Source organism: Ochlerotatus camptorhynchus, unplaced genomic scaffold, assembly GCF_037179485.1.
Source record: "Ochlerotatus camptorhynchus isolate MF236.1 unplaced genomic scaffold, CSIRO-AGI_Acam_v1.1 ptg000062l, whole genome shotgun sequence".
NCBI classification, from domain to species: domain Eukaryota; kingdom Metazoa; phylum Arthropoda; class Insecta; order Diptera; family Culicidae; genus Ochlerotatus; species Ochlerotatus camptorhynchus.
The window spans coordinates 4,987,972-5,059,580 of record NW_027040552.1 but is presented as its reverse complement, the minus strand read 5'-3'; the positions used below and the strand labels follow the sequence as shown (position 1 = coordinate 5,059,580).

At 39.1% G+C, this 71,609-nt stretch overlaps 5 protein-coding genes across 7 annotated transcripts; 3 read left to right on the top strand and 2 right to left on the bottom strand.

Annotated features, from left to right (window-relative positions):
• Positions 1 to 3,567: 3,567 nt before the first annotated feature.
• Positions 3,568 to 4,089, top strand: LOC135717576 (uncharacterized). The gene has a single exon (XM_065239712.1). It carries the CDS (start codon positions 3,577 to 3,579, stop codon positions 4,087 to 4,089), a length of 513 nt encoding a protein of 170 aa, XP_065095784.1. The 5' UTR covers positions 3,568 to 3,576.
• Positions 4,090 to 6,924: 2,835 nt separating this feature from the next.
• Positions 6,925 to 8,680, bottom strand: LOC135717547 (uncharacterized). Of its 2 annotated transcripts, XM_065239682.1 has the most exons (4): positions 8,417 to 8,680; positions 7,767 to 8,355; positions 7,302 to 7,700; positions 6,925 to 7,229 (listed from the first exon to the last, which is right to left on the bottom strand). In XM_065239682.1, exons 1-4 carry the CDS (start codon positions 8,582 to 8,584, stop codon positions 7,159 to 7,161), a joined length of 1,227 nt encoding a protein of 408 aa, XP_065095754.1. In that variant the 5' UTR covers positions 8,585 to 8,680; the 3' UTR covers positions 6,925 to 7,158. The 2 variants fall into 2 exon arrangements, with proteins under 2 accessions (XP_065095754.1, XP_065095753.1); XM_065239681.1 differs by having other exon boundaries at positions 7,302 to 8,355.
• A 5,457-nt stretch (positions 8,681 to 14,137) lies between these two features.
• Positions 14,138 to 15,666, top strand: FeCH (ferrochelatase, mitochondrial). Its single transcript, XM_065216385.1, has 3 exons — positions 14,138 to 14,354; positions 14,447 to 14,615; positions 14,674 to 15,666. The coding sequence occupies exons 1-3, from the start codon at positions 14,309 to 14,311 to the stop codon at positions 15,632 to 15,634; spliced, it is 1,176 nt and encodes a 391-aa protein (XP_065072457.1). The 5' UTR covers positions 14,138 to 14,308; the 3' UTR covers positions 15,635 to 15,666.
• A 10,846-nt stretch (positions 15,667 to 26,512) lies between these two features.
• LOC135696835 (regulator of G-protein signaling 7-like) lies at positions 26,513 to 45,522 on the top strand. Of its 2 annotated transcripts, none has more exons than XM_065216352.1 (6): positions 26,513 to 26,767; positions 26,893 to 27,893; positions 27,968 to 28,081; positions 28,148 to 28,273; positions 28,334 to 28,625; positions 31,494 to 31,571. In XM_065216352.1, exons 2-6 carry the CDS (start codon positions 26,992 to 26,994, stop codon positions 31,533 to 31,535), a joined length of 1,476 nt encoding a protein of 491 aa, XP_065072424.1. In that variant the 5' UTR covers positions 26,513 to 26,767; positions 26,893 to 26,991; the 3' UTR covers positions 31,536 to 31,571. The 2 variants fall into 2 exon arrangements, with proteins under 2 accessions (XP_065072424.1, XP_065072423.1); XM_065216351.1 differs by lacking the exon at positions 31,494 to 31,571 and adding an exon at positions 44,137 to 45,522 and having other exon boundaries at positions 26,514 to 26,767.
• A 16,617-nt stretch (positions 45,523 to 62,139) lies between these two features.
• Positions 62,140 to 63,292, bottom strand: spn-B (spindle B). The gene is made up of 3 exons (XM_065239680.1): positions 63,184 to 63,292; positions 62,777 to 63,129; positions 62,140 to 62,714 (listed from the first exon to the last, which is right to left on the bottom strand). Exons 1-3 carry the CDS (start codon positions 63,236 to 63,238, stop codon positions 62,295 to 62,297), a joined length of 828 nt encoding a protein of 275 aa, XP_065095752.1. The 5' UTR covers positions 63,239 to 63,292; the 3' UTR covers positions 62,140 to 62,294.
• Between the last annotated feature and the right edge of the window lie 8,317 nt (positions 63,293 to 71,609).

Below are 71,609 nucleotides of genomic sequence, written 5' to 3'. Positions count from 1 at the left end.
TTGGTTCTGAAAACTTCCTTCATGAGATCTGTCATCTTCTCTGGAAGTTCCTCTAACCCATAGTTGAAGAACTCATTGGGGGCTGTCCATTAACTACGTAGACGGTTTTTTAGGATTCTTGACCCCCCTCCCCATGCGTAGACAATTGTTCATACAATTTTATTAAAATTTGTATGGGCCGTGGATAATTATCAACCCCCCCCCCCCTGAACTGTTTACGTAGTTTATGAACAGCCCCTTGTATAAATTGTCTTGTCCCGGTGCACTGTTGTTTCTGGTTGCCCATATGGATGTTCTGATTTCCTCCAAAGTAGGTTCCGGACAGGCATCCCTGCAATCATCTTCTACTAGCAGCTCGATATCGTCGTCCGATCCCGAGACGGCTAATACATAGGTGCCACAGACGGAAGAAGTGTTAGTTTGTTTACTTAAATGAACCATGCCCATTTTGTTATGGCATGTTTGCTATAAGAAATGCGCCTCGTGTTTATTAGCGAATTTCACATCAAAGATTGATTAATTGAGAAGGAAATCAGTTTGGTACGGCATTTGTGACCAGCATACACCTTCCGGTAGTATGAAACAGGTCAAAAACTGTTCAAATCCGCAGATAAAATTTTTTGTTTTGAATTTCTGTATAGCAAAATAGTGAACTTTTCGTGAACATTAACGGCAAAGAACTCACCAACACTGGGAGACTGTGAGTTCCTGCCCACCTGTCATTTACCATCGTGGTCCGATCCAGTATTAGCCATCTCTTTCAGTTTTTGGTCCCACTCTTGTACACGCAGAAAAAAATATTTTAAACGTAATAATATTTGACGTAAAATCAATAAGAATTTCATTTTGTTTTGGCTGCAAAAAGAAATCATTATTGTTTCAACAATCCAGTATTTTTGTTCCTCAAAACCCATGGATTGTTAAATCAAAAAGAAAATCTTTTCGAATTTACAAGAGCTTTCATGGTTCTGACGTAAGCTGTCAAATTTGGCAGCTGGGTCAACAATAAAAATATGTTTGTTTTTAAAAGAGATTTCTTGTTGATTCAATCATATTTATTTTATGAAGTCTGACAATTCACGCAGTAGAAATAAAAATATGTTTATTGATTCAAAAATCCGGGGTGATTTGAGATTTGGGCGTAATTGCTTTTGAAAACAAACACGTCAATCACTGATTTCTCTTGAATAAAAGCTCAATCTCACAAACAACCTATACCAAATGATAGAGGAATCATTCCTCTACCGCATAGTGTTAATACTTTTCGAGATTGAGCTTTTATTCGCGAGAAATCGGTGATTGACGTATTTGTTTACAAATGCAATTACGCCCAAATCTCAAATCACTCCGGAAATAATATGGCATTTTTTTTATGTTTTGTTTTCTTTTTCACTGATCATCCTTCGGAAGGGAAGTAAAGCCGTTGGTCCCCGGTTAATTAGTTGATGGGTCGATATGTAGGGTCCAGGTGTGGGAGCTGCCTTCCTGGCGTCAGGAGCATTGGTACTCAGTACGGAAAACAAGATCGACGAAAAAAAAATCATGGAAAAAAACAGAAAATTGATTATATTTAGCAACTGCAGCTTGAACTGCAGCATACTTACTTACCTCAAGTCTCAAGATTTTCGGAAATTTTGCACTTATTTCCCGAAATTCACAAGTTTTGTTATTGTTTACACTTTTGTCCGGGTGAAAACGAGGGAATGGTTGGTAGTTATTTTTGCATTCATGGCCCGGGGAATGGACACAGCAAATAAATGCTGAATTAAAATGAACTATTATTGGATTAATAATAGAATATAGTTATTTTTACAATAGTTGCAGTTGAAAAGTGGCTTATTAAAACAAAAAGAATCCTACTTTGAATTTATATGAATAAGTATTATTGAAACAACAAAATGCAATATAATTTCAACCGGAATTGTTTGTTTAAATTCAACTAAAGTTTTGTTTGGTTCAATGCAAACAATTTTCTGTCCGTGTATGTTTATGTATTTCTTATTATTTGACTCCTTCTGTTTCTTATGCTGTTTGATGAACCGAAACGTTTTTGTCATTTTGGACAGAGTGTTCTCTTCTTCAATGTCTAGTAGAAATTTCTTGACTTGTTCTTCGAAGTGATCTTGGTATGCTTTTTGCTTTTCCTTTCTAGCTTGTTTTGCTTCCTAGTTCAAAAGACTGTTTTTCCTGTCCTCCAAACGTTTCTGTGGCGCTATAAAGTATCGCTTGGATGCTTCTACCCTGCGAGGAGGGGGGGGGGGGGGTGATCCCGTTTTATTCAGCGTCTCTTTAGCTGCTCCAATAATGGACGATTCTATTTTGTTCCAGCTGCCCTCTACAAGCTATATTGCGACTATATGATTTTTTGCGTACTCATATGGCCGTCAGAGTGGTTCATCGGTTGCGAAGTGAATTATTTCTGAAAGTGATGCGTTATATTTCTCAATGTTTTGATTTCTTCCTAACGTTACCTCAACGTTATATCACAAACAGACACAACACATTGAACATTTCTCATTGTTAATCCCGAGGGGGGCGACTCTATCTACGATGCAGGAAAAATTGTGATTTGCTGTGGTTAGCTGCCCGTACGCTGTGTAGATAGAAAGAAGATTGATGACGATACTGAAGATTTCTTGCAAAAAGATGATCCAAGTAGATGCGAGAAATGAAACAAGATTTTTCGAAGATTAATTCGCTAGTGTGAGATTTGTTGAGCATCTAGAATTGAGATTAAGATGTGTCGCCTCTCTCGGTTAACCCTACCGCCATCTGTAGTATACCTTTGTCGGTGGTATACCTAGTGATGGACAATACACTAAACAGATGGCTGTAGTGTGCAAACGTCAAACGCGAGGGAATTTATTATGTGCGCCACAAGTGGCAGTACTACAAACTAAGAAACATTTAAATTGACCGTTAAAAGCGATTTCGATGAACATTTTAAGAGTGTTATGTCTGCTTGTCTGTGAGCATACCTTCACTACCGTAACTTCGGGTAATCCGCGAAAGTACTTGTATGTTTCTCAGGCACTATTGATCTAACTGCAATCACTCTCGCATCAATGTGCCATGACCAAATTGGCACAACGACGCCCTATACGCTCTCTGACCAAAGCGCAGGGCGAGGCGCAAGGACGGTGGACTTACATTTCCTTCAAAATTGGAATAACGCATGACTTGAAAAACATGTCAATGGAAACATCGGCTTGTACAAAAGGATTGCTGTTCTAGATTTGAATTGTAATTGTAATTTATCAGCCCTCACCCTGGTGGCCACTGCCAACCCATCGTGTTAGGTGAGGACCTACCAAGCCTAAGCGTTAAAACATGCCAGACCGTATAGCATGATGCAAACGTGACTAGCCGGCGCAAAATGTCCAAACTAGTACACCGATACATTAAATAGGGATAGAAAGAGATGGAGATGAAAAAGTAAGAGATATCAATTTGCTGAAAGAAAAGAACATAAAGAACGCTATGGCTGAACAGTTGACAGCTAAGCCCCGTGCGTTAAAGAAGTGTTTCTTTTATCCGTCTCGTTATCAGGTTACAAGCTAATGAGTTTTCTATCAGATGGGTGCTAAACGTGAGAACACCTTGGTAGTAGACTTTAGTGTGCTGCCGAAGCGACCAGATGCATCTGCCGTACAGAAATTCATGTACGGTGAGTTGAAACTGGACATAGCGGACACCTTAAAAATTCAGTTTCACAATGTTAGAAACTGTGTCTACGTCGAGATGGTAGATGCAGCAACAGCCAAGCGCTACTTTGCATCACACCATCTACAACACACTATGCAGTGCGAGAAAAAAGCTTTCAAAATTCCCGTGTTCGTGGAAGACGAAGCCGTTAACGTGAGAATCCATGATCTCCCTCCGAAAACACCTAACACGGTGATTTTAGAAAGTATGCGACCATACGGTACTATTCTTTCCATCAGCAGAGAAATGTGGAAGAATTATTTTCCCGGCATCTACAATGGAGTACGTGTAGTACGGATGAAGCTCAAACAACTCATCCCTACCTATCTAACGATCGACGGTGAGACAACATTGATTACATATCGCAATCAAACAAAAGTGTAATAGCTCTACATCACGCATTACTGTAAATGACCCTACAGACGCAGAAAAGGTCACAAACGATGAAAACAGCGAACAAACATTACTCGATACCAATCAAACCCAATCTACAATAGACGAAACCAGCAAAAACACCCAGCACCAACACTCTGATGGAAACAATAGCGCACAAGAATCGACGGATAGTGAATCGGATGAATTTCTAACCGTCACCAACAAACGAAGGCTGTCAACGAAACAAAAACACAACAATGCGAAACAATATATTACGAACCAGGGTTGCCAGAATGATGAATCAGCAGGAAATGAAAATTCGATGGCAAAAAAAGAAGACGAATTGTCAGTTCTGGACTCATCAGTCAAGACGAGGAGCAAAAATAAGCAGCTAGGAAGAAAGTGAAAAAAAAATAATTAGAATCAACTGTATTTTCATATATTATTTTTCAGAGACGAACCAGCCTACGGCTGAAAGTCTCTTTTTGTAATTATAATTGTAATTGTTCAGTGCATAGGCTGTGCCTTCCGCTAAGAAGGCTTATCTAGGGACCAACCCCCTAGTATATACACCTACTGTCCTTCCCGTTGCACTCGTCAGCTCGTGCGATACTCTAGACACACATGGGTGGTCGTATCCGGGTCCTTCCCTGGGTAGGCTCGTGTCCGTCCAGGTTCTGGTACATTAACTTATATCTATGCATGGTAATTATACTTTGCAACTCACCTTTTGATTATAAATGTCGATAATGCTGAAACTATATGAATGTTAGTGATCATTATTAGGTGTGTGCTGCAATGGAGTAGTAATTGAAGGAAATGAGGTTCTCATGTGGCTTATAGGTAATTCTATAATAGGTAAATCATGCAAGCACAAACCTTTTACAATTCTTATCCTACTTACCAGTTCCGTCCAGTATAAATTGGCTGTTTCCAAATGGCCTAATCCTTTCTGACTGCTTACTCTCTTACGTTTTCTCGCTTTTTTCCTTCTTCCTATTGAAAATCTGGCCGTGTTCCCATTTGTTCTCAGGTAGGTAATATTGGAACATGAGGGGAAGAAAGAAATAGAACAAGTTAAGTGTGAGTTGTATGCGTTGGTTAGTCGTGTGGGTCATGGTGTTGTGTTCCCTATTTTATTTGCCTCTATTCAGCTCTCAGATCGCCCCCTCTCCCCAAACTATTGCGGATGAGAAAAAGAACCCATATTTGGTAACCTCTCACGAGCTGCAATACATAAGATATGAATAACAAACAAATCTAGAACGGGGCTTAAACATATAACATTTTCTAAGACTGAACATGATTAGTATAGTATGAATAATGAGAATTGTATGAAGAAAAGACGATCCAAAAAGAAAGTTCCCTAGCAATAAAACTATTACTCTGTGCTTTTTTTTTTCCTTTGGTTTGTTTTTTTTCCGTCGATCTTGTTTTCCGTGCTGAGCACCAATGCTACCGACGTGCCAGGAAGGCAGCTCCCACACCTGGACCCTACCTATCGACCCATCAACTCATGAACCGGGGACCAACGGCTTTACTTCCCATCCGAAGGAAGGCGTGATCAGAGATGTTATGCCTCAGAACATCCCGGCGGCGCCGACTGGGATTGAACCCAGGCCTGCTGGGGTGAGAGGTAATCACGCTTACCACTACACCACCGGCGCCGTTGTATTACTCTGTGCTAATATGAGTTATTTCAAAATGGGCATCCATACTCAGAAACTATACCCGACCTCAACAAACTGAACCGAAATCAGAACAGCTAAACTACTCGGTAAGATTTAGGCATTTCTATTTAATTGTATTGTATTAAGCTATCTTACAGAGACCAGATGTCCAAGTTCGGTCATAAACTAGTGTAAAGTTAAGTGGAAACGTTGCCGTCATGATTTTCTCTATACATTTATCACCTTCGACCAATTTGGCGCTAGTACCGATAAATTACCTGCTGAAAATTGCCACTTGGCGCTACCAGCACTTAGTGTCTAGTGTAAGTTTTGCAACGCCAGCGCCATCATGTTGTCAAAGAGGGTTTTTAAGCGGGGAAGTCGCCGTTAGTGGCGCTTAGGTCGAATAGGAATCTTTACACAAGTTTTTAGAGAAATTTTGGAGCCTCAACGTCTGTTTTCTGTGGCTATCTTATATCGAGCTCTTTTCAATAATTGCAACATGTGAATAATGCAGAACAAGTTTAAAATTGTTCTAGTGCCAAATTGGTTTTGAAGGAAGGTCAAACTACAAACGAACAGCTCAGCCGCTCTGAACCCTATGAAAATTATGCTTTCCCAATATGGTACATTCTCTCACTATAAACCTGTCATTTCTAGCCTATCTGAACTATTTAATAAATGGAAACCATAACATGGGTTACGCTCCTCCGCATCCTATCTCTGTCTTATCTCAAATGCCAATGGTTTGAATGTATCAATATATACATTGGAAATGACGTTCAATCAAATAAACCCATACCCCACTCACTTGGCCAGGCTTCAAAATCGTCCAGTGGGAGGTGCGCTCTACACTCCAAGTTCCCTTTCTTTCAAATTTGATATTTTACCCATTTGAGTGTTGATTAATCACAATGAAACGTTGTGACAGAGCACGGACTTGAGGTTACTAGAGTATTAAATAATCTAGGTCCTATTTAGGATTATATCTGAAAAATCCAAATCTGGCCAACGCCCACCATGTTCTAGATTTCAACCGGCACAATTCTAAGCTAACTCCTATTTCTGATCCAAGGCCCAGATGTGTCATATACGACTCAACTAGATGATTTAACAAAATGTTTATTTTTTATTTACATTTTATTTATTTTAAGGAGTTACAAACTACCTATGTACATGCATATTGTAAATTGCAACAAAGTATAAATTACAATTTACTTTTTACATCAACTTGAAAGCAAAAATCAGTCAATTACTGTTCCGTATTATAGGGGCTGTTCTTACAAAACAAAACTCAAAAAATTTCCAGTTAAAATAATTCTGATTATTCTACGTTTTCGTATTAATGTAAGAATAGCCCCTCGTAAAAATATAAATATCTTAGAATGTGTAGAACACTGGAACGAACTTAACCACCGTCGAGTCGCGGCAGACGGCCAATGGGATTTTCTAGAGCCTCCTGAGGAGTCGGATTCATAGCTAAAACGAGTAAAAAGCATAACATGCAGTTGAATCGTTACCATTACAAAATGCACGTGATATTCCTCTTACGTCTTACGTGTCCTCGCGGGCGTACTCGTCGGCGCTTGACATTGCTTGGGCCCGCTTGTTGGTCATCAGCCGCCTTCGGCGACTGTCGCCGGACAGCACGCGGTTGCTGGAAATATATGGCTGTTCCACTGTCGTCGCTGTCAGAAAAGTCGCCGATCGTAATTTCAGCTGCTACCGATTGAGCAACAGATTGAGAGCTTATGTTTACCGAGCTGTGCAGTTCGGTCAATTGCGATGGTTGAGACTGAGACGATGGCACTATGGAATGATCTCCGGCAACCTCTCCCGATGACACTTGAAACTCGCTAGCAATGGTAATATTACTTCCAGATCCACTTGAGCCATCCGTATGCCTATTCGTCCCACCTGAGACAATCGATGATCGCTCATCGTCAGAATCTGTCCGTGGAAAAGAGATGTTGTTCTCCAAATCGCGTCTCTCTTTAACCGTTGGCCCATACTTACCGCTGACAGCACGGATCTCTTTGTCCGAATCATCCAACATGTCACTTGCAAGAGAATTGCCTGTGAGATTGGCCACCATAGGTTCATTGTTGGATTTCATTGCGCGGAAAGGAACAGTCTTGCGACTGACTTGTCTCTCTCCCATCGGCGTTCGGTCGATCAGGATATCGAAGTTGTCCAGCAGCTGACTACCTCCGGCTTCCGACAAGTTCATGTAGCTGACACAAATCTCGTTGTATTTTTCGTTCATGCTTTCGTAGAGATCCCCTGTGCTAGTGTACTTCTTGTTAGGTAGCCGGTGAGCCGCCGGGAACAGATTCATCAATAGCTTCATTTTGAACGATTTGGGTACCTTTCGTCTGGCCACGGTTTTGTACGCGGCACACAGTTGCGTGTTTTCTGTAATAATGATTCTGTCCACATTCGAGTACAGCTCGTAATAAGGATTGGAATACACGTATCTATTCAGCAAATCCAGAAATTTGCGATCGTTCAAAATGCTGTCAGCTCGGAAGAGTTGTTCACCGTGGAAGTGTTTTCTGAAGTGATCAGAATCCGGCGCGCAGACAGGACAAAACAGTTGAGTACGCTGCAAAACACGTTCATATCGTTAGTGAAGGGCATGAATCATGATTCGAATAAACACTTACCCCTGCATGCGGCTGGAACATGATGGACTTCTCATTGCTTCCAAGGTAAATCATAAACGGTGAATATTCCCCGCAGGTGCAACATACAGGAAAACACTTTCCATCTGATCCCGTGTATATATAGTCCTTCGAAGCATCGATAAACGAACCAGTAACTATCGGCTCCATTTTTAAGGGAAGAAATGTACCCAACACAAATTTAGGGATATAAAGTTAAGAATAAACTGCTTTTATTACAAACTCGATTACAAACAAAAAAACTAATCACCGAAGAACCGCGGTTGGCAAAGTCGACTATAATATTAAAATTTTAATGGCTTTATGTCGACTGTTAAAGCACACTAAAAAATTGAGCAAATTTGACACACGTTCAGCCAGATCAACTTAAAATTGAGTTGAATTCTAGTCACTTTCAGTAAAAAACACATACACTGAGCGAATTTACCATGTCGTCATCGCATGATTAATCATTCAGAGTTATCCGATTTCTTTAACATCGAAAATAATATGAGATACCCGATTGACTGATAATTGACATTAAATGGGAAGATTCATCATACGTATCATAAAAGAAAATAACATCAACCACTTAATGAAGTACCGTTCAAATTTTGAAAGGTATTAACAAAAAATGAATTCAAGAACAGAAATGAAGTAAAATCATCCAAGTTAGCCCCATGACGAAAATCATACAACAACTGTCATGCGATTCATTTTCATATTGTTCCAGTTTCCCATTGCGTTTTGGCTTCGCCATTTTATATTCGCAGCTGGATGAACGCGCACTGAGCAAAGGGCTAGGCAAAGGGGCAACATTCGCAGTTTTTGGTGGCTCCCAGTGATCGAAAAATTGGTGAAAATTAGTGAAAAACTGTCGCAAAGTGGTGCAAAATTACTGCCGAAAGCCACGGGAAGCAGCTGGTGCCAAGTGTGACCGCAGAAAATGTGCGTTTCCGATCGGGGAAATATTCTTTCGGGTTGCTGCTGCCGCAGTGCTAGCATAGAGGTAACTCTAAGACCACTGGGTCCCAAAGATGCCAGATTTTTTTCTATGCAATTCCGTAGACTTGTTCAAATCTACGGATTTCTACGGATTTTTTTTTAGTCGTAGGTGATATTTTTTTTAGTTCTAAGGTGATACTTTACGTTAAATGATAAATCGATAAAAGAACCCCGCAATGGTGACGTCGTACTGCGTGATTTCATATAATAAATGTTACTTGTTAACTGCAGCAGGACTTGTCTTTTGTGTAGGAATAGGAATTTGAGCCTGATTCTCTCTGTTTATACTCTTTAGTATGACTATGATTGCCCTGAAAAGAAGCTTTTGATATGAATTTTAGTTGGGACATGTTCAGAAATTTAACTCTTTTGGAAAATCTTGGTGGCCCTCAAAAGCACCGATGGTATTTAGTACAGGCATGAATACTATGACACTGTTGCACCTTTAGTTTTGCTTCCTGAAGATCCTTGTTCAGCCATAGCAAGATGTGAGCGTGACGACTTCCACGGTGCTGAAATTCAAACGTGTCAACCAGTTTGTTGAAGTACACACAGCACGTTGCTGGATCATCATTGACCAGAATTGCTCTTTGTAGTGCAGTTAATTCCTGGATATGATCTGTTAAGTCATTGCCATTGTGTCCTTCGATCACGCAGAAAAAAGTATCATCGTAATAAAAATATTTGAGGTAAAAATAAACGTAAACTCAGTTTGTTCTGGCCACAAAAATAAAATAGGTTGATTCAAACGTACGTTATGTTTAAAGTCATGTGATATCAATGTTTAAAATAAAAATCATTATACGTTTATTTTAAAAATATTCGAGTTGAAAATAAACGTGAATATTTTTGTTTGATTTGACAGCTTTGTAAACAAAAATAAATATTTTTATTTGAAACATGATTTTAGAGTTTAACTTAAACGTATTTAATGTTCAGAAAAAATACATATTTATTTATTATTATAAATCATCAATGCGCGATAAAATAAAACGTTCGTTTCCGATCAACCTGACACACTCAAGCTGGGAAGACAGTTGTAAACCAAATGCGATTCTTCCACAATGCAGCGTTTTCGAGACATGGCATCAATGCTGGTACCCGGCGTTTGATGACTGTATAATGTCCCCACGTAGAACATCTCATCCAGGAGCCAGTCCTATCTTTCGTACAGGAATATAATTGATAGGAATTCTTCCAATCAGAGTATCACCAGTTCCATTGTCGCTTCGTCCAGCTCTTGATCTAATCCGGTCACTACCAAAAACTTCAGATCGTGCGAAATTCCTAGTGAAATAACTACCATCTTCTGCGCCTTTATTGTCTCCAACCATTTCCGCTTGGCCAGGTCCCACTGGAGAATGATTCCATTCTTATTCGTCACGTACAGAAACCGATCATTGTCAGTCAAACACAGACATGGTGACAAAAGCTGTCAAATACAATGGATTTTGATATTGTTGAAATAAACATGCCTTTGAATTTAATTCAAACATAAATATTTTCGTTTTAAACATGTTTTCAATTTACTTTGAATAATTAATATGTTTAGATTATAAACATTTATATTTTTGATATAAATGAACAAAATTCGTTTCCGTGTAGTACGAAGGCTGCCATGTTCCACGCACAGTCTGACGTTTGCTTGCGGGATATTTCATAGGAGGGAAGAGCTACAGAGTCGTCGTCAACGCCAATTCTATCAAAAAGCGGATAAGTGAGCAAGAAAACAAGTTGCAGGAGTGTATTATACTTTATGCTACTTTCCCTTCAGAATCAGATTATACTCTAGATTGTACACTGAAGAAAAAATCCGTAGAAACTATACCGAATTCCGTAGATTTTGCCTACGGATCCGTATTTCCGTAAAAATTTGTAATATCCGTAGATCTACGGAGATTTCCGTAGATCTGGCATCTCCCCGAAGAAAATCATTATTATTTTTGGCTCACTCAGTACCAGAACAACGGTCCCAAGCAGTCCCAAGCTATTTCACTCACCCCTGCATGTTCTGCATGAATCCACACACCCCTGATGTTATCTGTCAAACTTTCATAGCGAATCAAAACAAACATAGTGTAGTAATAGAATTTCAACTAGAATAGGGTACGTTAATCGTTTGCTTGGGACCAATAGGCTACTAAAGTGGTGAGCCAATTTAAAATCGTTAGTTTCGTATTGATTGTTGATATAACCGATTGCAAATATTTTAGTTTCAGGTTCGTTAATTGACTAATCGATAATTCGAATGAAAATCGGCCATCACTAGATGAATGTGAAACGTCATTTCAACTATATGGACCGTACATAAATAATGATACAATTTGAAAGGGACCGGAGCTCATCACAAATTACGTCCCCACGGTAACTGGAATAAACACGAGTGTTCACCGGTTGGTTTGACAGCTATGGGAACAAAAATAAATATTTTAATTTAAAACATGCTTCACATGTTTAAAATAAACATACTGTTGGATCGCACCATCGGTGCCGGGCTCTACCGCATTTGAATATATAAAGCGTTACCAGTAAAAGCCCCCCCGCCATGATGGTAGCGATGCGATCCACATTGTTTGTATCATAGTGTTTTGTATGCATTTGTTATTGTTTACCTTTTGTATGGTTGTTTTTAGTTGTAAATAATTATTGTGAGTGAGTTTTATTGTTCGGGAATAATATTTAAGGACTCATTTGTTGTAAATAGTTTAAGTTATTCGTTCCTCCTCCGAGCAGGCAGGATGCCTTTTGGAGGCAATAAAACAGTGAACCAAGTGGTTAATAATTGCAGTGTTTTAATTATACTCTGGAAAAGTCTTCACCTTGCCGATTTCCATCACACTGTAAAACCACAACGTAGGGCCTAGTCGTATCCTGGCCAAACACATACATATTTTCAAATAATTTTAATAGTTGAGTGCAGGGTAAAGCAAGATAAAACGCATTGCAAAGAAATGAAGAGTAAAAAAATCTTCACGCAGGGCATCTACACAGACAAACAGACATAACACTCATAAGTTGTTCATCGAACAAGCATTTAACGGTCAATTTGAAAGTATCTCAGTTGGTAGTACTGCCACCTGTGGCGCGCATAGAAAATTCCCTTGCGTTTGACGTTTACACACTACCGCCATCTGTGCAGCGTACTACCCACCACAGTGTACTCAACAGGTGGCGGTAATGTTTTAGCGACGATGTTTTACAATGAGAAATATTCAATGTGTTATGTCTGTTTGTCTGTGGCATCTACATTCCTGCTATTTCACCCTGTGATTAAGGGTGACCTGTGGGTATTGGGGTCCTGAAACGGGATGCGGGGATCCGTTGGAGTGGGTGTCCGGGGGTTCCAGTTCAGTGGAACCGGTGAAAATTTGTTATATTAGCGTCGTTTTTATTTTTTTTTGTTCTGCCACTAGTCCTCATATCGGTTTCTTTATACTTTCGGTGTCGGAGGAGGATCCGGAATGGATTCAAAATCCATTTCGAATTTTCTTTGTGTTTTCGAACGAGCTTTCGAAGTCACGTGTGGAGGAGGATGATATAGGGATCGGCATCAGAAACTAAAGTTGATACCGTGGAGTACCGCCGGTTTTGTCGAGCTGGTCTCCGGATCCATCTTTCAAGCCGTTTTTTGTTGAGTTCAGCAAAAGTGGGCAACTTTTTTCCGAATGTAACAAGAAGGAAATAAAAAGGCATGACACGCTAAAAACCGTTTACCCAAATATTATATTGCTGAAATAAACATGCTTTTGAATTTAATTCAAACATAAATATTTTAGTTTTAAACATGCTTTCAATTTACTTTGAATAATTCATATGCAGGTTCATATGTTTAGAGTATAAACATTTACATTTTTGTTTTAAATGAACAAAATTTGTATCCGTGAAGGAGTGTGAGCAAGAGAGAAACAGATTAGTGGGAAAACAAACCATCCATTCATCCCTGTGTGCTGGATAGAGAAAGACGATTAAACGTCAAAAAGGTCTATATGCAATTTACTCAAATTTGGGTTATTGGGCAGAACCCGGGAATTGAGGGAAAGTACTAAATTTTGGGTAGTTTTTCATTTCCGTGAATAAAAAACCTGCAATGAAGAGTAAAAAGGAGCCTGATGTCTTGTCTTGTCTTAGCTACCACTCATTTTCTACCTTACTCTTTCAAATGCTGAGTGCTTTCAAGTCACTCAAATTTCAATCTCACAGGCGTTCACGGCACCGTCGAGAAGTCGTCTCTTGTATCAAATATTGACAGTTTCTTATGGAATTGTTCGGTGCAGTGAAAGAGTAGAACAGAGTCTCACGCACAGTCTGATGTTTGCTTATGGATTTTACCACAGGAGTAAACAGCTACAGAGTCGCCGTCATCGCCAATTAGAAGAGAAAGTCGACAGTGAGCATGCATAAGGGCCTATACGCGATGATCGATTCTCTTCGTCGATTTTCTCTTTTGTTAATAACTCGCTAGATTTAACGTTTCTCGGTGCGTTTGCTGTTGCTTTTGATAGCCAATACAATCTGTTACTACTCTGCATTGAACAAATTCAAGAAAATTGTTTCGCTTAGCTGTAGCAATGCAAAGAGAAAAGCGATGAAGAGAATCGATCATCGCGTATAGGCCCTTATGAATGCTCACTGTCGAAGTTTCATTCCGATTCTCTGTTTTTTTTTCCTGTCACTCACAGGTTACTACAGTGTCAAATCATTGCCAGCAGTCCTCCGGTAGACTGCTTTTGTTCGTGACTCGTGATTTTTTTTGTTTTTAATTATCAAAAAAAAAAACTGCCAACTATTGCACAATACACTATTTCGCGAGTGCATTAAATTATCAGGATCAGTTGATATTACTACTGCATTTAATTTAAATCGTTCCATAATCCAACAGCAAGTCTCAAAATGTTGAAGAACATGTTTGTTTCCAAGTCTACCTCATTGGGAATAGGTGAGTATGCCGAACTTGTGAAAGTAACATAAGTGTCTGAGTTGTTAAACTGAATTCCCACTTATCTTAATAACCCGTCTTCTTGGCTGAAGGTACTTTGGCACAATTACGACACATCAGCATGCAGTCTGTCAAGTACTCCAAACCCCGTACGGCGATCATTATGCTCAATATGGGTGGACCACAGAATACCGATCAAGTGCACGATTATTTGCACCGGATCATGACCGATCGGGACATGATTCAGTTGCCGGTTCAAAGGTATAATCTCAGTTTCTTGTTTCTTGCATAGTAACTAACAGCGTTGTAAAAATTCCAGTAAACTAGGTCCTTGGATTGCAAAGCGACGTACTCCTGAAGTACAGAAAAAGTACGCCGAGATCGGTGGGGGTTCGCCGATTTTCAAATGGACTAACATTCAGGGTGAACTGCTATGCAAACAACTCGATAAGGTGTCCCCTGAAACAGCACCACACAAACACTACGTTGCATTTCGCTATGTGACTCCACTGACAGAAGATACCCTGAAGCAAGTGGAACAGGATCAACCCGAGCGAGTTGTCCTGTTCTCGCAGTATCCCCAATACAGCTGTGCCACGTCCGGTTCCAGCTTCAATGCCATTTTCTCCCACTACAAATCCAACAAGAATGGGCTAGCCAACGCCAAGTGGAGCATCATCGATCGCTGGGCAACGCATCCCTTGCTGGCCAAGACGTTTGCCGATAACATTCGGAAGGAGCTGGCAAAATTCTCTGAGGATAAGCGGAAAGATGTCATCTTGCTCTTTTCGGCACATTCTCTGCCACTGAAGGCGGTTAATCGTGGCGATGCGTACCCTTCCGAGGTTGGGGCTACCGTTCAAAACGTGATGGGAGAACTGAAATACTGCAACCCGTACTGTTTGGTATGGCAATCGAAGGTTGGTCCCCTACCCTGGTTGGAACCGTTCACCGACGATGCCATCAAGGGTTACGTCAAACAAGGTAAGAAGAATTTCATCCTCGTACCAATCGCCTTTGTCAACGAGCATATCGAAACGCTGCACGAGTTGGACATTGAATATTGCCAAGAGTTGGCTCACGAAGTAGGTGCGGAGAAGATTGGCCGTGCGGCGGCACCCAACGATCATCCGCTGTTCATCGATGCCATGACCGATGTGGTGCAGAATCACTTGAAGGATGGAAACCGTGTGAATCCGAAATTTTTGCTCCGGTGCCCGGCTTGTGTGAACGCCAAGTGTTTGTCCAGTAAGCAGTGGTTCGGCGAAATGTGCAATTAGAGAGGAAGATTGTTATCGGGCGAAATTGAAGTTAATAAAACGTACAATGGAAACGGATTTTGGATTATAGGTAAATATGCGACTTGGTTTGTCAATATCCCCTATTCGGCAAGTTGTGTGACTCTCTGGCATATGGCATATGCCATATGGCTGAAAGTATCTTTAATAAAGATAATCTAGTAAGGTAACAAAAGTCACGTCGTGGGAGGTGCCTCCATTTGATTTACACGGAGAGTCACCGCACACGACGTGACTAGTGACAGAGAGTCACACGACTCGCAGAATAAGGGGGATCATTTTTTCAGTTCGATGTCTTCGAAATAAGCCTTTAGAAAATGTACAGGTGTTTTTACTTTTTTTTGTTGTTTTTGACGTCTGTGGTTTCTATATGGGGTGAAATCTGAAATAATGGAACATGTAACAAAATTATGAAAGATTATGAACGGTAATAACTCAGCTGCCCCTGGACAAATTTCAATAATTTTATCACCAATCGATCAGAAATATTTCTACGCATTCTGATCGGATTCAGTTCCAATCACCGTGTGTGGTGGTGTCCGGTCGTTGGCAGCAGGAGCAGTGATTTCGGCACGTGGCGTTGAACATTGTTCTCCAGTACACAACGAAAGGCTGCCTGCAAGCAGCGAGCTGCAGCCCACATGAGCATCCATAGAAGGAGGAAGAAGCCGCACCGCAACCCCATATGGCAAAACGGTTTGAACGAAAACGAGGATATGGGTTTATATTTCAAGCGAAACAATCGATTAGGTCCGTAGTGACATTGACAGATTCTCTTCGTCGATTTTCTCAGCTTTATAGTGAACTCAACAGTGAGCATGCATAAGGGCGTGTTCATTTTTTTTTAATAATGCGTTTATTTTTCCAGGCTCATTTGTTGTAGCTTTGCGGAGCCGATATTAATTGTTTGGATCACAAAATTACTTAAAACTAACGTTAGTAAAGCAGGGGCCGATTACTCGCAGCTATGTCGAGATTAGGCGTAACAGATGGTAATAAATGGATAGCAGGGTAGGGCTCTCGAACTAAGCGACATTCTAATGAAAAAGACAGGCATGAGGGTTCACCGATGGGTAGCCAACAACACAAAATGACACTAACTACTAAATCCTCAGATCTATCCGTTTTAAAAACACATACATTAAATTCCAATAGTCGAGATCTTGGCTCGCCAAGACATCTCTAACGGGTATCGCGGGTTGTTTTCCTCGGGCCCTGAGGGATGCAGATATCTCGGATCTAGCAACACAATGGAGGGTGCATGACACTGGCGTGCACAGGGTGGGGCAAGGTGGGGCAATTGCCCCTCCTTTTATAAATAAGATTTTTATTTCCACACTGACAAAATTATGACATAAAATAGCTTGTTTTATTTGATAACTTGATTTGAAGGTAAAATAACTTCATTTTAAAATATAAGGGCACTGAAAACCTTTTATTGCGTCAATTGCTTTGAGATGGTGCCTGAAAATTGCACCACAAAGGTATGTCAATGAAATTTTTTAATCAAAAAATTGCACCACAGTGGTGCATACACAACATTTCTGGTGTAATTTTTTTTCTAGGTGGTGCATGGAGGGTTAAAAGAAGAGGGTAAATTCAAGATTGAAAAAATTCAATTTCGTGGTGGTAAATCGAATAAAAAGCTTTTTATTGATTATTTCTGGTGTAAAAATATCATCAAGGTGGTGCATGGAGGGACTTATCAAAATGAATAACTCTGGTGGAAAAATTGAATCAAGCTAAACATTTGGAGGTAAATATTTAACTGAAAATTTCTGGTGGAAAGTTTGCACCACTGCGGTGAATGTAGAAGCAAGGTTTATTCATTTTTCAAAATTTATGGTGGTAAATTTGCACCATTCTGGTGCATGAAGAGACAAAGCCTAAAAATTGCACCACAAAGGTGCATGGTGAAACAAACTTCACTGACAATTTTTGGTGCACCGTTCTGGTGAATGGAGGAGCATGATTTATTGAAAATTTCTGGTGCAAAATTGGCATCGCTCTGATAAATGAAATGAACAGAAGATTTCTGGTGGAAACCTTGCATTGGTATATGAAGGCACAAGCTTTTTGACGTAGGACTACGTCTTTGATTTCTATATGGGGGTACACTTTGTGAAAACCGAAAATGGAACATGTAACAAATTAAGAAAGATTTTGAACGTTAATAACTCAGCTGCCCCTGGTCCAATTTCAATAACTTTATCACCAATCGATCAGAAATATGGCTACGCATCGATAAAAATGCTTTTGAATGTTGATTTTCAACAAGAAACTATTGAAAAACTGGTAAATGTCCAGCATTGTCCAAAAGCGTCGAATTAACTAACAAATCCACCAATTACCTACATGCATATGCTGCTTCCCCAGCACAGTCGTCAGAGAGTAGTAAGTAGACGAAACAAGTCGAAGTGGCATTCGCATCCGATCCTCGGGCGCGTGCAAATAGGGAGGATGGAATTGCGTAATATTTTGCACACTCATCGCCATACTCAGAACCACACACTCCCAACGAACACGCCACTGTGTGGTGGTGTTCGGTCGTCGAAATTAGTAGCAGCAGTAGCAGTGCTTTCGGCGTGTGGCGTTGAAAATTTTTCTCCAGTAACAACGAAAGGCTGCCTGCAAGCAGCGAGCTGCAGAGCCCACATAAGCAAACATCAAAGGAGGAAGAAGCTGCACCGCTATGCTATGGATCGGAATCAGTAGCTCTTCGTGAGTCGCTGCGGGTCGGTCATCTATGCCAAGCGTGTCACCCTCGCTCCAAACGACATACAGCTCGACAGCCTCATCCGTGTTGAACACCAAGCTCAGAATTACTCAACCATCACTACAAAACGGTCCTTTTCAGGGCCACCCAAAATTTGTTAAAGAGTATTATTTGGACATTGGTCCCGCAAGCAGCTAGCTATCAAGGCTTAACCTGTCTATAGAAGGTGTAGAATTGTAGGCCTGAATATATTGGTGCAATTAGTTTTTCCTCGGCTTTCACTCCGCACGATTCGTTTCTTTCGTTTAATCAATCACCCTTGTAGTGACGTCGAAAAGATTGTTTCAATCGGCGCTTACATATGAAATTTAATGTGGATTATAGAATTTTTTGTATGTTACCAAAATTTATGAATGGTTTGCCACTAAATGTTGAGATAATTTATTGATTATTGAATTATCACACTGTATACCATGAAAAAACAGCCTGTTTGTGAGTTTTTGCCTGTTTTCAAGTAAGGAGTTATCATAAAAAAACAAATCGCCAGCTGGTATTTCCCGGCAACTTTACAAATAAATAAAATCAAACTAAATCATCATGCAGAACTAGCTAGGATTTGTTTTACTTCATATTTCACAAAATTGCTTTCGAGTGTTAAGACATCGTCTCCCGCAAAGTTTACATTTTTCCCTCTACCAACACATACATCAGGGCTAGATAAATCTCCACAGGATCTATAGAATCCACGCAATTTCAAAAAATCAAAATGCACAGCATTATGAAAAGAGGTCAGGTTTCGACCAATAGCAGATAGATTTTAATTCTAAACAAGCCAAACGATTGGGAATTTATCAACCAATCTGCTAAAATGAACACTTAGTTAATTTTCAATAGGTCACTATTACAAAATACCAAATGGCCAACTGTTGCAACGGTGATAAAAAATTATCACCGAATGTCTGAAAACAGCGCATTCCCTAACACAGACTTAAAAATCGAATTCGATGCGGTCCCACTGAACGGTGCTCATTCAATCACCGTAAGTGGTGGTGTACAGTCCACCAGCAGCAGTAGTAGCAGCAGCAGGAGTGCTTTTAATAACAACAACAACAAAGAAAGGCTGCCTGCAATCAGCGAGCTGCAGAGCTCATATGAGCAACCATAGTGAAGGAGGAAGAAGTCCCACCACTAGGCTAGGACCGGAATCAGCTCGTCGTGCTCAGTTTAGCATTACTCAACCATCACTACAAAATAATCCTTTTCAGGACCACCATAAATTTGTTAAAAGTATTATTTGGACATTTGTCAAGGTCATCCATTCCCGCAAGCAGCTAGCTATCAAGGCTCAACCTGGTCTCTAATTAAGGTGTGGAATTGTAGGCCCGAATGTATTGGTGAGATTAATCATCGTCCGACCATTTTCCAGAACACGCTGGTAGGAAGTGTTAAAAATCCAAATAGCATTTGAGAGAAGTGGAAATCATTCGCTTTGGGTGTATATTCAGTCCCCAGAAAGCCAATAAAATCAAATTTGTGAGAAAATTAGCTCTCACGAGTTCAATCTCTCGAAGTCTCCCTTTTTTACATATTCTGCACAAACGATAATTTCCGCCCCGCCCCATTCATATAATTCGGAATGAAATCCTGTGAGGGGTGAATTGAATACACTTTAATACCAAAATGCACAAAACTTAAAAATTCATAAATAACAAAAAAATCAAAATACACCTTTTAAAGTCGGGTAGATGAATCGAAAATACTCAAGTTGACAGTCCCTTGGATTCTCTTCATCAACTTTCTCTTTGAAATAAATACTATAAATATGATACGCTTACAAATCAAAAACGGAAAGAGTTAAGATAATTGATGATTGATCAATTAAAAGAACTAAATGTTCACATTTGTTCCGTCCACTAGCGGTCCTACGTCAAGCTTCCGTTCGTGCCCCTAGCCACAGACCCTTCTACTTTTTAAAACTAAGCTATATTGAAAATGTCTGGTGGAAAATCTGCACCGTTCTGGTGAACGGATGAGCAAGCTTTTCGGAAAATTTTGGGTCTTAAATTTGCATCCTTCTGCTGAATAGAGAAACGAACTTTAATAATAATTTCTGGTGTAAAATTTGCACCATTCTGATGATTGGAGGGAAGCTGCTATGCTGAACACTTACGACGAAAAATCTAAAAAATAGGGGCAAGCTTTATTTGGTGGATAACCTGCAACATTCTGATGATAGGAGAAGCAAGCTATATTGAAAATGTCTGATGGATAATGGAAAAAAGAAATCTGCACTAATCAGAAGATTGGAGAAGCAGTTTTTATTGAACATTAACGATGGAAAATTTGCATCGTTCTGATCAATTGAAATTTATTTTTGTTTGTTTTTGTTTTGTATTGAAAATTTCTGGTGTAAAATTTGCAACAATCTGCTGCATGGAGGGACAAGCTGAATTGAAAATTCTTGATGTAAACATTGCACTGTTCTGGTGCATGGAAGGGGGAAGCTTTATTGTACATTTCTGGTAGAAAAATTACAACGTTTTGGTGAATGGACGGACAACTTAAACTTGACTTCCGAGAAGAATCTCAAGGGTATTGAATTCTGAGAACAGTTCCAAAATATATCTAAGGAGAATTTAAAGAAAATTCTGCGGAAAATTTCTAGAAATTCTAAAGGAATTTCAGTTCCAAGGTGTTCTGAGAAAAAAACATGAAGAGTTCTAAATATAATTCTAGTGGACTTCTGAGAAGAATTTCGAAATAGCTCTTAAGAGAACTCTAAAAAAATCCGAGAAGAACCTCAAGGATAACCTCTGTGAATAATTTCTAGTGAATGCTGCTGATAGTTCCAAGATAATTTGAAAAGAATACAGAGAAAATTAAATTTTGAGTGAAATTCCAAAGGGATTCTGAGGAAAATTTCAAGGGAGTTCCGATAATGTTTAGCTGATTCCGCGAACAATTTCTGGATAATACTGAGGAAATTCTTCTGAAACTCTAAGGGAATTTCAGCACCAAGATGTTCTGAGTAAAAAGTCAAGAAGAGTTCTAAAAATAATTCCAGAGGACTTCTGGGAAGCATGTCAAAAGAGCTCATAGAGTTCATAAAATTTCCAAAAGAACCTCAAGGAATTCTAAGGATGGACTTTTTCGCAACTGTACAAAGTTTAAATACAGCTTTTGGATTCCCTAATTGAAAAGTGGGTATTAGTTTTCCATTGAACCTAAGTCTATTGTTGTCTTACTAAAAATTCGTCGAAGAATATTCTCTGAAAATTTCAAGTTTCTTTTCCCCGTGGTTAAAAAGTTGAAGCTGTTTATGTGCGTTGCAATAAATTCTGGTTTGTCCTTTATATCATCTTTAAAACATGTTGAATGTTCGGCATCATTTTCTGTCACCCCGACTGGCGGTACTTTGGGACAGAGTTGACATGCTCAATCCTTCTCACAAGTCGTCTTCCGTTAACAATCCTGCACCCGCTTATCAGAATAGTTTTGTGCGCTTTTGTTTCAATCGCTACATATTTTTTAAACCTTTTTAATGATCCTATTAGCCTTGGAATTTAGGTCAAAATTTGATAAAATTATAACTACAATTTTCGCTGAAAATGACCAAGTTCAAGGTACTCGCAATGGTAAAAGTAAAGTGTAACTACAACATCATATAAAGGCTTACAAAACCTTAAAATAGTCAAAAATAACCTGTAACGATGCCTTCAAAATATACAAAACTGTACTGTACAAAATTTCAGAAAGGTAACTGAATAAAAGATGATATCAGTACCTTGAAGAATATATTTTCTTTGGTTTATATTTTTAACCTGTAAAGAAAAGCATGACGCAAAACATTATGACTGTAACTTTAACTTCCAAGAAATTATAAAAAACTGAAAAACAAAAAACTATTTTCAATGTTATTCTGGATTTTCAGAGCCAATTCTACACAATCAAACATTTTGCTCTTGGTCTTTTCAGACGATTCAAGTTGTCCGATTCCTACAGGGTTCAGAAATTGGAAGAACGCGATCGGCAAGCTGGGCAAACACAATCGCAGTGATACCCATGTTGGTAGTATGGAAGAGTGGAAGAATTTCAAAACCAGGAAGGGTATCGAAGAAGAACTGGACCACTAAAAAAGAGCTATGATTTCTGCTAGAGAGGCAAAGCGGCTACAAAATCACTATATAATGGAACGTTTCATCGATATTGTGCGCATACTTTGCAGAGGTGGCCGACTACTTCGTGGACATTCGGAAGGAGCGGAAAGTGTGCCACCCAGTTGGTGGCTAATTACGATCCTGTGCTGGAAAAACACTTGTGGAAATGCCAAAAATTGCCAGTACACAAGTAACCGTATTCAAAATGACATAATTACGTCGTTGCACGATGTAATGTTTCGGAATATCGCGATTGTCATCAGGTATATTGATAATGATCGGCCGACGGAAACATTCGTGGGTGTTGAAAACAAACAGACGTGACGACCATCTTCAATACTATTGCTGAGGTCCTGACAGCGATGCAGATTTCTTGGGAGCAGGTGATGGCAGTATGTTTTGACGGTGCCAGCACTGCTGGAGTACAAGCCATGTGCAAGGACAAAAACAGCAATATACTGTTATGAGAGCTTTGAGTGTGTTGGCTTACTTCCTTTTAATTCCGTTATAATTGCTTATCTTTTGACAGATCTTCTTTCCTTTATTTAACGTTGGTCTCTATTCCGCAATCTAGTGCCAATCACCGACGGACATCGATTGCCATCCATTGACGGAAATCGAATGTGCAGGAAGGCAGCTTCCCCACCTGCGTAGGATATTGCACCCATTCAACACACATGGGCCGGGACCAACGGCTTTACTTCCCTTCCGAAGGAAGACGAGACCAGAGATTTTTATGCCTCAGAAAAATCCCACCGACCTCGGCTGGGATTGAACCCAGACCCATTGGGGTGAGAAAGCAGTCACGCTTACCACTACACCACCGGCGCCGGCTCTCTTTTGACAGATACGCGTATTTCGTCTACTAATTGCAGACTTCATCAGTGCCAAGTACTCAACTACACTGATCAAAAGCAATATACTGTTTGTTCACTGCTATGTGCACTGTTTGAACCTTGTGCTTGTCGATGTAGTGCTATCACCACCATCTGACGTGACTTCAGCAGAATCCAACCACCAAGGCAACAACATTGCAGCAAATGTATCATTTTGGTTGAAGCCTTACTAAAGGGTGATACGGTCAAAATTTGGTCAATATCAACTTGACGTATTTCTTTCAATTTTGCATTTAAAAAACCTGAACACCCCTCATTTTGAAGGTGTGTGTGTGTAGAATGTTGTTCCTATTTTTATTTTGGAATTCACTCTTGAGTTGTCAAAATGCCGTCCAAGCAAGAAGAGCAGCGTATCAAAATTTTGCTCGCGCATCGCGAAAATCCGAGCTACTCGCACGCAAAGTTGGCAAAATCGCTAAAAGTTGCCAAATCAACCGTTACAAATGTAATTAAAGTGTTTGGGGAACGTTTGTCGACAGCCAGGAAGTCTGGATCGGGGGAAATCGAAAACCGGAAGCCGCTGAGACGACAAAGAGAGTTGCCGGTAGTTTCAAGCGAAACACTAACCTCTCTCTCCGAGATGCCGCAAACAAGCTGGGTGTATCGTCTACAACCGTGCATCGAGCCAAAAAACGAGCCGGACTATCGACTTACAAGAAGGTAGTGACTCCAAATCGCGATGATAAACAAAATACGACGGCCAAAGCGCGATCCCGGAGGCTGTACACGACGATGCTGACGAAGTTTGACTGCGTGGTAATGGACGACGAAACCTACGTCAAAGCCGACTACAAGCAGCTTCCGGGACAGGAGTTTTATACGGCAAAAGGAAGGGGAAAGGTAGCAGATGTTTTCAAGCACATGAAACTGTCAAAGTTCGCAAAGAAATATCTGGTTTGGCAAGCCATCTGTACCTGTGGCTTGAAAAGCAGCATTTTCATAGCTTCCGGGACTGTCAACCAAGAAATTTACGTGAAAGAGTGTTTGAATAAACGTCTGCTGCCTTTCCTGAAGAAACACGGTTGTTCCGTACTGTTTTGGCCGGATTTGGCATCTTGCCATTACGGTAAAAAGGCCATGGAGTGGTACGCCGCCAACAACGTGCAGGTGGTTCCCAAGAACAAGAACCCTCCCAACACGCCAGAGCTCCGCCCAATTGAGAAATACTGGGCTATTGTCAAGCGGAACCTCAAGAAGACCAAAAAAACTGCTAAGGGCGAGCAGCAGTTCAAGGCAAACTGGCTTTCTGCGGCGAAGAAGGTGGACAAGGTGGCTGTACTAAATCTGATGGCAGGGGTCAAGCGTAAGGCCCGGCAATTCGGATTTGGAAAAGCGGAAGCCTAACTGAATATTTTTCCTGAATTTTATACTAATTGAACGTGAAATAAACGATTTCACCGATTTACACGCGTTTTCCCTTGACCAAATTTTGACCGTATCACCCTTTATTGCAACCATTTGACGAACCGATCATCATCGAAATCGTCGATGGGATTAAATTGACTATTTGCATTGGCAGTCTGAAAGCAGCTTGCATTGAAGAAGATGAACCATCACCGGAGCAAAAAATAAATAAAATTCGCTAAATTGAACAGTAAGGAAACAGTGGTGGGTGGACAGACAGCACCATCCACCACGAACTTTGGAGTACTCCCCATCCCCAGATTAAATGCGCCACAGAAAAAAAATTGCCCTCCTTAACAAGATTCCTGTTCACGCTAGTGTGCCCATCTCGGTAAAAAATCTAAGTGTGTAGTGCCAATCACCGAATGACGGAATCGAATGTGCAGGGAGGCAGCTTCCACACCTGCGAAGCATCCCTAATAAAAATTGTATGGTTAATTTGCTTAACGACGTGTTCTGGGTATCATCCAAACCATTTGTGGAATAGTTCAATGATTTGGGTTATCGTTCGTTTATGGTTATTTTTTATTAGGGATGTCGGTAAAATTTCTGTTTGTTCTGTTTGAGATCCAGCAAAATAAAATGCCGAGCTAGTCGGCGGTACCAATCTCGGCAAAACAAACTAAGTGTGTATGGGAAATGGCTCTAATGTTTACCATTGGATCTAAAGATTGGGCTCATCGATAAACATCTCCTGTTCATATTTTTTTTTTTCTTAAAACAATGCGTAAACTGGACAATACAAATGGATATTTTGGATTTTTAGAAATTTAGGCATGGGCCCAATATTACACGCTTAGATTTTTTCCGAGATGGGCACCACCGAGCAGCTCGGCATTTTATTTTGCTGGATCTCAGTGAAAAACTTGCCGAGATTCAGCTAACAATCGGGAATTTTGCCGAGATCTCAGCTAAAAAACATAAATTTTGCTGAATCTCAGGCAAGTTTTTCACTGAGATTCAGCAAAATAAAATGCCGAGCTGCTCGGTGGTGCCCATCTCGGCAAAAAAATTTAGGGGTGTGTAGGGACACTTAGGCTCACATTAACGACATTAACCCTATCTGTAACAATTTGTAGATTTCGGAGACAGTAGGGGGCTGGCCTGAGGTCTCCTATTCCCATAATGAGGCTGCCATATTAGATGTAGGAAATCAAAAAGAACGAAGGACCTAAAGCTGAACAACTTTATCAACAAGTTCAACAAATAGGTCTTCTTTAAGCAGGTAAACAATGATCTGTACTAAGCTCACCAAAGGCTTTTCCACTTCTCGTGAAAAGGGTTTCTATGTGAACGCAACTCACTGCACACTGCTGGCTGGTTGGTCGTCACTGATAACAGAGAGCGTGGAGCTCCATCATACTGCTAGGTGGAGAATGAAAACAGAGCGCGTTTCCCGAGACGCCCATGGGAGCAAGGAAAACCACTTTCCCCACCCCATCCCCATCGGAAAAGTCCAAACATTCTCCCAAAACCCGCCAGATAAACTGAGAGAGAGAGAGAGAAACTGCTGGGAGAGCCTTCGTAGCATAATCACAATTTCGGCAGACGGTCGGTGGACGAAAGGAGAGGCCATGCTACGGAAGGTGTGGGTGGATAGCCGCGTGAGCATACATACGGGCTGATATTATAGTAATTTAAGAGCTGCTTGCTCCCGTTTTCGTCGTCTTGACCTCTCGCTTTTTTGTCAGCAATCAACCTCCTCCCAGGGACAGACAGCAGCAGCAGCAGCATTAGTGTGTAGCAGTGACAGATGGAGAAAAATCAATTTTAGGACGGATGTAAGAGGAAAATTTTCGCGAATCGTTCTAAGATGTGAATTTTTTGGGAATTTCCAAGCTTCTGCTGCACTGGTGCTTGCCCGTCTACATTCAGGCGTTTGGTTGCCCTAGTCTGAATGATGATTACGCGAAAGAGTTTGATACGAGAAAAGTTTTAAACAGTAAGTCCTCCTGTAGATGGTGGGTGGAACGCCTGCTCTGGAGTGTTATTTAATTGCGGATGTTCCAAAATTGTGCAAAGCCTGAATTTTACCAGAATTGTTCACATTTTTTTGGTATTTTGCAGCATTCCTCTCCCCTGCAACAGTTTTATAAGAACTGCTTGGTTCGCGCAAATTTTAAGCAAAAGAAAACTAACACCCATAGTAGAAATCCTGGGAAAACGATGGTCACGAAGAAGACTTCTGACATAGAGAAAGAAAGGCTAACAAAGAAAATGTGTTCAAATAGCAGCATGAGCGGAGCGGGTTCCGGTGGTGGTACGGGCCCACTGGTCAGTTTCAGTGCTGGAACGACCCATCATACTCCGCACAGCCAAGATGCACCCAACATACTGGTATACAAGAAGATGGAAGCCATCATTGAAAAAATGCAAGCTGAAGGCTCCGGGGTGTCCGTGCGCACAGTGAAGGCCTTCATGAGTAAGGTCCCTTCGGTGTTCACCGGGGCCGATCTGATCGCGTGGATTACCCAGAATCTTACCGTCGAAGACGTGACGGAAGCTCTGCACCTGGCTCATCTACTAGCTTCACATGGTTATTTGTTTCCAATCGATGACCATCAGCTCACCGTCAAAAATGATGGAACCTTCTATCGCTTCCAAACGCCCTACTTTTGGCCATCCAATTTCTGGGAACCGGAGAACACAGACTACGCCATCTATCTCTGCAAGCGCACTATGCAAAACAAAACTAGACTGGAGTTGGCCGACTACGAGGCGGAAAACCTGGCCAAGTTGCAGAAGATGTTCTCCCGAAAGTGGGAGTTCATTTTCATGCAAGCTGAAGCCCAGAGTAAGGTGGATAAGAAACGTGATAAGCTCGAACGCAAGGTGCTAGATTCGCAGGAGCGCGCCTTTTGGGATGTACACCGTCCAATGCCCGGTTGTGTCAACACCACTGAGGTGGACATCAAGAAAGCCTACCGGCGAGGTGCCTCCAGTCTCGGTTCGGGTTCGGCTGGAACGGCAGCCAACAGCAACCCCGCGGAAACCATGGCCAAGACAATCAACCTGCTGAAGCAGAAGCTGGAGCGGCGGACCATCAAGGTTTCCAAGGCTGCGGAGTCGTAAGTACCGATGATATGACACCATTCTCTTCGCCTAAAGCAGCAATTACTGTCCAAATTCTACCTTCTTGCAGATACATCTCGTACTACGAACAGTACAGTGAGTTTGATTACTTTCTAACTGCACCAGAATATCCAAATCCGTGGCAATCGGACAGTACTGAACTTTGGGATACCGAAAAACAGGGGTAATTTGACTGGGATATTCTTTTTTCTCTAGAAAACGTACCAAAACTATCAAATTCGAATTACAGCAAAGACATTGCCATGAAACGGGTCAAACGGTGGGGATTCAGCTTACGGGAACTGCTGAACGATCCGGTTGGACGGGAGCAGTTTACGAAGTTCCTCGATAAGGAGTTTAGCGGAGAAAATCTGAAGTAAGTCCTTCAGCTGAGCCTCCACTGGATTGTAAATAAATGGACAATGTTTTTTTTCAGATTCTGGGAAGCGATCCAACAGATGAAGGCCCTGCCACAGTCCCAGATCAAGGACGCTGCCAACGCGATCTGGAACGAGTACCTGGCACCGGACGCGGCCTGTCCGGTGAATATCGACTCGAAATCGTTGGAACTGTGCCGGGAAGCCATCAAGGAGGGAACGGCCAGCCCGAGCCGTTGGTGCTTCGACGTCGCTGCCGATCATGTGTTTTATCTGATGAAGAGTGACTCCTACTCGCGCTATCTACGGTCCGACATGTACAAGGAATACCTGAATGGGTCGAAGAAAAAGGTAAAGTCCATACCGAATTTGTTTGGTGTGAAGAAGATCAACTATTAGGCAATGAAGCGTAGTTCTTTTTTCCCCGGTCGCTTATAGGTCTAGGATATTATTTTATGATTTCAACGAACCATTTGCGATTGCTTAAAGTTTACCTAGAGGACTCATAGTTAGTGATTTAGAAAGCTTATTTTTGTTGATTTCGAGAAATTAGAATTTTTTTTTTGCCTTAGTTACGCTACAAGTAGTAATTTCTTTCATATACCAACCGTAATCCGGGGGCAAATTGTTCACCGAGGTGTAATGGATCATTATGCCTTGCACTTCTAATAGTCATGTATAAGAGTTTTGGTGATAGATATCAAGAAACATCTTACTAGCATTTTATCACTGGTTTGTTTAATGAGTTTTTCAGAACAGAAAAGTATTTTTTATTGCAGAAATTTCAATTTTATTGAGCTGACGTTCAGTAGCATACAATATCAACATTCAAACAAATGATCATAAAGCTGCAACGATGATTGTCGTTAGCATGCAAGTATCATTTGTTACTAAACAAAGTGTTAATGAATCCGAATTATTTAATATGTTACGGTAAAATGAAAATTAATGGATATCTCAAGAAATCAAGGGGTTATGTTGAAATTTCCAGTGATTTTTAAAGAAATTGTCTTAATTTAAGCGGAACTGTACAATTTATGCAAACTTTTTTTTTTTTGCATTTCTGCTGAAAATACTCTTTGATCAAAGGTTTTAGCATCTGATTCGGTTTCAGGGAACTCACATTTAGTAATAACAATCATTAGAAATGCACTGGGAAGCATTTGATTAATTTAAACCCATATCGATATTTTCAAATTCGGAACTATAAAAATCTCCTTCAAATTAACAAAACATCCAATATGAAAAGCAATCTCAACGAGTCTTCATTGCTACTGATGTAAAGGAGATAGCATTATTATACCTTCTCTTCGTAAGAAAACGAGGTGCAACAGAATCATTTTAGCGTCGATTCAACTCTCAGTTTCTATTTCGCACGTTGTGAATAGTCTCGAATATCAAAGGAGCTTGTAGAATCAATATCAAGCATGATATTTTGCTCAAATTTCACGCGTGATATTGAGAGCGTTTGAGCTTGAGCTTGAGCTTGAGCTTGATTGACCACCCACGGTTGCTACTCTGTTACTGCCAGATCAGCTGTAATTACACAGAGAACCAATAGACGATGCTTGGGACTAGCAATCATCCTCAATGTGTAAAAACTGGTGATCTTAAATTAGGCAAGCGCCGGCCGCGCCCGAACACAGGTCAAGAAAGGAATGGGAAGGATTGTGTTGACATGACACTCGCTTTGATGGAAGTCGAGAACACCTCTGCACTTCCACGAGGAATCACTTGGATGTTGGATAAGAGGGTTGGGTTTGCAGCAGGGTTCGTTTTGGTAAACGATAAGCTGAATTGATGTCCTAACGATCATATAACGCGCGGTCTTCTGCTCAGTAAAAAAAAACGTTTGCCACTAGGCAGACGAGCTCCTTTTTAATCACCGAGTTGCTGTTATTACCATGTAGTCATATTAACAAATAAAACGATTGACGAATCTTGAATGTGGATGGGCCTGAGATTAGACTCATGTAAGCAAAAACGGTTGCTCTAAGGCCACCGAGCCCCTCATATCACATAATACCGTTGCTAAAATTTGTGTATCGATTCAAACCCGGAACCAACGACAACAACGAGTTTCGCAAAATACACGATACACAAGCGATTTTACCATAAATCTCTTTGATATGTAAGGACCTGGGACCGCGTTTTTCTGCTCAGTAAGCAGGTCACTGTAATCGACGATCTTTCAAATCCGAAAACTAAAAACTACGAAAAAGTACTTAGGCCTTCATTAAGTTCCACTTTCACGCGACGTTCAATGACAGGGTCCTATCCAGGATTACATCTGAAAAATCCAAATCTGGCCAACGCCCACCTAAACCTGTTCTAATCCACCTGAAATGACTAACGAATGGAAGACTTTGACTACCCAGCCATGCAATAGTCTCATTCCGTGCCTTATGGTAACTTGATGATTCTATTGCGCTCATCTTTTGGCACCACCCAGGGGAGACTTGGTCCTGTACCCAATGCTTAACTTATCTCCATTCCACTCAGCTACTCGCAATTTCTTGTGATATAGAATAGTGGGCGGAATATTATTATATGAGACAATTCAATTCAGACGTCTTTCCAAATTTGGCAGATCGACAGGTAATCGAGGAGTTACCACGATAGTTGATATTCAACAACTCGACAACGTCCCATCGTCAACGCCTGCTATGAGAATTTCCCATTGCAGACGCCAACGAAATGACGTCATCGAGCTATCGATCAACTACCCTGGTTATCGCCTGGTACCTTATAGCACGATGCTAGGAGGCGAACCGGAAGAATCGATGAGCTACCTCTCCCCCCGCGTGATATTGAGAGCGTATGAGAGCGGGAAATTATCAATATGCTAATGATTATGCCATCACTGGTTGTATTTAATTTTAAAAATGTCTTAAGAAGTGTTTGAAATTAAAAAAAAATATGCTGATTTGGGATGAAATCGATCACCCTCTCAAACAAACGATCAATGCATTTAAATTACTTTATTTACTTATTGGCACCCAGATTTAAAATTCGGCGCTTAAATGTTTTGCTTTCCTCATGGAGCTCGTCACGAATCTGTTTGCGATTTTTTTTTCTAGAAACTCTAAAAAATAGGGGTTTTCTTATGCTCTCCCTTGAAACTGTCCAAGCTGATACCTAATTTTTATAAATTATTCTGGTAGATGGTCGTCCTGAAAATACTCGACAATAGATTAATATTTTCAATCTTCTTTTCAGATTTCCTCGAGGGGATTTCCCCTGGTAGGGTTTTTGATTTAATTTCCGTCCTACTAAGCACAAGCCGTGCTTTACCTCTCTTTTTCGAACGGATTTGAATAAAAAATTGAATGTTTGTAATAAATATGACTTCTAAATTAATTTCCCTTTCCATGTGTACCGTTGGATTTAATAAAAGCTCAAAAATTATTTATATTTTGTTAAAAATCTAATACTGCTTCTTGATTCCAAATCCATCATTCGGGTTCAATTCCGGATAAATTAAGGTAGAAATAATGGATACGCTTCGAGTGCTTTTTTTATTTTCGAACAATGGGTTTAAAAAATATTCATACTTTGCGCTCTTACCGGCTTTGTGTTGTAACTTTTGAACTAAAGTATAAAACGTACTATTGATTTTTGCACTGTTAAATCTTTGATATTATTGATGTTTTCTACTCGATAGAACGGAAATAGGTTCCATTGCGTTTGTTGCGTTTGTTATAGATAGAACGGAAATAGGTTATTTCTACGAAGTAGCGTCATGCCCTATTCACTTATTATTTTCTTCATATCTATTTGATCATTCGCATCTGAAATCGTTCTACAATTCTCTTCGAATTCTTAGAAATAAATTCGCGTGAATTTTTCTTCAATAGGTATGTATTGCTGTTCTAGAGTTTTTTTTTATGGATTAATTCCAGGACAAAAAGTTCCGCCGTAGCTGTCAAATGAACAAGGCTTCAAATAATCACCAGATAATATGCTTCTATTTTTTCAATGCACACTATGTTTTTTTTTCAATATTCAGCTCATTTTCATACTGGTGGAAGAACTTTGACAGCTGCGCTAGGATTCTGAAGGCCGTGTATCCACTGATGTGGCGTAGGTGTAATATATGCTAGCATGTCAAAACATCATGCCACACGACTTCAACATGATGTTTTGACATATTTTTGATGCCAAATTACCGGCCTAAGGTAGCCGCCGGGCGCAAATTTATCTTAAGATTCGCAATACAGCTTGGATTTATTCTGGAATTCTCCTCCAATTTTCCAGAAAATTACATTGGAATTACTCCTAGCATTCTTTTATTTTCTTCGGTGAGTGAACTTGAATTCATCAATGACACTTAAAAAAAAGTTTGCCTCCTCCCTAGGGGCAAGACAGCGCCTAATCATGAGCAATTTCTTAGTTGCTTTTGATGCACCTCGAGTAACTAGCATTGCTCAGTGAGAAAGATCACTTTCATTTGCTTTCTCACTTTTCTCACCACAGCAACATATGAACAACAATCAATACGAAACTAACGATTTTAAATTGGCTCACAACTTGACAAAAAGCAATTGGTCCCAAGAAAATCACTGCTGTTATTTGCAGTGACATGTATCGGAAACTGCACACAATCTGTTTCCGTTAATTGTTCACAGAGGACACTGCAGTGCAAAACATGTCCGGTACCTCTATATATCCATTTAGATTAATATTCGAAGTCCTTCCTTTTTTACACATAATGCACACAAAATAGCTCACCCCTCACAGAATTTCTCGCCAATTTTTATTAATGGGGCGGGGCAGAAAGTATCTTTTCGGGAGAATATGTAAAAAAAGGAAGGACTTCTAATGTTAAAGTAAATGCGTATATAGAGGTACCAGACATGTTTTGTAGTGTCAGGTACTCTATTTTGTAATCTGTGAAAGGGAAATGACAAATCGAGTGTCATCAAAATACACGGCAAATTTTCTCTCTCAAATTTGAATTTGTTGGCTCTCTGGGGGCTGGTAGTAACGCAGGTAAAACTGTATGGGGAAAAATCGTTTTTTTAGTTGTAGCTTGTTTAACAATAATTTCCGGGAAAAAAAGTGAACGACAAAGTCCCTGACTAATTTCTATAGATTGTCGTTCACTTTTTTTTTGAACTGAATATGCACCGAAAGCGAATTATTCCCACTTCTCTCAATTTCTATATGGAGATTTTTATCACTTCCTACTAGCGGAACAGCGCCATCTCTGTGGAAAGTGGTCGGATGAAATGATTAATTCCAGTTGAACATTGCATTAGGTCCTAAGTAACACTGACAAGATTCTCTTCGTCGACTTTCTCGGTGAATCCACTCGGGCCAGGTATTTTCAGTACACGTATCGATAAAAGAAGTTTTTATCTAGCATCTAATACAACAAACACAACAAGAAACGATTCTTTGCTCAAGTTATTAAGGCTGTGTTCCATTTGGTGAATTTTTACTTAAATTTGACAGATGGAATATTTTCAAATAAACCTGCTATTCCAGCAGACTTATTTCTGAGAGACAAGGAATCAATTTTATAGACACTTTCTCGAAAATCGGCCGATGTACATGTGTGATCATATTCATATTCATATTCATACGAACAAAAAGCACTTCCATAACCATAACAGCAGCATTCAGCCAATCGGCACAGAGAAGCAGATGAAAATCCACGCCAATGCGCCCCTTTTCGAAGCTTTTCAAGCATCGTTCAAACCATTTTCTGAACAAAATATGGAATTAACATCGTTTCAAAAGCCGAAAAATTCTATTTTCAAAGTGTTTTTATGTTACTTCATACGCGAAGTTAGCAATTTTCAGAGTTGGTTGGAAATGCTAACATGAAGCTTTAGTGTGCTTATTTATTAGCTAGAGAATGATCTTTTAGAAGAGAGTAGGTGGATAGTTCCGTTAGAGTACGGCAGTATGAAAATTTAATAGAAGTTGAAAATGAGCGAAGGGCCATTAATGCGACAGTTTTTAAAGATAGACGCACATTTTTGCCTAACCCGTACGATGTACGTGGAGACTTGAAGTATGTAACACACCATCGACTGGAAATGCTCTCGCAACGTGGGGCTTTAGGTAGTGATGAAAACGTCGCTAGAACTATTCCACAGCCGCAGTCAGTTTATGAGCAAAAGAGGGACGCACATTTTTGTCTGTAGACTTGGTGACATACTTCAAGTCTCCGCGTATATCGTACGGGTTAGGCAAAAATGTGCGTCTATCTTAAAAAACTGTCGCATTAATTGCCCTTCGCTCATTTTCAACTTCTATTCAATTTTCATACTGCCGTACTCTAACGGAACTATCCACCTACTCTCTTCTAAAAGATCATTCTCTAGCTAATAAATTATCACACTAAAGCTTCATGTTAGCATTTCCAACCAACTCTGAATTCTATTTTGTTTACAAACAAGACTTACGTCTAATATCTTGATGGAGCTGGAATTAGGGCGTAACAGCTTTTGTAGACAATGACTTCTCTAGATAATTTCTCGAAACTCAAGACACGCCCACGCAAACCAACATATCCAACGGGAAGGGGAAGTCTTCCCCTACCCGATGGCGACGTTGATTTGAGTGAGCGAGTCTTGGCTTTCTAGAAATCATCGAGAGAAGTCATTGTTTACAAAAGCTGTTTCGCCCTAATTCCAGCTCTATCTAGATATGTGAAAGCGATAAACGGAGTAAGCTAAGGAGTAACCAGACAAAAAAAAATCGATGAACGTCGACTAAATTTTAAGGTACAGTGAGTTACTGCAAAAAGCAACTCAGAGTATAAGCTGTCTCACCCCTGACCAAATAGGGGAATTTACGTATTCTCAACAACCTAAGCAACGACCTTCTTTCTATAGCCTTTTTCTCTAAGGAACGCACACATATGCAGTATTGGTTTGTTTACAATCTTTTACTGCGAGCTGCTCTAACAATTTCAGTCGAAAGAATTGTCAAAAACTGTTTTGAAACGCTTTTACAAAGCTCCAATCTTCTCTAGTGAGAGCGAGTATTGTCGGCAACCAGTTTTTCTTCGGCAACCGTTCCATTTGAACTGCATGTAAATCTGCTGTTCTATTATCGGCAACTCGAAATCAGCTACAATTTGTAGTGCGTGTGTTTCATTTCAAGAAAACCCTGCTAGATTGCTTTTTCTCAGTGGTAAAAATATAGTCAAATTGAAGCTGAAAGCATAAAGAATCGTTTGTATGCATTCAGCGAAGTGTTTTCGTAAGAAAATCCAGTGAAAATAGTGTTTCAATTTGGGTTGCCGAAAATAGTCTGTCATGCCGAAGCCGTCATTTCCCCTACTCAAAATCCGGCAAATTATGAACTACAATAATCGTCGAAGCAATCCCGTTCCCATGGCTTGGCAAACTGCCGCTGGATGAAACTGCGAACCGAGCTCTGAATTACCACTGTGCCGTTTTTCTGACGGTGGACATCCATCCTTCCTCTTTTGGTGCTTCTGCTGTGCCTTCCGTATGATCGTGATACGGTACCGTTTCTGCGATTCACCACCGTGATTTTGCTGCGGCCGTCGACGGCAGTCTCCTTTAAAGTAGAACATCGCTACACACGTTTGTTCTTCGGTTTCTCGTTGGCTAAGTCCATAGCGGCCCAGGTGTAGAATTTGATGTTCGTCTCCATCTGCTTTATTAGCAGCGCTGTCGATATCGAGTGATTGGTAGCGATTTTATGAACTTGATCAAGTCTCATGACGATCCTGTACTTGGTCTTAACATGGCCGTGGGAATGCAAAGAGAAAGTCGACGAAGAAAATCTGTCTTCCTGACCGGTTTTCACTTCGATTTCGTCCGGTTGATCGTTGATGGGTTTGAAGTCCGGACGAGGATCGCACTCACTCACATTGGTAGCGGATACTTCAACGTCCTCCTCCTCCTCGGCTTCGGAAATGGCGGCGGTGACGCCTCTGACTGAACATTCCGCGGGTGTAATGGTTGGTAGCGTTGCCGTCGGAGCTGGAATTGGGTGCTAATCGGTTGTTGCCCCACCGGGGAGATGTTTTCTTAATCGGAAACTGTATATACACGGTTGGAATATTACTCACCACGCTATTTTTGATGTGCTATGATCGAATCTTCACGCTGTAGCTAACTTGCATGAAATTCAGGCTCTTTAGTGCTAACGAGAAAGGGATAGGGGGTGCATCGATTAGCTTGGGACCTAAGAGAGTACCAGAGCTGAGCCAAAAAGTTGAGCACGTTTCTTTGGGACCTTCTGGTCTTAGAGTTACCTCTATGGTATTATGGTATGCCCGTAGGCAACATGTTATACCGTAACAGCAGGCCCAGCACAGCAAAATAATTTATTTGAGCCCGGGACATGCTGCCTACTGTCAAACGCTGCTTTTGGTATAGGTATTGTCACTGGCCTGGTATTATCCCTATCATTGATAGGAGTGAGAGTGATATTATCAGCAGAGAACCTATGAATGATGAAGATGTTATTATCCATCTCTATCTTTTGAGAGAACGTTCGTGATATTATCATTATCAATTAAACGGCGTATATTATCTCCATCACATTTTTGGAATCCTGCCCAACTAACAATTTTCACAATGTAAACGCTTTAATCATTTCAGCCTCAAGCTGTATTCAAACGTTATACGATATGAGGAAACCTTTACTCTATCTCTATACATCAAATCTGGCGAACTTAGTCAGCTAATTATGGTTGTTGGGACGGTTGGGACAAGCTCTTATTGCATATCCATTAACGCTTCTATACAGCTGTTATCCTGCTGTTTTGTTGTGTGTCAAACTTAGAAGGCGCTTACTCAACCTTTTTCCGGTTATCCAATAATCACTTCACAGCTTTCTCTTGAAGCCGGGTTAAATACTGAACGCTTTTAATGGAGGAATTTATTGAGTTGATTTAGCTGTGAATCAAATTAATCGAAATTAGTTACAAGTCATCACCAAATCATTTACCTTGCACCGGAACCTGGAATCGAACACGAGACGACCGCATTGGCAAACCTTGACACTTCCAACTGTGCTACGCTAACACTTTGAACTGATGTAAACATATCAACATGCCCTTCTATAACAAAATCGCTGAGTAGAGGCTTTAAAATAGTTCACATGAATCACTTTTCTCGACTAGTTACTTCAGCTTTGTAAAGGAACAGAGTACTGTAAAACTGCACACGTCTAAAAATAAACCTAGTTGACTGTGAAAATGTCGAGGGGCAATTCACTGCTCTCAAGAATGAATCGAAAATACGCTTATGAAAAAAATACACAAAAATTCATCATTACTCGTCATTACTCAAAAAAATGCAAAAAAATACAAAATTCGGAAAAAAATACAAAAATATTCGACGAATAATAAAAATACACGATAATTCGTCATTTGGACGAAAAAATCGAAAATATGTACAATCAAAATGCTGAATTCGAACAAAATGCATGAATTTATTATTTTGTATTTTAATCCGAGCTCGAATCACAAAACAATGCATTAATGAGTAGAATTTCGTCCATTTTTAAGAAAAGTGCCTTAAATCATTTATTAAATAAAAAAACATTTTGAGTAGTTGTGAGCCACAAATAAGTAATTAAAATAAGTAAGTAATTAATGCTTAATGAGCGAGGTAAGGGGCTGTTCATAAACTACGTAGACAATTTAGGGGGGATGGCAATTAACCGCGGCCCATACAAATTTAAAAAAAATTGTCTGGACAATTGTCTACGCAGGGTTTTAAGGGGGGGGGGGGGGCTTCGAGGAAACCCAAAAAAAAACTGTCTAAGTAGTTAATGAGCAGTCCCTAATGAGTTAATGTGTTAAGCCTTTTTTCTTTAAAATGGGTGAAATTCTACTCATCAGTGGGTATTTTAAAGTTAGCGTGCGTTGTGCATTTGTCAAACAAAACGTCAACATTGTGAGTTTGATCCGTTTGATCCTCGGTTCGAGTGGTAAACATAAACACTGAAATGATAGAATACACTTATAACTGATTTCCAATACATTAATGCATAAAAATACACTTTTATTTTTCTAATACACAAAAAAATACATATATTCAAAAAATACAAAAAAATACATTATTACACAAAATACACGTTTATTCGATAAAAAATACTTCAATACGTTCATCAATACGTTGGCCTGAATCGAAAATACACAAGTGAATCGCCCCTCGGAAAATGTAGAAGCCATCGAATGAGTAATATATTCACTTTATTAGCTTTGTTTTGCAGTAACAAGTTGAAAGTTGATTAGCATGTTGTGACATTAGCGTTTATTAGCTGTTGTTATTCAGTGCGACTGAGAAATTGAAGAATGGTTGTGAGAAAGTTGAGTAAACGCTCTCCAAAACTATTTTTCTAGCTTCTGCTTGTAGCTGTATCTGCAGCTTTGTTTCAGCTACTATACAGCACAATGCTGCAAAAGTTGGCTTATAAAGCTGAATATGTTAGTTGGGTGTTTCATCTCTATCGTTTTATATTAAAATGGATTGTATCAGAAAAGAATCTGCCAAACTTGTTCAACAAACTATACAACACATATGGATATTTTCAGAATGGTGGTGACATCTAGAGACCGGAAAACGATGTCCGACGCCATTTTGAAATTCAATATGGCGGCTTTTGGTTATACAAAATCTAGAAAACATGGTCAAAGACCCTTCACTATGGGTATTTTTGGAAACGTGGGGACGTCTAGAGACCGAAAATCGATGCCCAACACCATTTTCAAATCCAAGATGGCGGGATGGCGGCTTTCGGTTACACAAAATCTAGAGATCATGGTCAAATACCCTTCAATATGGGTATTTTTTAATCGTGGTGACGTCTAGAGACCGAAAATCAACGTCCGACACCATTTTGAAATTCAAGATGGTGGCTTCTGGTTGTATTAAAGTCTGGGAAACATTATCAAACACTTGTAAATATGGGTATTTTTGGAATCGTGGTGACCTTAAGAGACCGTGAAACGATGTCCGACGCCATTTTGAAACCCAAGATGGCGGCTTCTGGTTATAATAAAATCTGGGAAACATTATCAAACACTTTTAAATATGGGTATTTTTGGAATCGTGGTGATGTCTAGAGATCGGAAATCGATGCCCGACGCCATTTTGAAATCCAAGATGGCGGCTTCTGGTTGTATTAAAGTCTGGAAATCATTATCAAACACTTTTAAATATGGGTATTTTTGGAATCGTGGTGACGTCTAGAGATCGGAAATCGATGCCCGACGCCATTTTGGAATCCAAGATGGTGGCTTACGGTTATACAAAATCTAAAGATTAATGTCCGGTCTCTAGAACTCACCACACTTCCAAAATACCCATATTGAAGGGTATTTGACAATGTTCTCTAGATTGTTTACAACCAGAAGCCGCCATCTTGGATTGCAAAATGACGTTGGCCAGGCATAGAAAATCATTTGCATTCATTTGCCTCTAACTTTCTTCATCAACAGCATTCCGCAAAATAATGTAGGGGAAATGACGGCTTCGGCATGCCAGACTATTTTCGGCAACCCAAATTGAAACACTATTTTCACTGGATTTTCCTACGAAAACACTTCGCTGAATGCATTTAAACGATTCTTTATGCTTTCAGCTTCAATTTGACTATATTTTTACCACTGAGAAAAAGCAATCTAGCAGGGTTTTCTTGAAATGAAACACACGCACTACAAATTGTAGCTGATTTCGAGTTGCCGATAATAGAACAGCAGATTTACATGCAGTTCAAATGGAACGGTTGCCGAAGAAAAACTGGTTGCCGACAATACTCGCTCTCACTAGAGAAGATTGGAGCTTTGTAAAAGCGTTTCAAAACTGTTTTTGACAATTCTTTCGACTGAAATTGTTAGAGCAGCTGGCAGCAAAAAAATTGTAAACAAACCAATTCTGCATATGTGTGCGTTCCATAGAGAAAAAGGCTATAGAAAGAAGGTCGCTGCTTAGGTTGCCGAGAATACGTAAATTCCCCTATATAGGTTTTGTAGGTTTTGTTATTAGCTACAACTTTTGTTAACAAGTCAAATCCGTATCTTTGATGCATGACGAACCAGAGCGAACAGAAGCCATTACTGTTTTTCAGTTAATGTATTTTAAATTCACTGAAAACAGTAACAACTTCTGCCCGGTCTAGTTCGTGATGCATAAGAGATACAGATTTGACTTGTTAACAAAAGTTGTAGCTAATAACTAAACCTACAAAAGCTCTATACATCATTTTGCGGAATACTGTTGATGAAAAAAGTTAGAGGCAAATGAATGTAAATGAATGTATGAAATGAATGTAAATGATTTTCCATGCCTGATGTTGGCCATCGATTTTTGGTCTATGGACGTCAACCCGATTCCAACATACTCATATTGAAGGGAATTTGACAATGTTTCCCAAACTTTGATACAACCAGAAGCTGCCATCTTGGATTTCAAAATGGCGTCGGATAACAAATTCTGGTCTCTAGACGCTACAGCGAGTCGAAAAATACCCATATTGAAGGGTATTTCATAATGTCTCCCAGATTATTTATACACGGGAGCCGCCATCTTGGATTTTAAAATAGCATCGGACATCGATTTCCGGTCTCTAGACATCATCTTGACTGCAAAAATACCCATATTGAAGGGTATTCATCAATATTTCTCAATTATAATGTAACCGGAAGCCGCCATCTTGGATTTAAAAATGATGGTGAACCAAGGGGTAAGTCACTCAGCACATTGTACCGGAACTATATTCTACACAGCTTGGGCACATCCATCGGCACATTTTCAGCATACCTTCGGCACAATCTCGTAGGCATTAGATTGTTGTAAATAAAATGGGAGCACTGCTGGACAACTGTCATTGAAGTTGTTCAGACAATTACGTGCTGTTTGACTGTATGTTCAGGAACTTCTTCTAATTGAATATACCAGAGAAACTAAGACCAGCAGTTCACTTATAGATCTCAATACGAAATGTAGGTTCTAGAGTGGACTCAAGAGGAAAAGGCAGTTAATCAGACTTCATTAGTACATTTAATTCAAATAATGCTGCAACTCACACAACACAAAATAATAAAGGAAGATAAGATAAGATACAACACAAAATAAAGAAGTCTATTACCCTCTATAGTCTGTATCCAACAATACTCCTCCACTGCTTCCAACTCTTTCCGGCTGAAAGGCTAGGTTTCTGGTCTGCCTTTGAGGGCATTATAAAACACTAGAAAAGTATGGACGACTGTCGCCACAAAACTGGAAAAAGCTGTTCCAATCGAGCAAAGCGGTGCATTTTGACGGTTCGATTGGAACAACTTTTGACAGACGTCCATACTTTTACTGTAGGGCTTTATCTATGACCGGCACAATCAGCATACTTGCGGCACACTGACAAAAAAAGATGACCCAAAATTGGTGTGCGGAGTGACCTACCCCTTGTGGCGAACATTGTGTCCGGTATTTACACGTCATCTTCGTTCTTAAATAGACCTTTTTGACGTTTAATCGTCTTTCTCTATCTAGCACACAAGAATTAATGGACGGTTTGTTTTCCCACTAATCGGTTTCCCTCTTGCTCGCACTCCGTCGATTTAAAAGGTGCAGTAGTGTGCGCCGATTAAACGTCAAAAAGCTCTATATCCATAAGGGCAGAAATCAATTTCCGGCATCTACACTTCGTCCCCGGTCCGAAATATAAATATTGATTCAGATTGGAATGTTTTTTATGTTGACCATTTGGGAGGTGAATTGTCCGTTGTTCAGTAAAAAATGTATAATTTCGAACTATCATTGATACAGATAGAATCCCCATCTCTATCATGTGATAGTTCAAGTTCAACTATCAGATGGACAATTTATCATGATAGCAATGGAAAATGATATTGTTTCTATGTCTCCTTTCCCATCATTGATTCTATCTATCATTTTTTCTATCATGATAGTATCAGAGATGGGATAGAGGTTCTATCAACAATCAATACGAAACTAACGATTTTAAATTGGCTCACTACTTGACTAGCCTATTGGTCCCAAGCAAACGATTAACGTACACCATTCTAGTCGAAATTCTAGTACTACGTAATGTTTGTTTTGATTCACTATGAAAGTTTGACAAATAAAATGAGGGGTTATTGTTTTTTCTATGTTTCGAGGGGTGAATCGATTAACTTGGGACCGAAGATAGTACCAGAGCTGAGCCAAAAAGTTGAGCTCGTTTCTTCGGGACCTTCTGGTCTTAGAGTTACCTTTATGGTTCTATCATGATAGATTGACAGAGAGTCTATCAAATAGAAACCTAAATTTGTGATAGACCTCTATCTGATAGATGATATTATGACCATTTATCAGATAATGTTGATGCCTGGAAGGGGAACGGAGTTAGTTATTACCATTTTCAATGGGATTACTGTTACGACTACTGGATCAATCGATGCTGATGGGATCGTTACATAATAGGTGAAACTGCAGATGTTTAGAAGAATAGCTGTTTGGAGAGCTTGTTTGATCATCGATGATCCTTTTGAAGTCACCACTGGGACTGGCTGCTGAGGAGGAAGAACAACTGCTGAAAGCTGGCTGGAACTGTAAGTTCTTGCTGGTAGTAAGCAGCATAGGCGTAGCCAGAGCAACACAAAGGCTTTCGGTAAAATGGCATTCGGCCAAATTTTCTATAGTAATTTTTTGCCCCTCCCTAGCATGAAAATCTGGCTACGCCCTTGGTAAGCAGGCACCGGCACAGGTTCTTCCATAATATTCAAGCTTTTCGAAAGCCTCAGGATACACTTGGGCTTATAAGAGAACCATATTCTTAAAGAGAGTAAACGGAGTAAGAAGAGAGAAAAAAAATCGATGAACGTCGAATAAATATTGAGGTACATTAAGTTACTCGCTGCAAATAAGCAACTCAGAGTAAACCTGTCTTACCCCTTGTCTCATCCCTTTGATTAAAGCTGACTATGCCCTTGTTCGGAATTCTCCTTTGAGTTTTGATTAAACTTATTTTGGAATTATTGTTAGAATTAGATTCGAGGAATTCGTAGTATTCTATTTTCTATATTGTTAAGGCTCAATATCTCTTATATAGAGCTAAACGGAGCATACAAATATATGTTTAATACAATCACAGACAAACAGACGTAACTAGTGGGGCCGATTGTGCAGTGGTAAGCGTGATTGCCTTTCACTCCAAGGAGCCTGGGTTATCCTGAGGCATAACATCTTAGTAATAATTTCTTCAACCCGCAAATTTGCTTGATCGGATTTAACATTTTTGGAACTGTTCCTGTGAGTGTCTATAGCATAGGCTGTGAGACTAATTTCTTATGCTTTTTGTGACTGAACACGATATTTTTTTTTATTATTACAGTCACTTTAACACTCTTGGGTCATTCGTGACTTGTCCGGGGATGAAATTTAAAGTCGTGACTTTGGCCGGGACCGTCCTCCGAATACGATTAATGTCATTGTAAATAATCTATCAGCTCATCAGAGCTATTTGCTTTGTATATCAGTATCTACGAGATCCTCAAAATCGCTAGCTAAGAAAAATAAAATAAAATCTTGATTGTTTGATATTCAGCGCTTACAAATTTTCACATTAAGAATTGAAATCGCAGTACAGCTCATGCATGATTTTTCATAAAATATAATTTTCATATCAGTCTTAACGTTGACTATCCTTTCGTTCCGTAGCTTTTAGTAAATCGTATCTAGAATAGTGGTAGTATAGTAAGTAGTGTATAGACACATGGAACCGTATATGTATTCCTACTGAGAGTATAAATTCTAACGATCACGATTAAACGATTTACTTTTAACTATTCCATTGTAAATGTTTGCAAATTTCCATCCGCCGTTTGAATGAAATGACCCGCGATTCGATGGAACGACATCAGACATCCGTACGAGGACTTCGAATATTTTCTGGCAGAAAAGATACACCTGTGATAAACTAAGCAGATACAAGTGAAACGTAAAGGTGGGAGTAAAATTTCACAAAACAAAAATAAAAGCACAAAGCATAATATCAACAACCAAAGAAGCGTTGAAACAATAACAAAATAGCCCAAAAGTGTACCATATAGCAAGAGCAACAACTATCCAAAACAGAAAAATAAACATGGTTCAAAACTGATTGTTTTAGAGCAGCAGTAAATGTGTGTGTATAGGAGAAAATGTCGTACCTATAATTGAACAGAAAGCAAACACCTATACCATAAAAAAAACGAAGCTGAATCACGCTAATAGAAAAAATAGAGATGGATGTACTAAATAGAAGCTTGGCAGATTGTGAAATTTAAAGTTACCAAAGTTAATCCGACATGTTACTAATGAAACTAGAAAACAGAAGCAAATGACGTAAAGTGAAAGCTACTAAAAATTAGGAAGGAAAATGTTATCAAAACATCCGCGGTAACCCACCATTACTCGAACATATAGTGAGATTTTAAAGTTTGGAACAGCATTTTAGTGGAAATCAAATTTTTAATAAGTAAACCTATAATCAACCACATAAACCAGTTCCGGCAATCTATACCCTTGCTAAAATTCTATACCAACTCTTTGAAACTCTCCATTGTAACCTTCGATATGGCAGACACAAAAAAAAAACAATAGCTACTAACAATCACTCCTCTGCATTCACTAACCATACCTAGAAAATCAAAACAATAACTAACCACATTCAAATCAAATAATATCCAAACTGTAGCCCTTACTAAAATCAAAGTAGTGATAACAAAACAAAAAAATAAACTCAAATCTATCGCAGTTAACTATTCACGAACAAAACAAAAAAAAACACACACACACACAGAGAAACAACTAGTGAGCATATTGGTCAAACCAAACATATTAACCAGAAACAAAAAGAAAAACACGTTCTATGACCCACTTAGCAGAAGCAAGTGAATAATTTTCCGATCTATCGATCCAAAACATAGCAAAGACAGAAGAACAAGACTTATTGTGATTGTTGTTAACGGAAACTTTGATAATATGTTGTTTCTATAAAGAATTTTATATACTTTCCCTAACGCTACTACCCGATGTATTACAATTTCGAGTACCGAGTCATTCTCATTCATACCATTGCTATTTTAAGCAAGCGATGATGAAGAAAAACGGACAGTGACGAGCACAAAACATCTTTCATTTTGGGGTTATCTTTCTTATTTTGACAATAAGACGCAATGCAAATACGAAAACAACCAATATATTTTGAAAACAGTGGAACATAGGCATATTCTTCGATAATGGTTGACGGTCCTAGGATTCTTCGTTTTCGGAATAGGAACTACTGCAACATGTTTCCAATCAGATGAAATCTTATTCTTGGTCCACACCTTTACCAGGAGCTGATGAAGTTCACTGATAGCAGTACTATCGCAGTAGCTAAAGAACTCCGCATAGAGGGAATCCACGCCTGGAGTCTTCCCATTCTTTAAGCCATTGACGATGTGTTGTACTTCCCTCAGAGTTGGAGCAGATAGTAATTCAGATTCTGGTGATTCTGGAAGTAAGTCCGGGATAAGAGACGGAGCATTGGCATCCACAACCCAGTCATTCATGCGGATAACGGAGGAGGAATTTTTGAAAGACTTCTTTTTTTGAATCGCTTCAAACATCGGAAGGTTCGATTTATGCGTTCACCGGCCGCTGAAGAAAAGTCCAATTTCGCTCTCTTCGTATTCTCAACCGGTGGAAACTAACGATTTAAAATTGGCTCACTTCTTGACTAGCCTATTGGTCCCAAGCAAATCGATTAACTTACCCCATTCTAGTCGAAATTCTAGTACTACACAATGTTTGTTTTGATTCGCTATGAAAGTTTGACAGATAAAGTGAGAGGTCCGTGGATTTTCCTATGTTTCGAGGGCTGAATCGATTAGCTTGGGACCGAAGATAGTACCAGAGCTGAGCCAAAAAGTTGAGCACGTTTCTTCGGGACCTACTAGTCTTAGAGTTACCTCTATGGTATTCTCCCGAGCCTCAGCCATCTTGTGAGTCCATTTGGGGCGTGCAGAGCGATTTGCACAAAAAAACAAATTTCCTTACGTCAGCAGAAGCTTTGCGACACTCCCTGGTAGGTGGAATAGATGATGTCTTCTTTAGAACAGCATTTGCGGAATCGTGTACTTTCGTTTTCTGCAGCTGCCAGGAATCTTCTACGGTAAAGGCTGACTAAAACGAGGGGGACGACTCTATCTACGATGCAGGAAATATTGTGTTTTGCTGTGGCTAGCTGCGCGTACGCTGAGTAGATAGAATTAAGATTTATCACGATTTTGAAGATTTCCCGCAAAAAGATAATGCACGATGCTAGTAGATGTGAGAAATGAAAGAAGATTGTTCGAAGATTTATTCGCTAGTGTGAGATTTTTGAACATCTAGAATTGAGATTTAAATGTATCGCCCCCCTCGGACTAAAAGTAAATTGGTACGCACAAAAAGACCTGTAATTCGTGATTCAATAAGTGTAACAAGTACATTAATGGTTACTTTACAGTACTTTTATTAAATCCTCAAAGTTACAGCATTAGATGGTTACATTTCTCCAGTTCGAACGAAATCTCGAACCTTCCTCTTCATGGAGCCCATCAGTGCCCGCACAGTGGAAACGGACACGGAATCCTTCCATTTTGCCCAGATTTGTTGAATGTCCTTGATGTCGTCGAAGTCGCTGCTTTGAAATTGGCCATTATTTTTCGATTGTTCAAAATTCCGAGCAATTCGGAGGATGTATTAGCTTGGGAACAAAATCGATCTTATTGGCAGCATACCACTCCAGAACAACCTTGGACAACAAAAGATGACTTTGCCCCTATGCTTGCGGATGAACGGCAATACACGCTTTTTCAGGCATTATTCGATGTAAACTTGGGATGTCATCATCGAGGATGTGACGAATGGTTCCGTTTTCAGGCCACAACTGCAAATCGCTTACCAAGGCCTTATTCGCGAACTTGTCGGCAAACACGAACTTGAATCTTCCCGGTACATCCCCACGTCCAGTCGCGATGTAAAACTTATGACCGGGAAGCTGCTTGAAATCGAGTTTGACTTATGTTTCGTCGATCAAAGTGCAGCCCTTGTGTTTCGTCAAAACACGGCCGTACAAGAGCCTTGCACGCTTTTTGGCCACGGAATACTGCTTCATGTGCCGGTTCGGATGTTTACTGGCTTTGGACGACTTGTATCCTTCCCTGGCAAGGATGTTCCGCTCCGCACCGAAAGTTGGCGTTGTACTTTCTGGTCACATCTAGGATCGAAAGACCGGGGTTGGCTTTAACGCACCTCAACACTTTGCTGCTCAGTTGACGATCCCTGGTTCCAGTTTTTTCGTAGGTCCGCTGATTCCTTTCCACACTTAGGGCTTCCTTGTAGGTTTTGAGCACTCGGAAAACTATTGTTTTCGGCATCTTCAGCACTTAAACCAGTTTGGAACCGGACCAATCCGGATTTTCCAGGTGTTTGTGCACAATATTTTTTCTTCTTTCGAGTTCCATTTGACGTTATTTCTGAACGCGATCGACTACTTTTATCAAACTTGCACCAGTTGTGCTATATAGAAGTGTAAACAAACCACTCTCAAAGACAGCGTTGCCAGGTCATTTTCAGAAAAATCTGGACCAGTTTAAATATAAAATCTGGAAAAAATCTGGAATGCTCGAAAAATTTTTGAAGTTTCAGGATCTTGAAGTGATTCTAAATTCTGGAGTTTATATTTTTCTGGATTTACTTAGAACTCTTCACAGGATATCTTCGTCTTTTTTCAGAGTTCCATTTGAATCATCCTAAGAATTCCATCACACTTTGATCGCGCACGGGTGGGATTCCTACGCTGTGTTGATATGAAAAGAAATAAAGCACACCGATTGTTCGGCCGTCCTGCCATGGCGGAGGCATGTGAGATACTGTTTATTGTTTTGTATGAGGTTTTGTAGTCTGTAGTATCGATACAGTGTGTAAGGTAAATGTACATATGTATGACGTTGTACAAACACACTTCTTTTCTTGATTCCCTTAAAATAATCTTGATATTGCTGATTGCATCTGAAACTGGACTGTCAAAATGCGAAAAGTGTGATAAAAGTGCACGTTTCCGTCAAATCGTTTTGATATCTTATTGCTTGCATCATAAGGAATAAGTGCACCGAAGACACAAAGTCGATTAGACGTAAACTTGCAGTTTTATCACTCTTTTTAATAAGTGAAAACGCGCTTATTAGTCCAATTTGGTGTGAAACGCGCAATAATATCCAAACTTTTTAAGTAACATTCTAAGAGTTCTTAGCATTATCTCTTGTAATCTTTTATAAATCACTCTCAGATTCAACAATTCCCTCAAACTGGTAACTCTATGAACTAGTCTTTCTCTATTAAATTCCCTTAGAATATTCATAATAATTTCCTTGATACAATCTTCAGAATGACCGTCACACTCTTCTCAGACTCATCCGATAATTACCTTTGAACTGCTTTGTAGGTAAGGTCAGAATTGTTTTGAAATCCACTTTAGTTTTTTTCTATGTACTCAAGTACTTTGTCAAAATGGACTTGAAAGTCTTCCAGAAATTGCCTGATGTTCTTTTCGCATAATTCGGTTTAATTTTTTTTATAATTTGATAAATTCCATTGAAATTATTCTAACGATTCGTATCAGCATACTCCTTAAGTTTCATCTTAAGAATTTTCTATGATATCTCTTCCGAATTCTAACTATTTCCTTTATTCACAAAATCTCCATGCAATTGTCATCAGAGCTTTTAAAACACAATTTACACCGTTTTCAACCAGAGGTTGCACGGACTGCATACCTAACACTAGACAACTGACAACACACCACACTAGTAGGGAAATTTTCAGGTTGCGAAAAGTTACACCGGCTGGAGCGGGAATCACAATACGCCTGAACGACGGGTGACGCCGCACGACCACGAAGATTTTTTTCAGCCAATAAATCTTTAGAAAATGTTCCAATTTTCATGGTTCTGCAACCCATTGCAAACCTGTTGTAACAATTCCATGTACGATGTTGCAATAATGTCCAACGTTGATGGCCTTTAATAAATAAAGTAGTAAGTTTTTTATATTTTTTGTTTAGACGGTCCTTCAATTGCAGTGATATTTTTAAAGCAACATATTTAAAAAAAATCTGGGAAAATCTGGAACATATTTAAAAAATCTGGAAATATACGTGATCTGTCTGTGTATTTGACAAGACGACTGAAAATCTGGAAAATCCAGATAAATCTGGAATACTGGCAACGCTGGTCAAAGATTTTCGATTCCCAACACTAGCGGCGTGCTAGCGGCGCGCGAGGGGCGTACCAATTTACTTTTAGTCAGACTTTACTCGATGAAACAGAGATCGGAACCGCTGTGCTCAGTTGAGTTTGAAACTTTTTCTGAATATCAGGCCTAGGCATGGAAAATCATTTACATTCATTTCATGCTCTCATTAGAGCGGGCAGAACTTGTTACTGTTTTTCAGTGAATGTAAAATACATTCACTGAAAAACAGTGGTGTCTTCTGTTCGCTCTGGTTTGTCATGCTTCAGAGATACGGATTTGAGTTGTTAACAAAAGTTGTAGGTAATAGCAAAACCTACAAAAGTTCTAAACATCATTTTGAATAATTCTGTTTAATAAAAAAGTTAGGGGTAAATGAATGTAAATGAATGCACAAAATGAATGCAAATGATTGTGACCATGCCAAGAGTCTTGAGAAGAGATGGATCCAATGTGTATTTTGATCTCGTGAATGGACTTTGTTTCAATAGAGCTTTGTCCGCAGTAAGAGCAGGTTTACACCGGCTTTCGACAATATTGCATAAAAGTAGCTTATGATCGGTGGATAGAGTATTTGGCAACATGCATTGTAGATGCCGGAGAAACAAACCGGATCGAAGGGAGGTTAACAGATGATCTACCTGACTGCGGTGAATTCCATTGGGCCACGTCTATCGAAAACTATGATTAGAATTGAGCTGAGTAGAACGTACTACCAATTCATGTAGACGAAGAAAAAGTCGCATCTGCAAACCGTTCTCGTTAAAATGTTCGTGACCGGCGTACTTCCGATAAACGACGGTTGAAGTCGCCTGCTAGGAGAAGGTATTGAGTGAATATTATAATAAATATATGAAAACAAGCAAAACATAAAAAAGGATACCTGATACGAGATTTCTGCATGTTGAATATTAGACCCGGAAAAGATACTCTTTTGAAAAACAACGTGGACTCCATGACGAATCAAGATTGCTAGGCCCCTCTTTCTACTATTTGCTGGTCAGCTCATTTGCCATCGGAAGTTAGAAGTTGTAACGCACTGACACTGTAGATTCACCTAGGGCACAGACCTAGGGGCAAGCCAGCTGTACTCAAAGTTAATATTTTCGCTCCGAGTAAATTTGAGTAACTCATAATTACTCAACAATGATCAAAGTAGCCTGGCCTTATACATCAACAAATACAAATCACAGTGTGAATAAACATTATGTGTCAGAGGAGAAGGAGAATTCGAATTATTTTATTAATTTCTTGATAAAAATGGTTATTTAATCAATTTAATTTATTCACAGCATGAATTCTAAGCGAAATCTAAGAACTTTGCTTTGAAGGGAAATAAGGTAAAAATGCCATATCCGAAAATGGCTTAACATGAAAAATGTATCCGTATCATCCGGCAAAACGTGTTTTATGAGGCCTTCATGTGCTTGGCAAATCAGAGGTTCTGCATGTGTACAATTGCAAATTGCATCATTTCAAATAAGAATGAATAAGTTGAGAATTCAAGATGGATGAGAGCTTCCCAACAAACATTGTAAGCGAAATAAGAGCTTATTAAGCCAAAAATATGCTTATTCAGCTAAAAAATAGCTTATTCAGCTCTTAATCAGCACAAATTGTTTGTTGGGTTGATTTGGTTTTATGGAAACATAACATTTTAAATATGGCTTTACGATGACAATGTATTGCTTTTCTATCAATCTCGGGTGGCAAATAGAAATACCTATAGTAGAGTCGGTGTATAATGAGTCACGCCAAGAGAAAAACAGTTGAACTCGCATCACGGTTTCCGAAGGATTCCCTTTCTTTTCACTTGGCAACAGAGGACTTCTACATCAACTTTAAATGACTTCTAGCAAAAACCAAAAATAACGGCTGTAGTGAATCATAATATCAGTGATTTTGTCAAATTATCTTATCAAAAAATAGTAGAAATTCTCATTACTGATCAAAACCAAACGTATCCCATGACCATTTAATGCTCGCTGCGTGTTTATGATGATTTCTTCAATTTTATTTTATATTTCATTGCAATACCTTTCGTGGACCTTTCATAGCATCGTAATGTTTATTTACTTTGCACGATAGGTAGCCGATTTGACAGTTCAATAGGTAGACTTGGCTTCACTCTTGGCGTGACTCATTATACACCGACTCTAACCTATAGATATTTTTTTCAGAAAATCATGGCAACCAGCATTATATTTCTAGACTTATCTGAATGCCCAAGTATTATTGCAGAACTATGCGGTTACTGCCTCAAAGTTCTGCATTAATTCTTATGCATTCAAACAAAACTCAGAGAATACTATTACAAAGTAGTAGTCGTAACTTTGATGCTTTTCGAAGATTCAAACTGTGGTTAATTTAACCAAATGTACTTCGACAAATTTATCATATTTTGAATATGCAAATGCTATGGTCAACGTCGACCGATAACAGCCTGCACTACACGAAACGAAAATCAATTATTTTATTCATGTGTTTCACTTATACATTTTTGCCAAAACATCAGCCTTATACATTCCATAAGACAAACCACATAGGTCCTATAAGAATTCATAAAAGGTATGTGTGACCACTTATACATTTCATTTGACACACGATCTTCATTGACTATTTGGAAGGCGTCTGCTTATCAGTTGACTTATACATTTTATGAATAATCAGCAATAGAAATTTGCCAAAAGGTGTAAGGAGATTTCTATCCGTGTAGATTCGGATGAAAACGGCCAGAGTGGCCAGATTATTTTTTTCATTATCGGTAGCTTCTCAAAACTTTTATCGGTAGTTATCGGTAGGTTCACTTAAGAAGGGTTTCCCCATACTTGAGACTTTTGTGAGCGGGGGGGGGGGGGGGATGACTCTGCGCTCCAGAACAATAGACTGTCCTTCAGTTCTTCTGCTTTAAACGTGTCGAAATCAATTTTTCTATTTATAATCTAAAAATCTGTGATTCTCGGTAGGAAAAGTGAAAAATCGGTAGTTTTGAACCTTTCGTCTGTGAATCGGTAGGCACCCCGAAAATCGGTAGGACTACCGATAAATCGGTAGGTCTGGCCACCCTGAAAACGGCTAACAAAGGATTGGCACGAAGCAGTAGGGAGGTCATGGGATCTATCTATGGATGGTTATCCAGTTTAAACCACCATTTTCTCTCTTTATTTATACAGCTATTCCACTACGACGCCCACATTCATCAGAACTCACCTTTCGACAATGGGAAGCTGCAGATTTTAGAAATATTTATCACCGTTGAACGTGTTTCTTTGACAGTTGGGGAATAAAGACAACAAGGTTGCTGTGTTGTCGTGCATCCTCAGTAAACTTTGTAGAAGTTTTGCGAATTTCGTAGCATTTTGAGGAGCTGCGTTATACCCCGTTCACATTACAGTCTATATCACGTAATATAGGCTGTCTTGCAATGAGCACTCATACATAGGATTTTCAGTGAAAACTAGTGCTCATTGCAAGACAGCCTATATTACGTGATATAGACTGTAATGTGAACGGAGTATTAAACTTCATATAAGTGCAAGGAATTTTGAAAAAGTTCAGGGAATTTTGTAGAAGATCTACAGATAGTTCAATCAACTTCTTGGAACTTCAGGGATCCTCGCTTCAGTATATGGAACTTCGTTGCAGTTTGTCAGCGAGCTTAATTCGAAATTTCAAGGAACTTCCAGATGTTCAAGAATATTTGTAGATGATAGGTGCCTTTTCAGAAATACAAAAATGTTCAGAGATCTTCGTATAATTAAGAGAGATTGACAAAATTTGGAATTTGGAATAAATTCAGGGAACCTCGTAGAAGTTGAGGAAATTTAGTAAAACTTAAGGAAGTTTTGTAGATTTTCAGGAAACATTGCATAAGCTACAGGATATACTTTCAGACGCACCAAACTCTAGGAGAACCCCTTCTGGGTTCTCCAAATTCTCAATTACGTAATTAGGGAAGCCCCCTTCTGGGGCTCCCGGAGATGAACCACCGACTGAAAATCTCCTAAATGGAGGAAATTAATTAATTAATTCTTTCAAACATCTTTCCTAGACAGCAGGAAATATTCAAAAGATCTCCATATTGACAAAGATATTAGTAAAGTTCTCTGGATATGTCTCCAAGACTTCAGGTTGATCAAGTTCTGAGGATCTCCAACTGTTTAAAAATTCAATTTTCTTTCAAGACTGTAGGTTGTTCAGGAAGTACCGTAATCCGGGGGAAAATTGATCACCGGGGTGAAATTGATCATAATGCGTTGAACTTTTGGTGATCGATGATAGATATCAAGAAAAATCTTAAAAGTATTTCATCATGAGACTCCAATGATTGCTATGATGTATTTTTCCTAGCAAAAAAAAAAATCAATTTTTAAGAACTGACCTTATACCCCGATCACATTACAGCCTATATCACGTAATATAGGCTGTCTTGCAATGAGCACTCATACATATGATTTCCAGTGAAAACTAGATGTATGAGTGCTCATTGCAAGATAGCGTATATCACGTGATATACGCTGTAATGTGAACGGGGCATTAAGTAGCATACAATATCAACATCCAAACAAATGATCATAGGACTGCAACGATTGATGTCATTACCATTCAAGTATCTTGTTTTACTAAACTAAGTGTCAATGAATCCGAAATATATAATAAATTGCGGTAAAATGTTTGAAATATCAAGAAATCCAGGGTTTTTTGAAAAATTATCAGTGAATTTGAATGAACTTGCCTAAATTTAGGCGCAACTGTCCAAAATACATCTTTTTTGCCGTCTCTGGTGAAAATACTTTTCACACAAGGGTTTTAACATCTGAATCGGATTGAGGGCATCCACATTTAATAAGAACAATTACTAAAAAATGCACTGGGAAGCCATTTGAGGAGTAGATCAATTTCACCCCAAATCAATATTTTCAAATTTAAGATATTATGATGTCCTACAAATTAACAGAACATCCAATATTATGAAGAAATTATGCAGGACAATGGATCCCTCATAGCTACTGATTTAAATACCATTAGTTTATTGTAGAAATTTATTTATTTACGTTAAATAGTGATAAATCCCCGGATCACGGTATTCAAAAGTTTTCCAGCTAATTGAATCTGATGGAATCTTGAATGATGAATCTAGATTTATGAACATGTTTGTACATTCTGTTTTAGCAATAGTCAAGAATTAGCACTCCAGCAGCTGAATTCCGGGCATACATTTCAACGAAGAGACGAATATTTCTACATATACATATTTTATTTTTTTCCTCTGTTCGGGACCTAACACCACTGCGACCAGTAATTTGATCTATTGTCGTATATCCCGTGTCCTTAGTTTAGTGCATGTCGTTAACAACGTAGACAGTTTTTTGGGATTCTTGACCTTCCCCCCTCCCCCTGCGTAGACAATTGGGTTGTTTAACTTCTAAAAAAATATACCGATTTTAATACGTCATCTTTTTTTTTTTTTTTTTTTTCCTTGGTTTGTTTTCCGTCGATCTTGTTTTCCGTGCTGAGCACCAATGCTACCGACGCCAGGAAGGCAGCTCCCACACCTGGACCCTACCTATCGACCCATCAACTCATGAACCGGGGACCAACGGCTTTACTTCCCGTTCCCATCCGAAGGAAGGCGTGATCAGAGATGTTATGCCTCAGAACATCCCGGCGGCGCCGACTGGGATTGAACCCAGGCCTGCTGGGGTGAGAGGTAATCACGCTTACCACTACACCACCGGCGCCGCTAATACGTCATCTGATAGAGCTTCGTTTTCTGAGCACAACGATATTTTTATCGATCCCGTATACATTCATCTCGATTTTTAAATCAAGATTTAAATTTTTGGTCGTTTACACTAAATCTATTCGTTGACAGCTCGCTCCCATACGAAGTCCCACCAAGATGATGATTTTTGCAAATGTAATCGTACTTATTTAAAATAGTTCCAGTGTACCAAAATTGATGAAATTTTGGATTTCGGTTCCAGTTTTAAAGTAGATAACGAATATGTATACGAATACCTCAATACCCCTAAACAACCCAATTGTCCATACATTTTTTTTTTAATTTGTTTGGACCGTGGATAATTGCCAACCCCTCCCCCCTAAACTGTTTATGGACAGCCCTTATCCTCAAAAATATGAATCGACGAGTGGGAGGAAAATCGTTATACAGAGTACGGCCGGCAATACTACAAGAGGTACAAGACCCCCTTTTATGGCGTCCGATTCTTAGATGAAATGCGAAACGAGATACATCTTCAGTGGAATCATAAGGGACCTCGCAAGCAGTTGGAAAGCTTGGAGGTTGGGTTTCAATTTCATCGGCGATTAAATAGCGGAAAAGATTAACCGTGTTATCGGAAGGAATAGTACCAGAGAGCTTGTGGTCCAAATGGAAGGTTTGGTGCATGAAATGTCTCCAAACGGTTAACATCCTGTGTTGCGTCACTTGGGCGTTGAAGATAATAAGTTTTCGGAATTAGTGGGAGTGAATTCAATTTTGGAATCATCCTGATGTACGATGAAAATCACTCTGTAGTGATAAGATAGGGCAACAATCGACTCTGCGGCGCCTCCCAGAATCTAGTGGTCTACAACCTGTCTAAATAACGTTCAACCTTTTCTTCAGTTGAATAACTGGAACATATCAATTCATTTGTATAAGAGGCCATTTGGTGGTAATAAAAATCAAGATTCATTCAGATTTCAGCCACAGCAGCCTCTCTTGCTTGCTGACTGGAGCTTAGGAGTCATTCCGTAGATCTGATGCACGATAGAACCAAATAGGCAGTCTCCGTGCACAAGGTGGGGCAATTGCCCCTCCTTTTATAAATAAGATTTTTATATCCACATTTACAAAATTATAATATAAAATAATTTGATTTCTTGATAACTTGATTTGAAGTTAAAATAACTTCATTTCATAAAATAAGAGCACTGAAAACCTTTTATTGCGTAAATTCCTTTGAGATGGTCCCTGAAAATTGCACCACAAAGGTGCATGAAGGGACAAACTTCAATGATTTTTTTGGCAAAAAATTGCACCACAGTGGTGCATACAAAAAAAATTCTGGTGTAATTTTTTTTCAAGGTGGTTCATGGAGGGTAGGGTGCTTCATTCTGAAAAAAGTGATGAATTTCTGATGGGCCACCCTCCAGTTCGATTCATAGCCCCAAAATATGAACCTGTGCAAAAATTGGTAAAGATTGATGAAGGTTTAGAGGTCGCGCCAATGATTTGAAATTTGTATGGGAATTACTATGGAAGAATTTAAAAAATCGCTTATATCGCTATAACTTTGCTTCTACTTGTCCAAATGTCGAAAAAATTTAGTATGTTATTGCTATGGCAATAAACAAAAAGCCTACAGTTGCTACGCTCAGTTTTGCAGCGTATCAAGAATTATAAAAATGTGAAAAAATGGCAAAATAGGGTAAATTGACAGATGAATATGTACAAGGCAACAACGCCAATTTCATCGCAACAACAACAGGCTTGTTGATCATTGTCATGACAACCACATATTTTTTTTTTTCAACGTTTGGACAACTACAACCAAAGTTAGAGCAATGTAAACGAAAATCAATAATTTCCCATACTAATTCACAAAAATCTCCATACAAAATCCAAATCATTGGCGCGACCTCTAAACCTTCATCAATCTTTACCATTTTTTGCACAGGTTCATATTTTAGGGCTATGAATCGAACTGGAGGGTGGCCTATCAAAAATTCATCACTTTTTTCAAAATGAAACACCCTAATGGAGGGTTTAAAGGAGAGGGTAAATTTAGGGTTGAAAAAATTCACCATCGTGGTGGTAAATCAAAAAAGCTTTATATTGAATATTTCTGGTGTAAAAATATCATCAAGGTATTTTTGGAGGGCATTTTTGGCATGGAGGGATTAATCAAAAAGAAAATTGGAAAAATTGAATCACGCTAAACATTTTTAGGTGCACATTTAACTGAAAATGTCTGGTGGAAAGTTCGCAACACTGTGGTGAATGTAGAAGCAAGGCTTATTCATTTTTCTAGTGCATAATTTGCATCGTTCTGATGAATGCAAGCTTCATTGAAAATTTATGGTAGAAAATTTGCAGCATTCTGGTGCATGAAGAGGCAAAGCCTTAAAATTGCATCACAAAGGTGCATGGTGAAACAAACCACTGACAATTTTTGGTGCACCGTTCTGGTGAATGGAGGAGCATGATTTATTGAATATTTCTGGTGCAAAAATTGCATCGCTCTGATAAATGAAATGAACGGAAAAATTCTGGTGAAAAACTTTCACTGGTTTGGTAAATGCAGGCAAGAGCTTTATTTAAAATTAAGCTATATTGAAAAATTCTGGTGGAAAATCTGCAACGTTCCGGTGAACGGATGGGCAAGATTTTCGGAAAAATTTTGTTCTTAAATTTGCATCCTTGTGCTGAATAGAGAAACAAACTTTAATAATAATCACCCATATTCTTGTTTTCGTTCGAACCGTATTTTCCACGAGGGGGACGACTCTATCTACGATGCAAAAAAGATTGTGTTTTGCTGTGGCTAGCTGCGCGCACGCTGAATAGAAAAAAGAAGATTGATGACGATTCTGGAGATTTCCTGCAAAAAGATGATGACCGATGCAAGTAGATGTGAAAAATGAAAAAAGATTTTTCGGAGATTGATTCGCCTGTGTGAGATTTGTTGAGCATCTAAACTTGAGATTTAGATGTGTCGCCCCCCTCGATTTTCCATACAAAAAAAAACTTTGTTTTGTATGGAAAATACGGTTCGAACGAAAACAAGAATACGGCTGAATTTCTGGTGTAAAATTTGCACCATTCTGATCTTTGCAGGGAAGCTGCTTTACTGAAAATTTATGATGAAAAATCTAAAAATAGGGGCAAGCTTTATTTGGTGGAAAACCTGCAACATTCTGATGATAGAAAAAGCAAGCTTTATTGAAAATGTCTGGTGGAAAAAATGGAAAAAGGAAATCTGCACGAATCAGAAGATTGGAGAAGCAATTTTTATTGAACTTAACGGTGGTAAATTTGACTCGTTCTGATCAATTGAAATTTTCTGGTGGTAAGTTTGCATTGAAAATTTCTGGTGTAAGATTTGCAACAATGTGCTGCATGGAGAAGCCTGATATAACAATTGCACAGTTCTGGTGAATGAAGGGGCAAGCTTTATTGAACATTTATGGTAGAAAAACTATAACGATTTGGTGAATGGGCGGACAACTTAAATTTGATTTCTGAGAAGAACCTCAAGGGTATTGGATGCTGAGGACAGTTCTTAAAGAAAAGATTTCTGGGATGATTCCATGAAAATTCTGCAAGCAATTTCTGGTGAATCCTGCAGATAGTTCCAAGATTTTCGAAAAGAATACCGAGAGAATCAAATTTTGAATGAAATTCCAACGGAATGTGAGAAAAATTTCAATGGAGTTCCGAGGATAATTTCAAGCTCATTCTGGAGAGACTTTCTGGAGAATGCAGAGAAAATTCTTCTGAAACTATAGGGGAATTTCAGTTCCAAGGTGTTCTGAGAAAAAAAAGTTCTAAAATATTCCGAGAAGAATCTCTAGGATATTGAATTCTTATGACTGTTCCAAAATATTTCTGGGGAGAATTCAAAGAAAATTATGTAGATAATTTTTAGTGCATTTTGCAGATAGTTCCAAGACAATTTCGAAAAGAATACCGAGAAAATCCAATTTTGAGTGTAATTTCTAAGGGATTTTAAGCAAAATTTCAAGCGAATTCCGAGGATAATTTCTAGCTCATTCAATTCCAATGTGTTCTGAAAAAAAAATCATGAAGAGTTCTAAATTTAATTCCAGTGGACTTCTGAGAAGAATTTCAAAAGAGCTCTTAGGAGAGTTCTAAAAAAATCCGAGAAGAACCTCAAGGGTACTGAATTCTGAGGACTGTTCCAAAGGATTTTTGGGGAGTGTTCCAAACTCTGCGTGTAATTTCTAGTGAATCCTTACTCGTCTAAGAATCTTCTCTGAAATTTCAAGTCATTTGTTACCGTTGTTAAAATGTTACAGCTGTTATGTGCGTTGCAATAAATTCGGGTTTGTCTTTTATATCATCTTTAAAACATGTTGAATGTTCGGCATCATTTTCTGTCACCCCGACTGACGGTACTTAGGGTCGGTTCATGATCGTCGATGCGATTAAATTGCCAATTTCCGCAGTTTGCATTGAAGAAGATAAACCACCACCGGAGCAAAAAATAAATAAAATTAGCTAAATTAAACAGTAGGAAAATAGTGGCCGGTGGACAGCACCATCTCCCACGTACTTTGGAGTACTCCCCATCCCCAGATTAAATGCACCATACAAAAAAAAATTGCCCCTGATTCCTGTGCACGCTAGTGAGTCTCCATCTCCATGAATATTCACTAGCCAAAAACACGTATCATAAACAACGCAAACTTGATCCATTTTGCAGAAAAGTAAAGGCCAGCGCACAATAGATACGTTTTCGGGTTTTTTGACAGATAATGCATGGGCTAACTGTCAAAAAAAACTGAAAACGTATCTATTGTGCACCGGCCTTAAAGCAACCGTAACGGTACGCTGCTAAACTCATTTTAGCAGCCCTCATCATAGCGCAGCTACCGTATCGGGGGTTGCCATACGAGTAACTAAAATAGCAGTCGGCTTCTCGGTGAGCAGCGCGGGAGAAAGGTTGCTATTCGTAGAAATGTCAAAATGCTCACTACCGGTACGGACAAAGGTGAGTAAATTGATAACCACGATAGCAGCGACCGGTGTGGAGAAGAGTGACTAAACCAAAATGAGAGCGCTGTGCGCTGTTAAAATAGTCGCGCAAATGACAACGACCGTTACGGTTGCTCTTAAGAGTGTCACTGCTAAAGTTGGAAGACTGAAGAATTGTCTGTCTGTCTCTTTATCTAGGAGATTTTCAGCCGCAGGCTGGTTTATCTCCGATAAAGACTGCAGATGTTTGCTTTTGTAATTGTAAGATAAATAGTTTAACTTAAAGAGGCTGAGAAAAAAATTCAGGCTCTTTAGTTTAACTCAATTGAAACATTGAGTTGTATAAACGTAGAATCATACCTCTAACATAGTAGTAGTTACAGTGTTGCATGATCTAACAACCACTGCCTGCAACTAGTGTTAGAGGGGCCGCAGGGTTGATTACGGATCAAAGCTAACATAACTCCAACGTAATCCCGAAACTAACGCTCATTCATTGCACTTTTAGTTATAAATTAGTTTTATTTTCCTACTAATTTATCTATGCTTCTTTCCATTGTTTTTATGCTTTTCTAATAATCTGCCTACGTTGCTTTTTCTTTGTTTTCCATTTTAACTTTATTCCCTTTTTATTTTTCTGCTGTTCTTTCCTTTTGCTCTTCTTGCGTTTTGTTTGTTTCAATATAACTAATACTAATACCTCCTTGTTTTATCTCTAAATTGCCTGATATATCCCACCATCACGACGAACTTCATAAAAGTTCAGGTAACGTTTTAGAATTTCAAGGAACTTCTTAAACCTTCTGAAAACGTCGAAGAAATCCAGGAAAATTTCTAGAAGTGTAGCAAATGTTGTAGAAGCTTACTATTTAGAAGCTCAGTGAACTTTGTGGAACTTCAGCGAAATTCATAGAACTTCAGTGAACTTTGTAGAAGTGCAGATAATGTTGTAGAATTCCAGCGAAAATTGTAAAACTTCATCCACCTTTGTCGAAATTTGGTGAACTTTAGAGAAATCTAGTGAACTTTGAACAAATTAGGGGAGCTTTGTTGATGTTCAGGGATTTTTCCTTAAGTGCAGGGGACTTCATAAAACTTCAGGAGTTTTCTAGAAGTTCAGGGAACATTTTTTAAATTCAGGAAACTTCATTGAAATACTGGAAACTTCGTTGAAATTCGGGAAACTTTGGAAAAATTTAGGAAACTTGGTAAAAGTGAGAACTTTGTTTAAATTCGGGGAACTTTGTAGCAGTTAAGGAAGGATTGTTTCTGTTTAGGAATCTCATAAGAGTTCGAGGACCTGCATTGAAGCTTAATTGCTTAATAGTTCAAGGAATTCCATACACGTTCAGGAAACTTCGTGTAACTTCAGGGAACATTTCAGAAAATTAACGAGAAACGTCGAAGTGCAGCAAACGTCATAGAAGTGCAGGATTTTTCTTCGGAGAATTCCTGTTTTGATCAAGCAGAAATAAATGATCAACCTTCACCGCGTATGTAACATGTTATCTGACTCCAATTACCCCCTAACCTAACGGACACATGGTTCCTCAAGCACACATAAGCCGAGCGACTAGGACGCTATTACAATGGGACAACTTTATATATGTATTATACCTAACACCTGACATAGACCTGGACAACCCATTATCATCCTAACAGAACAAAATCAAAACGACATCACAATAACCGTACACATTTCTTTCGAACTTGTTTTAGAATAGAACAGAAAATGGGCGTTTAATACTTTTAGCTTCTATTTGTGATATTTTTGTGATTACTGGAATGGAAAATTTAAGGCAAAAGAAAATACTAGAAGTAATAAGCAAATCAATATGACAGAACATGTTGGACAGGAAACGTTAGAATAGGCAAATAATTGAACAAAAATAGCATATTTATTAGGGAAAAAACAATCAATCAGTATAGAATAGTGAATCAAACAAATACGGTGGAATACGTGTAAAATTCTATATTTTAAATGTACAATTAAAAAAAAACTGTGAACCTAACAACTGTACTACCGCAAACGAATCACGTCAAATCCGAAATCCCTGCCTCGGTGATGACAAAATGGCACCGTCCTGGGGCAGCAGTCGGACTGAACAACAGTTGACACCTCCGTTCGCCGGCAGTGCCTGGTATCCTACTGAGTTGAAAGCGTGTATGCACTAAACTACCCCACGCCAATCCCAGGGCGGGGACGATTTTTTCATCTTCCAGAGTGGAGCTATCGACAACCGATCGGACCTGGTTGGTACAAACGAAGCCAAAATCGAATCGATTCTGAAGGGACTGCACCGTATGCACAACTCGTCGGAACGATTGTGCACGCTCTACGTAGTTCTGCTCATCGGCGTAAGCTGCCGTGATGGAATCGATTATGAGCAAACCAATTGGATTGTTTTCCAGTAGAACTGGAAGCCTTTGAGTGATGCAATCTTCGAGGGCACCCTAAAAGTAGAAAAGCCTTTTGTATTTTTTTTGTATCATACTTTAGCATAACAACAACGTACACCACTGTTCAAATGTTCCACGAAAATGTTATCCGTGTATTTTTTCAAATCCATTTGTGATCCTAAATTCCGTTTCATAGCCTGTTCCATCTGTACCAACCGTTTGGACGGAAAGGGATTCTCGGTGCTAATGTACACGACCCCTTTCCGAACATTTCCTTGGTCGATTGGCGGTTGTATCTGGCAAACCAAGGCTAGATGAAGGCAAAGCTGGGTTTTCCCTGAGCCGGCATCACCGGCTATTTCTACTACTCCACGTGAGCTTATCCCGCCACCGGTGAGCTGGTCCAACGAGTCCAAGTTGAATTTGATTTTACGCCAACGCTGATGATACTCGACCAGAGATTGTTTTGCTGGAATTTTACGAATTGATGAGATTTTTATCAGACAACATTTCTTTCACTTACCAGTGAGGAATCCAGAAGATTTTGATTCAGAAGTTACAAATTCACCGCTGGTCATTTCGCGGAGTACGAACGTGTGTGCTATCGGCTATCTGCTTCTCCCTCCCAGGTACGAACCAATGCTTTGTTTACATCGCGGTATGTACACGGTAATAAAAAAGTACCCAACAGCCAGTTCACTTTTACCTACTTTTGACTAGAAATACTCAGAGGGAGAGATAGGCGGAGAAAACAAAATACAATTCGGCAGCAGGGATTTGTTCCTAAATTATCTTGCAACCCTTGCTAGAAGCTAGTATTTCAAATTACTTTTATTGTGGATTCGATTTACGTGCAAAATAATAATTGATTGCATTGCAATATTTTGCACATTTCTTGGTGCCATTTGTTCCTAAATTATCTTGCAACCCTTGCTAGAAGCTAGTATTTCAAATTACTTTTATTGTTGATTCGATTTACGTGCAAAATAATAATTGATTGCATTGCAATATTTTGCACATTTCTTGGTGCCATTTATTAACCAACGAAGATCAATTAATCAATAGAGTTAGAATATTGTTTTTGGTTCCAAAAACTAGTTGAATTTGAGAAGCACACTATACATAAAGGTGATTGAATTTCTGTTCGATTGCAATACTGTCCAATTTATTCTAGTAAGAATAAGAAATCCTTGGAAAAAATCTAATTGGAATGTTCGATTGGCTCAGATTTTGTCAGTTCATTTGGCTCAAAACATTCTCTCCGCCCATCTCTCCCTCTGAGTATTTCTACTGTTAGTATATGCCTTGTCACCGGCCTGCTACCTCGCCTTTCCCTTCCGCCCTTGACACTGTTGCTTCGATGACTCTTCAAGACTTTTTCTAAAAAAGATTTTGGCTCCTACACGGATACGAATTTTGTTCATTTAAATCAAAAATATGAATGTTTATACTCTAAACATATGAATTATTCAAAGTAAATTGAAAGTATGTTTAAAATAAAAATATTGATGTTCGAATTAAATTCAAAAGCATGTTTATTTTTTTTTTATTTTTTTTTTTTTTTTTTTTTTTTTTTTTTTAATTCGTTTATTTTTCCAGGCTCATTTGCTGTAGCTTTGCGGAGCCGATATTCATTGTTTAGATAACAAAATTACTTAAAACTAACGTTAGTAAAGCGGGGGCCGATTACTCGCGGCTATCTCGAGGTTAGGGGTAACAAATTGTAACAAATGGATGGCAGGGTAGGGATTGTGAACACAAGGTTTGTAGAGCAATGTGCTCTTGATCTCGAACTAGGCGACACTCTGATGAAAAAGACAAACATGGGGGTACACCGATGGGTAGCTAACAACTTGGGAGAACACAAGATGACACTAACTTCTAAATCCTCAAATCTATCCGTTTTAAAAACACATAAATTAAATTCAAATAGTCAAGGTCTCGGCTCGCCAAGACATCTCTAACGGGTATCGCGGGTTGTTTTCCTCGGGCCCTGAGGGATGTGGATAACTCAGATCTGGCAACACGGTGTAAGGTACACGACCAAACAACATGCTCGATATCGTGATAACCACTGCCACACGCACATAAATTGCTGCCTGAGAGCCCAATTCGATAGAAGTGCGAGTCTAACGAGCAGTGATTGGACATAAGCCTTGATATAACGCGTATAAAGTCGCGGCTCATGTCCAACCCTTTGAACCATGGTTTGTTCGACACCTGTGGGAGAATAGAATGTAACCATCTTCCCAATTCACCATCATTCCATTTTTGTTGCCAACTGATGAGGACTTGCTGGCGAGCAATGGAGAAAAATTCGTTGAAGGCGATTTGTCGCTCAAAAATATCGCCTTCCATAGCGCCCACCTTAGCCAATGAGTCCGCTTTCTCATTACCCGGAATTGAGAAATGAGATGGGACCCAAGCTAAGGTGATAGTATAGGAGCAGTTAGATAAAGCACTCAGTTTAGATCGTATTTCAGGCAGGAAATACGAGGAGTGCTTCATCGGCCTCATTGAACGAATAGCCTCCAATGAGCTAAGACTATCCGTAAAAATGAAATAATGGTCAGAAGGTAGTGAGGCAATTCGCTCTACTGCGTAAAATATAGCTGCGAGTTCCGCAACGTATACGGAGCATGGTTTCTGCAGTTTATAGGAGGCGCTATGAAATTGATTAAATACACCAAATCCAGTGGAAGCATTTATGGTTGACCCATCTGTGAAAAATCTTTTATCGTTACTTACATGGTGGTACTTGATTGCAAAAATTGAGGGAACAACCATCGACCGATGGTGATCTGGTATTCCATGGATTTCTTGCATCATGGTCAGATCAAAATTTACAGAGGAACTATAGAAGGCTTGGAAGCAATCACGATTGGAGATTAATGAAGAAGGACCAACCTCCAGCGTCATGTACTCATAGTACAAACTCATGAATCTTGTTTGAGGATTTTGGTCGAGCAGCTTCTCAAAGTGTTCTATTACCAAAGGATTCAATACTTCACAACGGATGAGGAACCGGAAAGACAGCTCAGCGAAACGATCTGTCAGTGGGAGAACACCCGCGAGTACTTCGAGGCTCATCGTATGCGTCGAGTGCATACAGCCAAGCGCGATTCGGAGGCAACGGTATTGAACTCGTTGCAGCTTCAAGATATGTGTTTTCGCCGCGGATTGAAAGCAGAAGCTACCGTACTCTAGAACCGACAAGATGGTTGTTCGATACAACCTGATTAGATCTTCCGGGTGTGCTCCCCACCAAGTTCCGGTAATTGTACGAAGAAAATTGATTCTTTGTTGGCATTTTTGTTTTAGATACGCAATATGTTTTCCCCACGTGCATTTGGAATCGAACCAGACACCTAAATACTTGAAAGATATACTTTGAGTGATTGTTCTACCCTTTAGTTGAAGCTGTAACTGTGCAGGATGATGCTTCCTAGAAAAAACAACCAACTCAGTTTTCTCCGGAGAGAATTCGATACCCAGCTTCATAGCCCAAGTAGACAAATTGTCTAAGGTATCTTGCAATGGTCCTTGCAGGTCCGGTGCACTTGGCCCTATAACGGACACAACGCCGTCATCTGCAAGCTGCCTTAGCGAGCAATTTTCATCAAGACAACCATCAATGTCTTTAACGTAAAAATTATAAAGAAGGGGGCTTAAACATGAGCCCTGGGGGAGACCCATGTAACTAATTCGTGAAGTTGTCGAGTTTCCATGAGAAAAGCTCATATATTTCTCAGACAACAAGTTGCTCAAATAGTTGTTCATAATTGGTGAAAGCCCACTATCGTGGAGTTTATCCGAAAGGACATCGATACAAACAGAATCAAAAGCCCTCTTAATGTCCAAGAAAACTGAACCCATTTGCTGTTTTTGCGCATAGGCCAGTTGAATTTCAGTTGAAAGCAACGCAAGACAGTCGCTCGTTCCAAAGCATGTTTATTTCAACAATATCGAAATATCAATTCAGTGCCAACATTTCAAAGGGGCGTAATTGCTTTTGTAAACAATGGCTTTAGACGTCGAATTCTCGCAAATGCAAACCCACCTCTTCAAATTACAAATGCTAGCTGATACATGAAACATACCTCCCCGCATGAGCGCGAACCATAAATTGACCTTACCTAAAATGGTTATAAATTGTTTATAATCCCTGCTAAACTTCAACTGAAATGGTTATGGAACTTTACATGAACGTTTAATGATAAAGTTTTAACCTTAAGTATTATAGTTTTTTGGAAGTGGACCTTACAAATAATGGGTTGTTAAGAACCATTACCATTCAAAATTCTTGTTTTCTCCATACATTTTCGGAAAGAAAACTATACTAAAACCTTTTAACTTATGGTTTGAGAACATTAATGGTAATGGTTTTGGTAACCAGTAACGTCCATGAATGGTTTTGTAACATCGATCAACTTTATGTGGAATATATCGCGAATTGGTTGCCTGTAAATTACTGATTACCAATTCACGATATATTTCACGTAAAGTTGAGCGATAATACAAAACCATTAATGGACCTTACTGACTACCATAACCATAACCATTAATGTTCTCAAACCATAAGTAAAAACGTTCTAATATAGTTCTCTTTCCGATAATGTATGGAGAAAACAAGAATTTGGAATGGTAATGGTTCTTAACAACCCATTATTTGTAAGGTCCACTTCCAAAAAACCATAATACATAAGGTTAAAACTTTATCACACAAACGTTCATGTAAAGTTCCATAACCATTTCAGTTGAAGTTTAGCAGGGATTATAAACAATTTATAACCATTATCGGTAAGGTCATGTGATGGTTCGCGTTTATGCGGGTCTGCATGCTGGTGTCATTCATTTTCATGAGTGAGCTTTCATTTGCTAGAAATTGACGACTAAAGTCATTGTTTACAAATGCAATTACGTCCCTTTGAAATGTTGGCACTGAATTGTATTTGAAAGCACCTGTCACTAAAGTGTTTGTGTTTGACTGACAATGATCGGTTTCTGTACGCGGCGAATAAGAATGGAATCATTGGCGGCGATAAAGGCGCAGAAGACCAAGCAGAAAACGGTAGTTCTTTCGCTGGTCATTTCGCAGGATCTGTTAGTGGCCCATGAGATCAAGAACTGGACGGAGCGACACTGGAGCTGGTGACCACAGAACATTGATCCTTGCAGACGGATGTGATTGCATCCGGATCATGTGACGGTGATAATGCAAATAAAAGCGCACGATTGGTGATTTAACCTAATCGCGCACTTTTACTTATTTCATCGCACATTCGAAAATAATTTATAATATTAAATAGAAAATCGTGCTAAACATTAAATATGTTTAAAATAAACTTCAAAATCATGTTTAAAATAAAAATATTTATTTTAGATTCCAAACCTGTCAAAGCAAAAATATTCACGTTTATTTTCAACACGAATATTTTAAAAATAAACGTAGCATGACTTTTATTTTGAACATTGATGTCACATGACTTTAAACATAAAATACGTTTGAAAAAAATCTAATTTATTTTTGTGGCCAGAACAAACTGAGTTTACGTTTATATTTACCTCAAATATTTTTATTTCGATAATATTTTTTTCTGCGTGTAGTTTTCAAACACACAAACACTGCACAGAAACAAAATCCATTGGCAAAAATACTTTATTGATGGTTTAAATTAAATACTCCCACCAATAGATTTGTGCAGAAACGAAATTCATTTAATTTTACTATTGTTTCTATCAAAACTACTATGCCGTTTCAGTAAGCATAGTAGTTTTGACAGAATGGCAGTAAATTTGATTATATTTTTAGTCAACTATACTGAAATCATGGTAGATTTAACGGCATTAAGCGTAGTTATACTGAAAATAAGTGTTTTCTGCAAAATAGTATTCCTAACTATGGTCTTTGTTTCAGTGTGGTTAACCCAATTTACAAACCATAGAGATTGCTGACATTTATCGTACACCCACTACGCCACGTATACGTATACTCAAATTGTTTTCATCGGGAAAAAAAAACTTCATAGCAGTTTATAGCTGTTTTCCGAAAATTTCTCACTGACACAATCATACTGTAGCAATCTCCGAGGCAATCTCTATAGTGAACACTCCCATCCTGCTTTTTCTTTTGAAGCTTATTTTCCATCTCTCTCACACTTCAACCCGGCCGATGGAAGAAACCCGCGAGGGAACCGCACACAGGTATAGCATTATTTAATATGTATTTTCAACAATACCAATGTGTACTTCAGAACACTCACACCCACTCTATAGAAAACCGATTTTCATACAACCACCGATTTCTGAGGCTGTGAACCATTTGCCGAGTTAAATTTAACTCGTGGTTAAAAGTGACATTTCGAAAGTTATTTTCTATGTTCGAAAATCCCCGTGCTGTCGATCGACCGGTTTTCGAGCCACGGTTGTCAAAATTTAACTTCTTGTCTGTCAGAAATAACCATGCTCGGATAGCAGGGTTAATCCAAAGATAAATACTAAGATGAAACTGTCGGAAGAAAAACTTTCAATTTTAGTGTCCTCTTTCACGGTCCCTTTCATCCAATGAATACCCCCAGTATGCAAGGTAATTTTGTGGTTTTGCTGCCCCCTCGGTACAGATGAAATTTTGCGCGCTTTTTCATCAAAACAATCACACCAAAATCAGAGATGTCCCATTTTTTTGATTATTCGATTAACAACTAATCGATTATTTTTTGTTCGCTGTGATGTAGTTTTTCCACCAATGAGAGTGCAGCACATGTTTGAAACGATCTGTGATGATCCTCTGGAGAAGTTAATGCTTATATCGGCATGATATAACCGATTACAAATATTTTACTTTTCGGTTCGTTAATCGATTATTCGATCATTCGAATGAAAATCGGCCATCACTAGATGAATGTGAAACGTCATTTCAAATATAAGATCCGTACATAAATAATGATACAATTTGAAAGGGACCGGGACTAATCACAAATTACGTCCCCACGGTAACTGAAATAAACACGAGTGTTCACCGGTTAATCGATAACTTTTCATCTGTCAAATTTTAACCAAAAGTTAAAATAATCCACCAAATGGTTCAGAGCCTGACTGTATTTTCACGTTTAAGTTTCAAGATGGCGACTTAAGAAAGGCAATTAATATAACCGTAAAAATCAAATAAATTCACCAGCCAACCTCGATTTAATGCTCTTCATTTCATTACGAACACCAGAGGTAGTCTTCACAAAACACTCATCTACACCGCTCCGTCATGAGGGACTTCACCCCGCAACTACCAATGCTCCTTCAGCGGCCTCTCCTTGCATAATGAAGATCTTGTATTTTCACAGATCCACACAGCCAGCATCGGAAAAATTAAGAACTTGAACTCCCACTTTAACGGGAAGAGTCGCTTTTTCTAAATTCACTCCACACTGGTACTGAAAATCCGGAGACACACCTACCGACGGCGTTTTTCCAAGACCGAACTCTACTTGCGACCTCGCTTGCGACCGCACTGCTCCGATGCCGAAAACACTCCTTCTTTGGTTCAGTGGTACTGTTTACGTGGACTTAGTCGATTTTTTCTTGGGTGGATTTTCTCGATAATTTTTCAGACTATAGTGAGATCACGTGAGATGTAAACCACACCCGAATAGAAATTTACATTAGCCCATCGTTGGATTTTGATGTCTACATCAGCATCGGAATCAAATGTATGCCTGATGTCAAACATTAGAAAAAATTATGATTTAGTCACAGACAAACAGACATAACACATTGGATATTTCTCACTGTAAAACATCGTTGCTAAAACATTACCGACATCTGTTGAATACACAGTGGTGGGTAGTACGCTGAATAGATGGCGGTAGTGTGTAAACGTCAAACGCAAGGGAATTGACTATGCGCGCCACAGGTGGCGGTACTACCAACTAGGATACTTTTAAATCGACCGTTAAATGCTTGTTCGATGAACAACTTGCGAGTGTTATGTCTGTTTGTCTGTGATTTAGTTGTATTTAAGCAACGTAACATGGTGTATACATCAGAAATTTTGGAACATTTTGCCATTCTAATGTCGGTCTGACGTCAAAAATTTCAATCTCTTGACATTAGAACCAAACGTTTTAGGGATGTTTTCTGATGTACATTACGTTAGAACTAAACGTTGTTCGAATGTTTTTATATGTAAACGTTTTCTGATGTTTTCTAATGTAGATGTTTCCTGATGTTAGAACCAAACGTTTTTCGGTTGTTTTTGCATGTAAAAAACGTTAGAACTGAACGTTGTTCGGATGTTTTTATATGTAAATGTATTCTGATGTTTTCTAACGTAGATGTTTCCTGATGCTAGAACCAAACGTTTTTTGGATGTTTTCGGATGCACACAATGTTAGAACTAAACGTTGTTTGGATGTTCTCAATTGTACTTCGTGTTTGTTGTTCTCTGATGTTTTCAGATGTACAAAACGTTTAAAGTAAACGTTGTTTGAATGTTTTCAAATGTAGATGTTTACTAATGTTTTTAGATATACAAAACACTAGAATCTTACTTTTCAAATGCTTTCAATTATATTTACAACACATAAGAATTAGAAACATGATCGTGTAAACACTACACAACATTGTTGTTAGATAACATCATAAAAATGCGTACATAATAGTCAATGCTGAAGCTCCCGTTTCCCACCAGTCATTTAATATCATTGCGGCAACTCTCTATGCGGCAGGGGAACTATGCCATTAGCTCGCTAAGAGTTATATTAGACCACTGACATAGGCGCCAATTTGTAGGTGACGAGGCACTTGGTGACATTACAGCGAGCTTGACGATTGTTGCAGCATTTTTTTTAGCAAACTACCAGTTAAGGTGTGTAGTGTTTACAAGATCATGTTTCTAGCTCTAATGCTTTGTACAATTGAAAGCATTGGAAAAGTTAATTCTCATGTTTTGCACAA

What these genes read in the sequence shown, in the direction of transcription:
- LOC135717576 (XM_065239712.1), top strand. Translation starts at nt 3,577, where the DNA reads ATGGGTGCTAAACGTGAGAACACCTTGGTAGTAGACTTTAGTGTGCTG.
- LOC135717547 (XM_065239681.1), bottom strand. Translation starts at nt 8,584, where the DNA reads ATGGAGCCGATAGTTACTGGTTCGTTTATCGATGCTTCGAAGGACTAT. An exon ending in TGTTCCAGCCGCATGCAGGG is followed by an intron (nt 8,356 to 8,416) that starts GTAAGTGTTTAT and finishes CGTGTTTTGCAG; the next exon opens with CGTACTCAACTGTTTTGTCC. An exon ending in CCCGCGAGGACACGTAAGAC is followed by an intron (nt 7,230 to 7,301) that starts GTAAGAGGAATA and finishes TACTCGTTTTAG; the next exon opens with CTATGAATCCGACTCCTCAG.
- FeCH (XM_065216385.1), top strand. Translation starts at nt 14,309, where the DNA reads ATGTTGAAGAACATGTTTGTTTCCAAGTCTACCTCATTGGGAATAG. An exon ending in GTCTACCTCATTGGGAATAG is followed by an intron (nt 14,355 to 14,446) that starts GTGAGTATGCCG and finishes TCTTGGCTGAAG; the next exon opens with GTACTTTGGCACAATTACGA. An exon ending in ATTCAGTTGCCGGTTCAAAG is followed by an intron (nt 14,616 to 14,673) that starts GTATAATCTCAG and finishes TAAAAATTCCAG; the next exon opens with TAAACTAGGTCCTTGGATTG.
- LOC135696835 (XM_065216351.1), top strand. Translation starts at nt 26,992, where the DNA reads ATGGTCACGAAGAAGACTTCTGACATAGAGAAAGAAAGGCTAACAAAG. An exon ending in TGGGATACCGAAAAACAGGG is followed by an intron (nt 28,082 to 28,147) that starts GTAATTTGACTG and finishes TTCGAATTACAG; the next exon opens with CAAAGACATTGCCATGAAAC. An exon ending in TTTAGCGGAGAAAATCTGAA is followed by an intron (nt 28,274 to 28,333) that starts GTAAGTCCTTCA and finishes GTTTTTTTTCAG; the next exon opens with ATTCTGGGAAGCGATCCAAC.
- spn-B (XM_065239680.1), bottom strand. Translation starts at nt 63,238, where the DNA reads ATGACCAGCGGTGAATTTGTAACTTCTGAATCAAAATCTTCTGGATTC. An exon ending in ATCTTCTGGATTCCTCACTG is followed by an intron (nt 63,130 to 63,183) that starts GTAAGTGAAAGA and finishes GTAAAATTCCAG; the next exon opens with CAAAACAATCTCTGGTCGAG. An exon ending in TGGAACATTTGAACAGTGGT is followed by an intron (nt 62,715 to 62,776) that starts GTACGTTGTTGT and finishes TTCTACTTTTAG; the next exon opens with GGTGCCCTCGAAGATTGCAT.